General features: G+C 40.2%; 4 protein-coding genes across 10 annotated transcripts; all 4 read left to right on the plus strand.

Annotated features, from left to right (window-relative positions):
- The first annotated feature begins 6969 nt into the window (after positions 1-6969).
- Positions 6970-9622, plus strand: LOC103421096 (transcription factor FER-LIKE IRON DEFICIENCY-INDUCED TRANSCRIPTION FACTOR-like). The gene is made up of 4 exons (XM_029100517.2): positions 6970-7434; positions 7661-7870; positions 7967-8143; positions 8403-9622. The coding sequence occupies exons 1-4, from the start codon at positions 6970-6972 to the stop codon at positions 8490-8492; spliced, it is 942 nt and encodes a 313-aa protein (XP_028956350.2). The 3' UTR covers positions 8493-9622.
- A 20134-nt stretch (positions 9623-29756) lies between these two features.
- LOC103423698 (transcription factor FER-LIKE IRON DEFICIENCY-INDUCED TRANSCRIPTION FACTOR) lies at positions 29757-31555 on the plus strand. The gene is made up of 4 exons (XM_008361787.4): positions 29757-30282; positions 30427-30627; positions 30826-31002; positions 31194-31555. The coding sequence occupies exons 1-4, from the start codon at positions 29803-29805 to the stop codon at positions 31299-31301; spliced, it is 966 nt and encodes a 321-aa protein (XP_008360009.3). The 5' UTR covers positions 29757-29802; the 3' UTR covers positions 31302-31555.
- Positions 31556-34458: 2903 nt separating this feature from the next.
- On the plus strand, positions 34459-36916 carry LOC114821310 (uncharacterized). Of its 3 annotated transcripts, XM_070818993.1 has the most exons (6): positions 34459-34734; positions 34822-34913; positions 35016-35084; positions 35668-35728; positions 36411-36480; positions 36622-36916. In XM_070818993.1, the coding sequence occupies exons 1-6, from the start codon at positions 34537-34539 to the stop codon at positions 36789-36791; spliced, it is 660 nt and encodes a 219-aa protein (XP_070675094.1). In that variant the 5' UTR covers positions 34459-34536; the 3' UTR covers positions 36792-36916. The 3 variants fall into 3 exon arrangements, 2 of the variants coding, with proteins under 2 accessions (XP_070675094.1, XP_070675093.1); XM_070818992.1 differs by lacking the exon at positions 36622-36916 and having other exon boundaries at positions 34476-34734; positions 36411-36607; XR_011579259.1 differs by lacking the exon at positions 36622-36916 and having other exon boundaries at positions 34507-34734; positions 34815-34913; positions 36411-36607.
- Positions 36917-39847: 2931 nt separating this feature from the next.
- On the plus strand, positions 39848-45689 carry LOC108172717 (uncharacterized). 5 transcript variants are annotated; one of them, XM_070818991.1, is made up of 6 exons: positions 39848-40380; positions 40468-40559; positions 40662-40730; positions 41314-41374; positions 42055-42122; positions 45115-45314. In XM_070818991.1, exons 1-6 carry the CDS (start codon positions 39988-39990, stop codon positions 45185-45187), a joined length of 756 nt encoding a protein of 251 aa, XP_070675092.1. In that variant the 5' UTR covers positions 39848-39987; the 3' UTR covers positions 45188-45314. The 5 variants fall into 5 exon arrangements, 3 of the variants coding, with proteins under 3 accessions (XP_070675092.1, XP_070675090.1, XP_070675091.1); XM_070818989.1 differs by lacking the exon at positions 42055-42122 and having other exon boundaries at positions 45115-45689; XM_070818990.1 differs by lacking the exon at positions 42055-42122 and having other exon boundaries at positions 41326-41374; positions 45115-45689.
- The last annotated feature ends 19679 nt before the right edge of the window (positions 45690-65368 follow it).

Here is a 65368-nt window from a genome sequence, read left to right on the forward strand (position 1 = left end):
TTCAACCTGTACAATTTTCTTTTGTATTTATCTGGAGCATTACATCCTAGTGGAAGATCCATATAAATCTCTTCTGTCAAGTCTCCATGCAAGAAGGCGTTCTTCACATCGAACTGTTGTAAGGGCCAATTAAGATTTGCAACCAAGGACAACAAAACACGAACTGTGTTGATCTTGGCTACAGGTGCAAATGTATCTGTGTAATCGATTCCATATTTTTGAGTGTATCCTTTTGCTACCAGTCTTGCCTTGAAACGATCCACCGTCCCATCTGTTTTGTATTTCACAGTATAGACCCATTTGCATCCCACAGGTTTCTTGTCAGCTGGCAAATCTGTGATCTCCCAGGTAGCATTCTTCTTCATAGACTTCAACTCTTCATTCATTGCTACTTGCCAACGTGGATCAGTTAAAGCCTCCTACACACTGTTAGGAATAGATACAGTAGATAATTGATGCACAAACGACTTATTTAATTCTGACAAGTGACTGGTAGACACATAATTACTTAACGGGTATAACACATTAGACTCAGGGTTGGGCTTACTCACCGGATACCTAGTTTTGCATTTAGGGTCGGCTTCATAAGTAAGTTTAGGAATACCTCGGTTGACGCGATCAGGGAGACGACGTGGTGGTGGTGCATCCGGGATCAAAGACAATTGATTATGGTTATTGGGACTCAAGATCGACTGTGAGGTAGCTGGCGACACAGGGTTGTCCGGTGGTGAGGAAACTGGCAGTGAGCTATCAAGCAATGAGTTATCTGGCGATGTCGACCCGTCCCTTTCAAGGTTTTCAACATTGTTTCCATGTGAATGATCACCAAGGTTTTCAACATTGTTTCCATGTGAATGATCACCACATATCTCCAAGACATTACCACTTAATTCCAATTCATTCACATCATTATTTTCGTGTAAATGATCACCACTTATTTCCAAGACATCACCACTTAAATCCAAATCATTCACTCTATCTATATCTGGAATAGTATAATCAAGAGTTTGAACTTTTTCCTGATTCTCCCCCTAAAGTGAAGACTCGGGATTGGCAAAGTACATATCATTCTCATAAAACGCAACTTCCATAGTGACAAACAACTTATTCGTCAGTGGGTGATAACAACGGTATCATTTTTGCCTTGATGCATACCCCACAAATACACATCATAAGGCTCGAGGTTCAAGCTTACTTCGTTGTTGTTTATGAAGATGAATGAAGGCCATACAACCAAACACATGAGGTGGAAGATTAGGGACTGCAGGAGCATCAACATGTGAAGAAAGTGCCTGAAGGGGTGTCTGAAAATCAACCGATCGGGATGGAACACGATTAATGAGATACGCAGCTGAGGTGAGAGCTTCTCCCCAATAGGATAACGGGAGATAAGCCTTGAGTAAAGAAGCACGAACAACCTCCAGAAGCTGAAGGTTCTTGCGTTCGGCAACCCCATTTTGTTGTGGAGTATATGGACATGTAGTTTGATGAACAATCCCATGATGATCAAGAAAGGCACGAAGTTCAGAGTTAACATATTCGCCACCATTATCACTCTTGAGAACCTGTATTTGTGACTTATATTGTACTTGTACCATTTTGTAAAATTGTTGAAACAAAGAAGTAACTTCACCTTTGGATTTCATCAAACAAACCCAAGTCATACGTGTGCAGTCATCAATAAAAGTAACGAACCAAAGAGCACCACCAAATGTAGCAGTTTTAGATGGACCCCAAACATCAGAATGAATTATCATAAATGGAACAGAACTTTTATTCAAACTAGATGGAAAGGAAGCACGATGACTTTTAGCTAGTTCACAAACACCACATTTAAAGCTAGAAACATCATGCTTAACAAATAAGCTAGGAAACAACCTCCGTAGATAGCTGAAAGAAACATGTCCAAGTCGACGATGCCACAACCAAACCTCCGTAGATAGCTGGATTTCTGTCCACTGCAAGAGCGTGAGTCAACATTCGAGAACTGGTTGATGTCAGCTCCAAGTAGTAGAGCTTCCCCTTCCTAATACCATAACCAATCGTCTTGCGAGTCTGAATGTCTTTAAAAACACAAAAAGAAGGCCAAAAAATCACAAGACAATGCAGGGCGACAGTTATTTGAGCAACAGATAATAAATTATAGTCAAGAGAAGGAACAACAAGCACGGTATCAAGACTAAGGGTATCTGACAGGGAGACAGTGCCTTCTCCAATACTGGGAACAACATTACTGTTGGCAACACTCACAACGGTTTTGTTGGATGGTTTTAGGATTTGTACCTGTCTAGATTCACAAGTCATATGTTCAGTAGCACCGGAATCCATTATCCATGTATTATTCGTAACAGATGCAGAAACTTTTAAAGCCTTACCATCGTTGTCTGTATGTTTATAAGCTACCTTAGCTTTGGCAATTAGTGCATGAGTTTGGACTGCCATTGTTCTGGATGAGTTTGCTGCAATGTGTATGGGTGATTGGTAACGTCCAAACTTCCAACCAAAGGTCCTGTAAAACAATGACCAAAAAAAAAAAACAAATTTCTTTTTTCTTTTTTTTCTGTTTCCTCCTTTCTTCTCCTTTTATTTTTTTTTATTTATTTTATTTATTTTTTGTCTTTTTCCTCTTTCTTTACTTCTTCACCTGTCCCTCCTATTTTTTTTTAAAACAAAAAACCCCTTTTCTCTTTCTTCTTTCTGCAATAGCACAACAACTCTTTTTCCTTTTTGTTTTCGCAACAGCACCCATTTTTCTGCTGTTCTTCAAGATAGCAGCAAGTGGGTCACGGAGTCTAGGCATAAAAAAATAGATTTGCGGTTGAAATCTTGTGGTGCAGAAGAAGCCAACAGTAGAAAGCCGTGGTTCAAGGCGATGGCGATTTGGGTCTGCCCGGAATCTGGGACAAACTTCAAGCAGCGTGTTAAATCTCGGTTTGTGGTGGTGGATGCAGGGAGTGGCTCGGTGAACTCGGATCAGCAACGACGACGTCGCTCGCTGGTCGGACGGTGTGCTGCACAACTGGATGTACTGCTGGTAGTTCTGGGTTCTCGGGTCAGCAACGATGGCGTCGCTCGCTAGTCGGATGGCGCAACACAACTGGCTGCGCGGCTGGTGATTTTGTTTCTGCGCACAGCGCACTGCTTTTTTTTTTCTTACCTAACTCTGGTGCCAAGAAGAGAATGCTTTGAATGATGATATATTCTTCTCAATAAGAAGAACTTATAGGTGTACAACCCTAACATAAAAGGAAAGAAAACTAATTACAAGTGATTACATGGGATTACATATCAATGAGGGATCCTACCTAAAATACAAAAGTCAACAAAGATGGCTACAAACTAAGGGCTATTAGATTGACTTATTTACAAGTGAATAACAAGCTGTTTGGACCCGATTGTACATTTTCGGCCTAAGCAATCGAGACCGTTGGATGATTATGAAGAATTTTAGAAGTTGGAATGTGATCAACTTTATACCCAAAGTACAGATTGAAATCAAGGACTTTTCTTCTTCCACGGTTCTGTTCGGGATTTTCGTATTGCAGTTTTTTAAGTGTTTTGGGAGATTATCTTCTAATAATTCAAGCATGGAGGAGTTCAAACAACATGTGCAAATATAGAAGAATCATAGCCACCGAGTATCTTGGTAAGATGCCAAGTATTTTAATTAAATGGGATTAATGAAGTTGCATGCATTATCACATCCAGGAAAAGGTGGGATTCCATGCAAGATGTGGAGATAAAGTGGGACTGCATCAGGTGGCTAAAAGGGACACGTGGATTTTGAACGATGGTGATGACGTGATTAGAATTGAATATTTGAAAAAGATTGTATTGGAAGGTCAGGATGACAAGGTTGGGATCAAGCTTTGATTGATGTGATAAGGCGTGGACTTATGTGCATATAAGATAAAGTTTTCAAAGCTTCATTTGTTATTGTGATTATGCACGGGATAAGTGTGTGGTCAGCAGCAACAAATAAAGACTCAGAATCACAGCGCAATTGGGATTGGTTTTCACGACTTGGGCATGCAGATCTTTATAAATACCAAGCGGCAGACGACTAAAAGACCCCTCCAATTCAACACACAAAACTGCCCTGCGCAAACTCGCGCTCTACATGAAACCTCTCAAACACCTTGAGATTTGTTTTTTCTTTTCCACCAACACATCTTCAGTTTGGATAAACAGCACTGTGAAGGCAACCGGTGAACATCTTCAGTTTGGATAAACAACACTGTTGCCGTAGAATCAGTCTACTGCGAAGCACCTTCAGTTTGGATAAATAGCAATGCGACGAGGCTAACTGGTTATCTATCCAAATCTCGATCAAGAAGAATTTTCAAATCATTAGTGGCAGAAGTCATCTCATCAGCCTTCTCGACGAAGTGAGGTGTTACCAGGTTACTACATTCGACACCTTGAGAGTCGAATTTGATATTGAACTTCGCAGAACTAGCAGCCTTATCTTCAGGCTCTAGAACCCGAAGGCCGAGATGTGTTCCTTCCTCGGCCGCAGTCGCGAGATTTAGAAGTCAGCAACGTGCCTAACGCAACATCAACAAATTTTACTCACCAGCCGAGCTTGGCCGTTGAGTTGGCATGCCCTACATACAACCAAAGGACGTAGTTAACTCATTAATTACTCGGCCTGTGCGCCACGTAGACTTGATAGTTTTTAGGGTCAACACAAACATACAATTTATAATAAACGAAAACCTAATTTGAATGGACGGGGCCCAAACCCTAAACTTATTATTTTCCAACAATAACAACAAATATAAAATAGCAAAAACATAAAGCTTGAAAGTACAACGTAACATTGGAAAGAAAGAACCGAGAAGCTATTAGAAAAGAAAGTGGATTCACTAGAACGTAGAATCCATTCCGACTTTGGAGGGGCAGGGCAATGAGAATAAAAATGTTAAGCTTAATTAATCAGTTTATTTGAACATTATCAGGGTCCGACCGTCATGAGGCATGCCCCCAATGAATCTGGAGCCGAAATGACATAGTGACTGCCGCAAGAGAGCTCTCTCTCAAAGTCAAAGAAGCATCTAATATTTCTATAATATTTTTAAGTACGCAAATAATTTGATTGTCACGACTCACGATTTGTTTAAAAATGATTATTTTGTGTCCAGCACATCGTGTCGAACAGTCAGGCTTTAGCGCTAAACACGGGGACCTGGATCCTCTCCGAGGCAACCCTCGAGATTCTGCTGAGCGATAAACACGGACCGTTAGATTTTGATCCAACGACTACAAACAGGGAGGTCATTCTTAAAGTTATAATAATTGTAGTTATTGGATCGAAATTCAACGGCCCGTGTTTGTCGCTCAACAGGATCCCGAGGGTTTGCCTCAGAGATAATCCAGTTCCCTAAACACGGTACTACACTATGAGAATTTTTCTAACGTTTAACACAATAGTTAAAACCAGAAAGTCCTTGTTTCAAGTCAATACGAGCCCGGCAGCCCACCAAATGCAGCAGCGAGACTACCTAAATCGGGAAAAAGAAATTCTCAATAAAAAGAAATTGGTGCTACCACATAATAATATTTGAGTACTCAAAAGATGAGATAAGTTCTTACACAAAATTGTTTGTTATTGATTTATAAAACTCTGTATTTATGGTTAGTATTGTTTATATTCATAAATCACTCTATAAATATCGCATTTGCGGAAAAAAAAAACAATTAAAACTAAAGGCGTTTGGTCATCGAGTTGTATAAAAATAGATGAATAAAATTGGTAAAAGTATTACAAACTGTCTATGTATTTGCTATAATATATTGACTAAACAACCTTAGTTTTAATTCAATTTTTGTAAAAATGATCTTTACAGAATGATTCATAATATGAATGGTTTTGATCAGAAGCACAAAATTCTGTGATTCGAAAACGATGAGTTTTGATTAGGAGCTCCTACTCATTCTTGAGTAACGAAACATTGGTCCTATCAACACACCCATTTTTACATTCCACACATATTCAAGTCGAATGAATTGAAGAAGATCAAATGACATGAATGAACAAAGAGTGTGCGAAAAATGTGTGTGGATAGCACCACCAAAAGAAAAGCAGAATTGGTAAAAATATAAGATTTAAATTTGTTAGTTATATAGCAGGTGACGTTTTACCGCAGTAACAAGAAGCAATTATGCTAATGCACTATGGTGCATGTTTGATCTCCTTCCTCTAAAAACTAACAATTTAACCCACTAACGCTATCTTTTGTCAAAAAAAAAAAAAAAAAATTATTGTCAGGTATGTATGATTTTAAAAATTTATCGATCTACTAAAAATTAAATAATAATAATAATAATAATAATAATAATAATAATAATAATAATAATAATAATAATAATAATAGCTTTTAGAACTTTAAAATTCGAAAAGAGAATATGATTTTAAAATACACTTGACATAAGCATGATTTTTATGGCCTAATCCAAATTATAATAGAGGTTTATCTTTGTTCATTTTCAATTCAACTGATGTAGTTTAATGAAAAGAAGAATAGTCCAGGGTTTGATGAGAGTTTTAATGAAACACTCCAAATACTATTCACTTTTAATGAAAAACCATTTTTGTTACCTTTCCTGTACTACTCACTTACACCTTTATTTGTCATTTTTCATTAAAACTAAAGTTTTTTTGAACTTTTCATTAGTTTTCCTATTGATTTTATTATAGTAACGTTCAATGTGAACAAAACTTTGATGCCTATTTGGTGGTTTATTTTATGTAAATTACATCATTTAGTCCACATATATATGACCAATAGTATTTTGTACTTATGTATCAAGAGCTACACAGTTTCAAACGTCATAAAAAACCCCCATCTGATTCCTTTCACACTCAACATAAACAGGAACTCACATCTACGAATTCTGTATATATAAGTATATACTTTATGGCACACAATTAGCAGCTGCACCCCACCATCAAACAAAGAATACGATATGGATGCGCTTGGAAACCATCTAGAATGTCATAACATCAACAACTCTGAGTTACATGAATTCATAGACGATGAAAACTTTGATCAATTCATTGATCTTATTCGCGGTGGCGAAGGTGAAGATATAGCTAATTTTGATTGTGAACTTATGATCAATGGATGCTTGGATGATTATAACCTGTTCGGTCCAGCTAGTACTACTCCTCCAGGTCCAATGTTTGGTTTCAATGATGCATTTCTACCTGACCCGAGCACTTTTGTGCTTACTACATTACCAAATTTTGATGAAGAAGACTATAATGATGGGGAAGATTCGTCTGAAACAACAAACACAAACACAACCACGACGACAACAAAGAGGCAAAAGGTTGATCGGTCACGAACTTTGGTGTCAGAGAGGAAGAGGAGGGGGAGAATGAAGGAAATGCTCTATGCATTGCGGTCCTTGGTTCCTAACATAACTAAGGTAACTGTTGGTATAAGTAAGTTATATACTGCATTGCAAGTTTTACACTCCAATATGTAATAACACGTGGACGGTCCAATATACTTCTAATAGTACTGTGTCCTTCATTTTTTTATCAAAACGGGTTCTTCCGGTTTGAAGTATGAGTTGTACAACGATATCTATGAAGAACAAACAAATTATGCAAGCACGATTGTTGTTTAATCTTTTGGAGATATATGCACAGATGGACAAGGTGTCCATTGTTGGAGATGCTGTATTGTATGTACAAGACTTGCAAATGCATGCTAAGAAGTTAAATGCTGAGATTGCAAGCCTTGAAGCATCATTAGCAGGAGCAGATGAGCATATGGGATATCTACAAGGATCAACCAAAACTAAAAACAAGAAAAAAGTTTCAGACAATAACCATTTATTTTCTAAGGGCATCATTCAGGTCAATAACCATTTTGATTGTAATTTATTAGCTATTAATTTCTGCAAATAAAGTAATTTGCCCTTGTACTTAATTACGTATCATGCCTTTCTGCAGATAGACGTGTCTCAAGTGGAGGAAAAAGGTTTTTATGTGAAGGTGGCATGCAACAAGGTACAAGGAGTAGCCACAGCACTTTACAAGGCTCTCGAATCTCTTGCATGCTTCAATGTTCAGAGTTCTAACTTAAACACAGTTTCAGCAGACAGATTTGAATTAGCATTCACTTTGAATGTATGTATATATCAGTACAATATGATATTCTACTCTATCCTTGGTTGGCGATTTTTACAGTCCTAATTACACTTTATGTAATTATCTGTGTACATGATTTAAACTCCTGCTTTGTTATCCAATAGATGTAGGAAATAAAAACATAAATGTATTTTTTTTAAAGGTACAAAATATGAGTGTGAAAACCGTCACCCCTCTATTTGTCAGCAAGTTTTCAATCTTTGACTAATTAATTATTTGTTAATACTTGTTAAAACAGGTAAAGGATTGCGAGCTGGGCATCATCAACTTGCCAAATTTGAAACATTGGGTGGCTGGGGCTTTTCTGAACCAAGGCTTTGTAATCTGAGGATTGCAAAAAGTTCGAGTTATAGAGGTTGTAGTAGTCAAAGAGCCAAGAACGCCTGCATTGCATGCATGCACGGAGAGATTTTTAAATGTGACCGTTACACGAAGTGGTACATTACGTGTTCTTATATAAATGATGAGTTATGTGTGTTAAAAGGTTAATAACTTAAAAATTATGCTGACAATTAGTTAATTTCAACTATCATCGATCCCATCGATGTATGTATTGTGTATCTTGGCTGCTCTATCTCTGATTATTATTTTTCTTCGTTTCTAAAAACATGTTTGTGGTTTTGAGTGTTGAGTGGTGACCGTGTCAAAAGGAGAGGACTACTCGTGGGCCCTTGCTCACCCACACTCTGCTTATACGATTGCAACTTAACCTTATGAATTTTCTTGGGCTACTTCAATCAATCATTTCAAATCATTGGGTGAAAAAGGCTGCGCTCGTATTCTATTTAATCTTTGCTATCGTTGGTGTCAAAACTTGAATAGAGTCAGACTGGGTTCAACACATATTTGTTTTGGGTGTACTTACACTTTCAGTTCGTGAGAAGACTTGAGAGAAAGAGAAAACAAGCATGTCACTGGTGGAGGTTGACAACAGACATCAATGTGTTCGAGTGTGTGTGAGGTTTGCACATAGAACTGATTTCTTAACCAAAAGATTGTACACCGAGGGGGATGCTGGTTCAATTAAGTTTTTTATCGTGCCTCGAGCAATTGAGGACTTAGAATTCAATGTGATTTGTATGTATATGCCTAAAATGAGAGAGAAATTGAAACTAAAATGAGAAACTGAATGTACTCATTTCATAATGAAGTAATGATTGTAATCAATTACAAAAAGATTTAGGGCTGATGAGTCGATCTACATAACTTGAAAATTAAATAGATGGAAAACATATAGAAAATCAATAGTCTCTAGAATGATCTAGGCTATGAAGGGTAAGATAATGCTAGAGGAATCTACCGAGTTCACTAAGGTCGTTGGTATCAGAGTGGACTGAAGAAGAAACATAAGCCTCAGAGAGGAGTTTTGGAATTGTACTCAACTGAATCATATCATGGGATACAAAGTTATACGAGTTTTAGATTTCAAGGATTGTAGCCAATGTTTGCTTCGAATGAAGACTTTGAGATTGTAGCTGAAGAGCTAGGGGTTATGCTGAAGAGCAATTTGGGTTGTGCTGAAAAGCAGTTGGATTGATTGAAGAATCACTTGAAGTATATAATCGTAGAGATTGAATTTGATGAAGGCCCTAAACTTGAAAGACTTTGTCCTTATTTATAGGCAATGAAGAATGAGTACGTAATCTCGATCTCATCGCTAAGCTGGAGCTGGGGTAGATTGGTCACTTGACAGTGACAATGACTGCAATTCCTGGTTTGTGGCCTTCAGTTGTGTCATGTATCATTTCGAACGAGTGTTGTAGTGGCATCAACCTGTTAGATGATGCATTCATGGGCATTTAAGAAGACAAGATATTCTTGATTTTGGTAGTCTGCATGGTATATGCACTTTAGAGAAGGTCGAGTTTAAGCCCTCATATGGTAGTAGAGTGATGAGAGTCAACCATTCGATCCCTAGGATAGGATCCCGGATTAGGCCTTGAAGTTGGTTGGCCGGAGTTATGCAACATTTAGTAAATAAAAATAGATTAACCCCGTAGCAGACCTTATTTTTACTTATGGCCAAAACAAGTTGTATTTAGTCTTGGTTTCAAAATAGTGATGCATTTGTATGGCTGCAACGGTTGCAGATTTTTTTTTTTTTTTTTTTTGGTGAACTTTTCAGATATTCTTTTGTAATTTTCACACCAAGAAGAAAAATCACCATCGTTTTCACACTTCTGTCATTCCCAATTGAAAAAGGTAAGTTCTCAAATTGACTTGGTTTTAAAAGTTTGGAAACTAATGGTCCTGTGAAGCCCCAAACACTCCTATGGACTTCTTGCCGTGAAAGTGAGGATAGCTTAGAAGCAGCATAGCCTCGAACTAAACCTTCTTCGATATCAGATAGATCAAATTTAATGAAAGATAGAAAATCTTATCCGTTGGATTACCATTTGCTTTGAATTTTTAATTTTTAATTTTTAGGGGCCATTTGATAACCATGTTGTCAGTTTTCAGTTTAGATTTTCATTTTTCATTTTTCATTTTTATTTTATAGTTTTGATGTTTAGAAAAAATAAAAAACTGAAAACTAGTTTGTTAACTACTTTAAAAATTGAAAGCTAAATTTTGAAAACTTATGGGTCTTTTGATAACCATTTAGTTTTCAGTTTGGATAAATACATATTGGTTAAGGTAGAGCACACGGATCATTGGGTTTGAGATTCATACAATTCATACACTCGGTTAGGGGTGAGTTCGGTTCCATTCGGTTCGATTTTAGGTAAAAAACGAAAACCGAACCAAACTTACTATTCGGTCTAGTTTGGTTTGGTTTTTCTTGGTTTATTTTCGGTACAGTTTCGGTTTGGTTCTTTTTTTTTTTTTTTTTTTAAACCAAATCAAACATCCATAATTCTAAGTAAAAGACAAAGCATTATCCTTTCAACCAAATGAATCAGCCTAGCAAGGCTACAAAAGTTGTAAGAAAGTGAGAGATTTAGAGACAAGACGAACATGGAGCGTGAGGTTTCTGAGGATTTTAATGTTGGGCCAAAAAAGGAAGTGCAGCGGGATAGATTTTTCAGCTTCTTTTACACGAGGACGAAGCCAGAGATTTGTATGAGCCGGGCATTCTCAAACAACAAAGTCACAATTAAAAATCTCAAGAATTTATTGAACAAAACACTAATATATTTATCCATAAAGTTTTTCATACAACATATTACATTATTCCTCAAATCGTTTTCATATTTTGAAAGCATTGCATAACAATATCATTACCAATACCATTAAATATCTCTTTATATAAAAATAAGGGTAAATTACTGTTTGGGCCCAAAATATTGGTTTGGGCCGAGTTTAGAATTGTTCTTGGCCCAGAAGCCATGCTTAGGAGTCGTTGAGGGGCATCCGGTTTATGGGCCACATAGCCAAGGCCGGCCGTGTCCTATTAGGAATCCATGGGTGGTTGAATCCTGATAAGAGAAGGAGTTTCAACAGGATAAGGATATAGAAGTTTGGGATTGAATACGGCTTGATATAGGGGTTGAGTTCAAAGTCTTAGTAGGAGTAGGACTGGCCGAGATAAGGTTAGATCGGGGGAAGGAGTTCTAATCCGAGTATGGTTGTGATTCGATTGGAAGTAGGTTGACTACTATAAATAAAGGGAGGAGGACATCATTAAAGCCCCTCAAATTCAACACACAAACTGCCCTGCGCAAACCCTCGCTCTACACGAAACCTCTCAACAACCTTGAGATTTTTATTTTCTTTTTTCACCAACACATCTTCAGTTTGGATAAACAGCACTGTGGAGGGAACCGGTGAACACCTTCAGTTTGGATAAACAGCACTGTGGCCGTAGAATTAGCCAATCGTGAAGCACCTTCAGTTTGGATAAATAGCACTACGACAAGGCCGACTGGTTATCCATCCAAGTCTCGGTCGAGAAGGATTTTCGAATCCTTATTGGTAGAGGTCATCTCATCAACCTTCTTGGTGAAGTGAGGCGTTACTAGGGCTCGGCACATTGAACGCTGAGTTGTTTTATGATTGGATACTCATAAGTAGGCTTTAGAGTTCGGCATTTTAACGGCCGAACCACATTTACCATCAAGACATATATCTGTTTTAAGTATCTATGCCCCTATACTTTGGTGTCGATTCGGCGTGCTTATACTCTTACGAATATAACCACTATGACAGAATTCGACGCCAACGATTTGTGAACTTTGCAGAACTAGTAGCCTTATCTTCAGGCTCTAGAACCCAAAGGCTGGGACATGTTCCTTCCTCAGGCACAGTCGCAAGATCGAGAAGTTAGTAGCACGCTCAACGCAACATCAACTCATTTTACTCACCGGCCGAGCTCGATCGTCGAGTTGGCACGCCCCGCTCACAACCGAAGGACGTAGTTAGCTTACTAATTACTCGGCCTACGCACCACATCGGCTTGGTAGTTTTTAGGGTCAACATTTTAGCACGTTCGGTAGGACCCAGTGCTAAAACTACGAAGTTCATGACCATCGAGACACGATCAGTAAAAAAGAAAACAACCATGGGAAAATCAGCGACCGATCCACCAATTCAGAGTCCTGGACAAGAGGTGTCACATGCGCGAAATCCTCTCGTTGATGTAACCCTTGAGGCTGCAAGTGTGACACACCGAGAAAAGGAAGTTTGTCTCGGTACCCAGCCTCAAAACACAGAGGTACCTAACCGAACCGCATGTGTTTTCATTGAAGGAATAGTGGATGACTGCGACGAAGACGGTGGTGAAGGCTCTGACTCTCCAACTAGATCGTTTCTCGGAAGGCGACTTGATGAGCAATCTCGACAAGTTGAATAGACAGTTGTCCAAAAAATGAACAATTTGCTCGAGGTAATATGAAGTAATGGTGAAATCCACACCAAATTACTCGAATTATTAGTCAGCAGAGTCTTTAAAAGAAGACCTGCGGATCAGGCTTGGTAGCTTTCACTTAAAAGTAATCGGCTACAGGCCGAAGTAGTGTCTACTCGACCCAAAACGATTGACTTAGAAAAAAAAAGAGGATCAAGTAGTAGGTCAGATGGATACGACCAGAGAATGGAAGCAACATCCGTCAATATGACTGAGGTCCAACGGATGATCTATTCGGCCATGAAAAAGGGGTCGAAGTTCCCGAAATTCATCCATCCATATCCAGCTTATGTGGAAAAGTTTGAATATCCTAAAGGTTTCAAGATTCCAAACTTCAGCCTTTTTGCTGGAGAGTCGTCCTTATCCTCGTTAAAACATATAGCCTGTTTCACTGTGCAATGTGGAGATGTTAATAGTGATTTCCATAAACTACGGTTGTTCAAATTTTCGTTAACAGGCTCAGTATTCGCATGGTATATCAAGCTTCCCCCTAATTCTAACCAGAGCTAGGAGGAGTTGGTCGAGAAATTTCACGAACAGTTCTATCTGCCGGGGATGGAAATGTCAGTTTCTTCATTGGCTAGAATGGCTCAAGCATCTGATGAGTCACCAATGGACTATCTTACAAGGTTTAAATCGGCCAGGATGTGGTGCCGAGTACCTTTGCCCAAAGTCGAATTTGTTAGGCTTGCTCTGAATAGGCTCGACGTGGAGTACAAAAAGAAATTTCTGGGGGTAAGCTTCCGAGATATGTATGAATTAGCCCAACATGTTGAGCAATATGATTATTTGGTCCGAGAGGAAAAGATCTCAAAGCCTCCATCTCGAGGAACAATTTACAAAAATCCCACGGTCAGCTACGCATCGGCCGAAGGCGAAGAATCCCAATACGTCAGTGTGGACGCGGCCGAGATAATCATAGACAAATCATATGTTTGCAAGGTATTGACTCAAATTAATTCTAAGGATGCCAAAACACACTCGACCACTGAGGAAACAGCGCGAAACCATTGAAAGTTTACACTTTTGATATCACAAATGCCGAGGCAATTTTCGATCAATTGTTGTTAGCAAAGATTATCAAACTTTGGCCAGGACATAACATTCCTAAGGCTGAAGAGCTTAAGGGGAAGACGTATTGCAAGTACCATAACTCAACTAAGCATACCACGAACAACTATGTCGTATTCCGTGATGATATCCAAAGCTGGATCGACAAGGGCAAGCTAAAATTTCCTGAAAAACGAATGACGGTCGACGTTAATCCATTCCCTTCGGCAACAATTGGCATGGTAGACGCCCATTTGCCCAAGATGAAAGGGAAAGGAAATGCCGAGTTTGTCCCAGTACAACATGTCCCAAAGAAAAATTCTCGGCCGCGACTCAAGATTGACCTATTTTCCAATGAGCCACCCACCGAGTTGTCAGGACCGGCCATAGTTGAATCTATGTCAGATTCCAGTGCAGCAAAAATTGACGGGCCGATGGTTTTGTGCAACAATTGTAGGGCACGCGTCGTATTAACCGAACCAAAGGAGTAACCAACACCACGACAACCATCCAAGTATGCGACGACACCTCCAAGGGAACTTGGCGGAGGCCAGCACTAGAAAGTGTTCGATAGGCTCGACCCTCAGGAACAGACAGATGGTCCTACCTCGGCTAGACGACGTCTTGATTTTGACGTGCCGTTTTATAATGAGGACTATTACTCACGTAATTCCAGCAGCTTGAGGTTATCGACGAATCAAAAAACCTTCAAGCCGTTTGAGCCACGCGACCAATGTTGATACAATTACAACTCTCCCACTGATATGTATACTGCACTATCCAAATCTAAAAAACGTCGATGTTAGCGAAAAGATTGTATGGCTTGAAGACAGGCAGCACAAGCTATTCCGACTACTAAATGGCAGTCGAAAGAGGCAACAGGAAACAAAGATGACCGACAAACCCCGACCATCATGGTCGAAATACTACAAGAGAAAAAGGCAGTTGATAGCAATTTTAAAACCACCATTAAAGAGTCCGAGAAACGCATCAAACTCCTTCTTTGGCCCGGAAAGATGAAAGATCGTTTTGAGCATTTCAGAAAAGAAGCCGAAAGCAAGCTTCCCTCATTACCCCAGTGAAAGCCATTAATAAGGATCCGACGAAACTTACACCCTCCATTCCTCAGCGAATCCTTGGAGTACATGTGTAAATTTCATAAGAAACATTCTGCCAATGACTTGTACGGCTTGCCTAAAACATGTCAAGAAGCCCTCGACTTGGCACTAACCTGCCCTGATGTTGAACAGATCATCCAGAAAACTACCGATCCAGCAATGAAAGCCAGGTTCCAGTACATACGAGAAGCCAGGGTCCTTGGCTTCGAGGTCGACCCATACACAAACATTGATATAGCCGAGCTTCATTTTTCTCTTGAAGACCTTCAATATTTATGACATAACTTCGAAGTCTTTTCGACCGTATCTCTCTCCGATCTTATGACCGATGAAAAAAATTGGGTGGCACGTTTGGACGCCTACCTAGACACAAGGGACGCCAGGATTGCCTATGAGGAACGAGCTCGTAAGACACTGTAGGGGCAAAGCCAGACACCAGAAATGAATGGGCTCGACGACAGCAGTCAAAATGATGCAAGGTCGGGTTACATGGCACAAGAGCAAGTACGTGTTGAGACACACGATTATCAAGCCGTGGATGTTCTAACGAACGATGTTGTAGTCCTCGATAACCTGGAAGACGACGACCAAGATCCAATGAGCCCTTCAGTTCTTGAGAACATGGAAATCAGCATGGTCCATGTTCTACCTGCTGAATTCTAGCCAACTACACACCAACCAAATTTCTTGGATGGTGATATGGTGGCCCAGGAAGCAACCCAAGTTGATTTCATCGCCAACGTAGAAGATGAGCAAGCAAATAACGACGACAAACTTAAAACAACCCTGGCCATATTATTTGCTCACTCATCCTCGACTAATCTTCAACATTTAAAGCCATTGTATGTCACGGCCCATATTGAAGGTTACACAATCTCTAAAATTTTCATCGATTGCAGAGCGACGGTCAAAATCATGCCCGTATCTGTCATGAAAGCATTATGACAATCCAACGACGAACTCATCCTACTAGGGATAACCATGAGCAGCTTCGTCGGTGACAAGTCTCAAACCAAAAGAGTGCTCCCTTTAGAGGTAAACATTGTGAGTCGCAATCACATGACCGCATTTTTTATCGTCGACTCCAAGACTGAATATAATACTTTGCTCGGTCGGGATTGGATTCATCAAATGAATTGCATTCCCTTTTCCTTATACTAAGTTCTCATTTTTTAGGACGGCAAATCGGTTGTGGTCCACCCAGCGGATAATCAGCCATTCGAAACCAACATGATTCAGGCCCGCTATTATGACGACCACGTCAGCTACATTACCTTACAGGGTTTTAATAAAGATGGACGACCGACTTGAATCTCAGTCCAGAAAGTCATCAAGGTAGGCGCCGAGACTGTACACCAAGATTCGGCAAGACTCGGCTTAGCCGACTTAATTACCAACACTGATAACTGATGCCACAAGAGAAAGGCGTCGGGCCGCAGTTTCATTCACGATGGAACGACTGCTGGCCCATTGGTATGCTATTTCCAAGCATCCACATTCGAGCTTCAACTTAATCGAATTTTTGGTCGAGGAAGATAACGGCCCAGTACTATCGTTAGATAAAGTTCAGGCTGCACCGGTCGAACTTGAAGACATTACACCCCAAGTTAAAGACCCCTTCGAAGAAATAAATGTTGGAACGACTGATGACCCTCGACCGTTATTTATTAGTGCATTGTTACCCCATTCCATGAAAATCGAACTCTGTAAATTACTCAACGAGTTTAAAGATTGTTTTGCTTGGAGTTATCATAAGATGCCCCGCCTTGATCGGACCCTTGTTGAACATGAATTACGCATCAAAGCTGGTTGTAAGCATTTCCGCCAACCCCCTCAACATCTTCAATATCTTCAGTCACCGCATGTTCACTGCCACTGCAGACCTGACTCCAGTACCTCTCTCTCCTCCATGCCTGGTCAACCCACTCATCACTTCTCTTTCTCTCCTCCATAGCCTTCGAACTTCATAATTGGAAGAGCCCAAAAAGAGAAAACATTTCATAAACAATTGCCAGCGGGGAAATCCGATGGCTAGAGAAGAAGAGGACTTTGCCGGAGTGTCCATCTCCACGGCATCGTTGCGATCTCCAGATCATGGTTGCTCAGGAGGTGGGGGTGGGGTTCTGGGTTTGAAAGGAAGGTTTTTGAGAGGGGAGGAATGGGACAGGAAGATGAAAATAAGGTATGACATTACACAGAGAAATTGACAGACAACTGATGGAAGGTATGACATTGCAACAAATTCGAAGATAAGGTAAGACATTGAAACTTTTTAAAGACGAGGTATAAAATTGTTAATGACCCAATAGTTGAGGTAGTTTTATGTAATTTACCCTAAAAATAATATGTTATCATTCATCCATTGATCTCTAAATTAGAAAGCTAAATTCTAAATTGAAATGCCAAAAATAAATTAATGAAGTAAAGTCATATAAAATACCTTGGGGAGTAAAATTCTTGTGTTGAATTTTGATAATTGATTACTTGAACTCCAACTGTCTATAACACTCCAAATTCAATTGAGTTTTCGTTGAATGAAAGGGGAGGAAAAATCTAGAGAAGTTGAGGACTGGAATTGCTTTGCCGTACGTGGTGGGATGAGTTTTGTGTGGATTAACGACCTAGGGTTAGAAAAACGGAGAGGCACAATTAAATTAATTGTTAATTAAATTGTCATCTAGTAGGGCATTTGGGATCCAAAACGGTAGACTAGTTTAGTTAGGGCTAGTTATTGAGAATTGGAACGCAACCATACAATTTTCTTTTTAAATGAGTGGGGGCATCCGCCCTCTAGGCCTACACTAGCTCTGTCCTTGCTTTCACAGCGTGAGGATTTTATTAGAGAGAAGGCCACTGATGAGGATTTTAATGTTGGAAATATAAGGACTTAATGTTGGACCAAAAAAAATATGAGGACATTTTACTACATAGAAAACAACATAACAAACAAATGAAAGAAAGAAAAAAAAAAGAGCTCTTCAAAGGTAGAGAGAGAAAGTGAGGACATAGAGAATAATTAAATATATAAAAAATAATTAATTTGAATATTATATAAAATAATTAAATGTATTGTTCGTTCGATTGTTAAATCATTGAAATTGAAACCAAACTAACCAATTTCGGTTTGGTTCGGTTTTTGATAATTTGGTACAGTTTCCTTTCGGTGTTCGATCTTTTTTTTTTCTTTCAGTTTTTTATTTTTTTGAACCCACCCCTACACTCAGTAGGGATCTCAATCTCCAAAGGCACATGTTGATGGTGAAGCCCTTCAGCATACGAGTTGCAAAGAGCGCCTTGAAATACGTTTATTTTAAGACGCATGTAGAATTTTTTACAAACAACTTAATATGTGATTTGGTATTATAAATGTCAAAATGGCTTTCATGTAGGGTGCAACTAGGCAAGTGAGAACGTTAACCTATCATTCTCAATTCAGGTTAGGTTATGCAGACTCGGGCTTTAGTTGGGTTTATTTGGTTTGAAGTTGAGTTGGACATAGGCGGATTCGCGTTGACCCAACCGAAATTGCACCCTTACTTCCATGCAATGATCCACTAATATACACTACTAAGAAAAGAAACCCTTACTTTTACGTTAAAAGGCAGTTTCATGAAACAATAAAAGATATATTATATAAAGCAACTAACAAGAGTACAAGAAAGCATTGCAAAAAATGAGAAAACCACTACTGAGAAGTAAAAAAAGAAAGACATGAAACAGAGATGTTAAGTTAATAAGTTTCAAACTAATTACATAACTGTTGATTCTAAAAACTACACAGCCTACGTGACGCGTAGGCGAAGTACAAAGAGTAATTAACTACGTCCTTTTGTGTTCGTGAAAATTGAAGCAGGCATGCCAATTTGCTACAGAACTCGCCCGAGTGGATACTTCTAAGTGTGCTGGTGTGATGTGATGGGTGATTTCTGAATTAGGCGATTTTGGCTGAGGAAAGAATAATCTCGGCCTTAGCTTTTAAAACCTGAAGACTAGGTTATTTAACTCGCTACGAAGTTCTGGGTTTTTTGCATCAGGTTCAACAACTTCAACTATATTAGTGGGAATATAGGTCCGAACTGGAATCAAACTATAGAGGCAAAGATAAGAGGCAAAGATAAGATGAGTGTCTTTATGATAAAAGTTGTTCGGCGGTTGATATGCCTAACATTGGATGTCACTTGGGAATATCCGATCATAGAACACTTTGTTTTGCCAAGAAAGTTAAAGAAGTGATCTCGTTCGACGAAAGAACCAAAGACTCTTTTTTGGAAGAGACTTAGGATAGATAACCAGTCGAAAGAGGAGAACTTGCTATTAAACCAAACTGTCAAGACTCCCAAACCAAGCTAATTTTACGACTCTAATGTTCTTTAACCAAACTGTAACCTTCGTCGGTTGCCTCTAGAAAATTTTGTTTAACCACACTGTAATAGTCCATTGGCAACTAACTCCAAACCTGTTTAACCAAACTGAATTTGTGTTGACTTGTTCGTAAAGCAGTTAGTATTTTTCTCAAGGGTTGATTTGTGTGTTGTGTTGAAGATCTCTTCTATATTGTAAACTCCCTTGTGTTTATAGGAACAAATTCCCTTAATGCCCAAGTTTGTCGAGTTGCAGAGTCCTAATAACATTGCAACTCCTTGGCATATTCTTATTATACTTAGAATTCTCTTTCACTGAAGCTTTATCACCACTAAGTCTCCCTTGTCGACTTGAACTAAGACTCTAACCCTAGACTTGCTCAAGGGAAAATCCATATCAAGATTCTAAAATACACTAGGCGCTAGTCGGGCGGCAGGCTAGGGCCTAACGCCTAGGCGGGGGCCTAGATGGAGTAGGCGGATTTAAGTAAAGTTATTATATATTGTATAAATAAGTGCCTATTTATACTAAAAAACACACATAATTATATTAGGATACATAAATTGCAAAATAAATTGACATATAAATTATAAAGTATTAGACACATAGGGAACAAGCATATAATGATTGTTCGTCCAATTATTCATTAAGTCTCTTACATTTTGTTGAAAAATTAAAATGCAAGTGAAAGTTTTCTATTTTCTGTCTATTTGAGAGTCACAACATAGGCATGTTTAGGTGGGCACCTAGGCGAGTTAGGTGGACGTCTAAGCGGAGTTTAGGCGCACTTTCTTAATTTCAAACATATAGGGACTAATTGGAGCGGTGGCCAAGCGAAATGTGGGGATTTTTAGAACAATGATCCATATCCCATCCAAAACCATCTTGATGAGTTCAAACCCTCGTCCAATCAATCATGATCCCTAGACATCCTAATTTGTGTAGAACTCAGCTACTCCATTAGCACCGCACCATTGGGCCGAGACTCATAACCTCCTTTCTGGGCTGACATTAATCAACTTTGCCCAAAAATTAATTATGCCAAAATCTGAATTTTAGACCCCAAATATTAGGATTTGGCTGAAATGTGAATTCCCGACTCAAACAGTAACGTCAAGTAATAAATTTGAAATAACTGGTTACTTAGTGCTACGATCTAATAATATTCTTCTTAACTTATAAAAGTGGTTAAGTTCAAATCTCATAGATGACGAGTTCAATCTCAAATTCTTATAGCGCAAAATTTTCATCCCTTATTGCCAAAAAATACAAATGAATAAGTGATGATGCGTAAAAGAAACGATTAGAAGAATGTGATTATGAACAAATTTATTGTAAACTTGAAACAAACTGGGAACTAATTAAGAGCGTGGACTGCACATGCATGCACGAGTCCTAATGAGGTGTCTTACAGTCACGTGTGGTGCAACACATGCACAACTCAATCCAATTATTCTTTTGTTTTAATTGCAACTAATTGTTAGGATATAAGCTTAACTAAATGGTTCTTCGAAAATTATTAGTACCCGACCGCCAGAGAATATGAGTAACTTTGTTTAAGAAGATGATGATGCCGTCATGTGCCATGCCTTCAAGCAATTCACTACCAAATGACACATTGGCCGACGCAAGGAAGCTCTCTCCACGTCAAGGAGCAATTAATAATAATTCAGGAATATTTCAATTATGTTATTAATTTGATTAGGTGATTTGTAATTAAGAAAAATTTGTGTATGTGTCCTGCGGATTGTGTTGAATGCTTAGGGTTTGTCTGGTGTCTGATTGAACTTGATTGAACAATTAACTAGATTCAATGCACGTGTAAGAAACAAATGGATACTAATTTTAAAATTTGTGCAATTTAAAAGTAGAATCATAGATGAAATAGTCACGACAAAAACTTATCTTCACTCCTTGACATACATTTCTTTATTCATTTCTAATTCGATTATAAACAATAGAATCGACCTAACGGTTTTATCACCAAACATGTAGAGTTCATCACCAAAAGGTAAACCTTATGAATGACATAGTCAGCAATGAAAGAATTTAAGCTAGGGTTGTAAATACTGATTGCATAAACTCAACTCAATTAATTATGAGTGAGGTATGGACTTCATTATATAGAGATTACAAGATGAGGTTGGTTACAGTATAAACATATCATTTAATTACACTTGAAATTCAAAACTAAGTTACACAAGAGTTTTAGATAAGGAAGGATTGTGATTCCTTTCTATCTATTGAAGAGTTTGAAGAGTATACAACTTGTGTAGCTGACTTGGAGAGTCCTTTACCATGCATTACTAACGTGGAGAAAGATCCTGAATATTTGGTTTATCACGCCCCCGCAAGCTGAGTGGGCATTGACGAACAGGAAGCTTGGAAATGACATAACTGAAACGAGCTGTGGACAAGCTCTTTGTTAAGAGATCTGCAATTTGGTCAGCGGATGAAACATATCCCACAACAAGTTCATTTCGAATTACTTTTTCTCTAACGTAATGATAATCAACTTCCACATGACGCATACGAGCCTGATAAACTGGATTGGAAGCGACTGCCAGTGCCCTGATATTATCACACCACAATCTTGGTGGATTGAGAGGAAGATGAAGATCACGGAATATGTGTCTGAACCAAGATAAAGTGGCGGAGGTATAGGCCATTTGTCGATACTCAGCCTTTGTACTGGAGTGAGACACACCTCTTTGCTTTTTAGATCCAAGAGATTAAGTTATCCCCTAGAAAAATGCAATGACCACCAGTGGAGCGACGATCATCTGGGTCACCAACAGAGTCAGCATCTGCAAACGCTGTTAGGGACAAAGAACTGGGTTTATAAACTATACCGTGATCATGAGTGGCTTTCAAATAACGAAGAATGCGCTTGACTGCAGCCCAATGTGTAGTGGTGGGTGAATGCATGTACTGGCAGACTTTATTTACAGCAAAAGCAATGTCAGGCAGTGTGAATAAGAGGTATTAGAGAGCCCCAACAACGCTTCTAAAATTTTGTCCATCATCCAAGGGTTCACCCTCATATAGACTAAGCTTGCAGCCAGGGAGGGCAGGAGTAGACAATGGTTTGGCGTCAACCATCTGAGTGCATTTGAGTAGGTCTAGGATATACTTGGATTGTGTTAAATACATGGCCGTCGGTGTTCTCGTAATTTCCATTCCCAAAAATTAATGTAAGGCCCCAAGGTCCTTCATTGAAATTTTTTGTCCCAATTGTTGAATCAATGTGGAGATGTGAGATGGATTATTACCTATGACAAGAATGTCATCAACATAGATAAATAAATGACAGTAGTTCCATTGAAGAAAATGAACAACGAAGAATCTGCAGTTGATGCTTGAAAGCCGAGGTCTTCCAAATGTTGAGAGAAGCACTTAAACCAGGCACGTGGGGCCTGTTTTAAGCCGTATAGGGACCGTCGAAGGCGACACACATGTGATGGAAATTGTGGATCGACCAAGCCAGACGGTTGGTGCATGTATACTTCCTCATTTAAAGAACCATGGAGAAACGCATTTTTGACATCAAGTTAGCGAATTTGCCAGTTAAAATGAAGAGCCATAGAGAGAATAAGTCTGATGGTAGCATGAACTGGACTAAATGTTTCATTGTAGTTGATTTGTTGATGAAAACCATTGGCAACAAGACGTGCTTTAAATCTTTCAATGGAACCATCAAATTTACGTTTAATACGGTACACCCATTTATTTGGTAGAACATTCATGGAGGGATGAAAGGGAACCAAGGACCATGTTCCTGTGCTTTGCAGAGCATTGAACTCTTCTGCCATTGCCATATGCCATTCAGGGTACTTATTTGCCTGTGTAAAACAAGTAGGCTCAACTATTTCATTAGTCACATCAGAAACAAGAGCATACTTGGGATTTGGTTTTTGAATGCCATCCTTTGAACGTGAGTGAACAGGTTGAGTGTGTCTCTGAGAAGAAGATGAGACAGGGGAAAGACGGACTGCATTCGTAGAGGATAAGGTTGGTGATGTAGAGGATAGGGTTGGTGAAGGGTCAGGGAGAGAAGGTACAGTGGAGATAGGTGATGGTGATGAAATAGGACTGTTTAATATAGGGGAATAAGGAAGGTTAGGTTGGGTGGATGATATGGCGGGAGGTATGGGGTGGTGCGGGTTTTATGGTAAAGGAGAGAGAATAGGGTTTGGTTGTGTGGATGGTATGATGTGAGGTATAGGGTGGTGCGGATTTTGTGGTAAAGGAAGGGAAATAGGGTTCCTAGAGGGATATATTAAAGGGGAGGGGTCAATATTGAGGACTATAGATGATGGGGAGGATGAAGACTCTGTAGAAATGGATTCTTGGTATGGAAAATTGGTTTCATCAAATAGGACATGACGTGATAAAAATATGCGACCCGTGGACATATCTAAACACCTATAACCTTGTTGATTTAATGAATAACCTAAGAAAATGCAACGTTTGGAACAAAATTGTGACTTATTAGTATTATAGGGACGAAGATATGGAAAACATGCACACCCAAAAAATTTAAGAAAATCATATTGAGGAGATTTTGTAAACAACTTTTGAAATGGAGACTTATCATGGAGAACTTTAGTTGGTAAATGGTTGATCAAATAATTGGTTGTATGAAAGGCGTCATCCCAAAATGAAGTTGGTAAGGAGGAATGAGCAAGGAGTGTGAGACTAGTTTCAACTATATGACAATGTTTACGTTCGGAAATGCCATTTTGTTCAGGATGATGTGGACATGTAAAATGATGTTGAACTCCATGGTGAGTCAAAAACATTTTAAAATTGTTGTTTACGTACTCTCCTCCGCCATCAGTTTGATATGATTTAATTTTAGTAGTGAACATGTTTTCAACCAGTTTTTTGAATGACACAAAAGTAGGAAAAACATCAAATTTTAATTTTAATGGATATAACCAAGAGTAGCGAGAATAATCATCAATAAATACTACATTATATTTAAAACCATTGATAGAAAATGAAGGTGAAGTCCATACATCGGAATGAACCAATTATAATGGAGATGAAGACCTAGAAACTGACAATTGAAAAGGTAACTTGTGACTCTTACCCATGGGACATGAGTGACAGAACTCACTAGTTACAACGCCTTTAATGGGCAATTTATGCTTAGAAACAAAACTTTGCAAAATTTGAGAAGATGGATGACCTAACCTAGAGTGCCAAATTGAATTGGACACCCTAGTACCTAAAAATGCAGACACGCCTTTATTTGAAGATGAAACACTAGAAAAGGGATAGAATCCATTTCTGCTCGGGCCTTGGAAAAGCATCCTCCCTGTGTGAAGTTCCTGAACAAAGTATGAGTTAGGATATAAGGTTAGAGAGTAGTTATTATCATTTGTAAAGCGATGAATGGAAATAACATTGGTTGATGCATTTTGGCACAATAGTGTACTGGGTAATGTAAAAGTGGATTTAGGTGTATGAATGAAAGTGTTGCCTATGTGTGAAATTGTCAAACCTGTTCCACCAACAACTCCATTGACTTGGTCCGGGCCATTATAAGGACGAGGATGTGAAACAGTAGCAAGATTATTGGTGATGTGAGCATTGGTCCCTGAGTCAAACAACCACTCCTATATGGCAGGTGTTGTTGCAGAAGCAGGAGGTACAGTGGCAGCAAAAGCTTGTAGTCGTGGGGCAGGGACGCGTCCCTCATAAGACATGTTTAGGCGGTTGAAACAATCGATCGCAAAATGACCATGACGACTACAGATTTGACATTGAATCCATCCATAAGTGAAATTACCTTAGGAGGGAGTGGGGCCGAGAATCCCATCATTGGGGCGAGAGTGTGACCCTTGGTGAGAGTGAGACCCGTGGTGTTGAGGTTGGTGAGAAAGATGAGAGTTGCAATGTCTATTTGAAGAGCCACGACCATTATTGAAATTACTACGACCGCAAAACCCAGTAGAGGATCCTCGTCCGTGAAAAGTAGTAGGGGTACGACCTCCATTGCGAACCGCTGCAAGAGTAGTGAGGCCGCTGTCAGTACCAAATGCAGAATGCATTTTTTGTCGTCTTTCAGCTCCAAGGAGAAGTGCTTCCAAAGTACTATAGGTAATAGCCTCATCACGAGCTTGGGCCGAGGTAATAATGCTTTCATAGGCAGGGCCAACGTTGTTGAGAATAATGCCGACAATGTCGGAGTCTGAAATAGGAGCACCAGAGAGAGATAGGGTATCTGCGAGACAATTAATTTTATCCAAAAATTCGAAAATGGAAGAATCACCTCTGTGAGTATTCATCAACTCATTACGAAGCTGGAGAAGGCGACCGGTTGACTGAGAAGCATATCGATCACATAATGTTTTCCAGGCAGAATGGGAGCTTGTTTTCCCAATTAAAGCAGCAAGTACGATGGGGTGAACGGAAGAGTTGATCCAAGACATAACAGTGGCATCCTATTATATCCAGGTGTCAAAGTCGAGGTTGACTTTGTCAGTGATGTTGCCATCCACGTCTGTCAAGAATGGTGGAGGACACTTACTGGTTCCATCGACAAAGGAAACAAGATTTCGACTACGGAGGAGATGGAGCATTTGGGCTTGCCAGAAGGGGTAGTTGGTACGATCAAATTTGATTGTGAGAAAATTGGAGACATTTGGTAGGGGAATGGAAGAGGAGGATTGAGACGCCATGGGAGAGGGTAAAAAAAATTCTGTCGTTAGAATTTAGCTCTATGATACCATGAAAGAATTTAAGCTAGGGTTGTAAATACTGATTGCATAAACTCAACTCTATTAATTATGAGTGAGGTATGGACTTCATTACATAGAGATTACAAGATGAGGTTGGTTATAGTATAAACATATCATCTGATTACATTTGAAATTCAAAATTAAGTTACACAGGAGTTTTAGATAAGGAAGGATTGTGATTCCTTTCTATCTGTTGAAGAGTTTGAAGAGTATCCAACTTGTGTAGCTGACTTGGAGAGTCCTTTACCATGCATTGCTGACGTGGAGAAAGATCCTGAATATTTTGTTTATCAAGCAAGACGTATAAATTAATAAGATTTTCTTCAAATGAGTATATATATTATCAATTATGACATAACTGATACGTATCGGCATTAAGTGTGTTTTTAATTTTTTTTTAATAAACAATATTATTTACACTAAGGGGAAAGGGGTAGACTTAGTCTCATAATGAGCTAGCAATAATGTGATTCAAATTCACCTTTGACGAGAATCGAACCTAAGACCTCTCACTTACAAATGAAGATAATATTACTAGATCATAGTACTGAGTAGCGGCATTAAGTGTTTTAAATTGAAAAATTATACAAAGACTGGAAAGTGAAAAGTCCTTGTCGTAGGAGTTTGACGGCACAACAAATCAAGCAAAGAGGGTAGCTGAAACATAAAGTTAACCTTATTTTCCTTTCTCTTCCTTGGTGACAACCTTAACCTTGAAAACCTCCAGCCGTCGGTCCCTTGCTTAGGCTTGGGCTGACGACAGCCCCTTCCACCTCTCTCTAACTCCCCTTTCCTAGTCTCTCCACCCCTTGCTTCCACTCCCCTCCCTTGCTACAACCCACTCATTTCCCTTCCATCCGCACCCCGACCCCCTCCCCTCGCTGGTCTAACCAGAACTTTTTCCTCATACTCTTCCTACGCAACCTGTTTCTCTTGGCGTCGTAGCCAGCCTTCAACCCACTTCCTCAATTTATTGCCGCACAGGCTCCTGTTTGGGCCTTAAATCTAGGATTTTGGGTGGGTTTTGGTTTGTTTCATGGTTTTTCCTTGCTTTTCAGTTGTTTTGCTCTTCTATCATAGGTATGGTGTTCGTGTAGCTCCTGAGTAGGGTTTACACTTAGAGTTTCCTGGTGACGGCTTCCTGGGCACCGCCGTGGTGAGTTCCATATTTTCCAGTTGTTTTCTAATCGGTTGCTTGGACATTTGAGGGCTCTACCCTTGGAAATATCATTGTGTCCTCTTTGGGTTCGTGGTGGTGGTGGGGATGGCGGTTAGTGGCATGGGTGATCTTGGCTTCCCCTCTTCCATCCATGCCACTGTCATTTTTTTGTGCCATTACTGTGACCAACTCTGGTCAGAGGTATCGCTGGCGGCTCTTGGTACTTTCATGTTAGGTTTTGGTTTATGGTGGAGTTTCTGACGACTGCGGTGGCTCTGGCTGGATTCCTTTCCGCCCCACCTCTCTGAGTTCGTCCTGGCTTCTGCTGGCCTCGCACACCTCCTGAAATTTCTGCATGTGCCTTTGCCTATGCTCCCCACGCCTACTGCAAACTTGCAACTGCACCTTTATTGTGGACACGTCACCTTGTTTTTTTTCTTTTTTTTTTAGTCTAGTTTTTAACTAGTATGTGTTGCTTCGACAATTGATTTTGTGTCGCTTCTGAGATTTTGTAACCTCGCTGATTCACGTGGGTTTTGGTGAGGGTCTCGGAACTTGTTATGTCACTCATGGGACATATCTTTCACAGGACTACTTGTTCGTTCTAGTGGTGTGTTCTTTGTAGGATTGCCTTATAGGGGTTTTAAGATTATTTGTAATTTGTGCTTATTACCTTCGGATCAAGAAATTGATCACTGGAGTACATTTATCCATTTGGCAACCTTGTAAGTGTTTGGTTATGGTAATGAAATTATATCGTCTTTGATCAAAAACAAAAAAAAGAAAACAAACAAACAAAAAAAGTTTCCATGCGGAAATAATAAAATGAGAAGTTTGTACGAGGCGAATACAGAATTCATGGAACCTCTTACTTTGTTGACAATCACTTGGGAAGGCGTTGGATAAGCTAATTAACAGCCTATATGTATAGATTAATATCTCATAAGACATAGAAAAAAGATTTGTTGGGAGTTGACTAAACAAGTGGAGTAATCGTTAGAAATAAGATTTCTTTAATTAGTCTTTAATATATGTATATAGAAATGTTCTCTTAGTCATCTAATGACCAAGACAGTTCTGCTTAATCATAAGATTATATTAGTTTAAATCCATAAATATTAAAATATTTGACAACTTAATAAAGCTCCATTGAATTTGATACAAAACAATACTTTACAAGCATATTCAACTCTCTAAGGCCTCATTTAGCCTTAACGAATAGAGTGAGAAAGGATAATATAAAATATTCAAGGTATTTTAATAAGAAATGAAAAAAAAATTATTGCTACCAACTTGAAGTCATAAGATAGGTTACTCTCATTAAGAAAACTTATGCAAAACAATCTCCCACAAAAAAGGAGGATTAGATGATGTTAGTTTTCTTCATGTTTGATTCACTTCTAATCCCTCAAAACGAAAAAATCAAGCACATTTACCTTCACTATGGTAAGTTATTTATTCGAATCCATTTCTAGCAAGGAACAAACAAAACCTAATGGGTGAGAGTTTTGAGGCAAGCCACACAATAGACTAACCATGATAATACAAAAACATTTAGAAATGCTAGAAATGCTTTTATTATAATACCTTTCAAACGCTTAATTAGGAAGCACCTTCAAATACTTTTTTAGAAAACACTAGAAATTTGAGATTCTATGACCATAATTTCTAACTTTTTTTTGTCAAAATTCAAAAAGTGATTTTAGTTATTCGAATGAGATATAACGCTTCTAGAAACAATCCCAAACATGCTCTTAATCTTTTATTAGAGTTACTTTCAGTTCGAAACTTTGATGCTTATACTTCTCTTTGTGAAGGTACATATATAGAGATACAATTCTAAGGAAAACAATACTTCTAATCTATTTACAACAGAAATAAAATCTTACAAGAAAATAAAACAAAAGTAATTACATTCCTTCATAGAAATTACATCATTTAGTCTATAAAAATATGACCAAAAAAATTTGTACTTATTAAGAGGCAATGATTTGTTGTAGTTTTGTCAGCTCCTTCAAACGTTAAATAAATGGCTAATACAAGGGAAATGAAAATTTTAAATCAAATTTGCAAATTAAATGATGTATCACCAATAAGAAATAAGCACATTAATCAACACTTAAGTAATAATCCGCTCATCAACGTTCACTTCATTTGATTTACAAAATTTAGTTTAAAATTTGGTCTCCCTAGTATTAATCTATACAATAAGAATTCGAGCGTCTTAGAAACCGCATCTGATTCCTTTCACACTTGAGAAACACATGAACTTTACTTGTACGAATTCTATATCTATGTAAGTATATTTTAAGACACGGTTAGCTACAACTCACTACCAAACAAACAAAAACAATATGGATTCGCTGGGAAACCATCAAGGAGGTCATAACATCAACGATTTTGAGTTGCAAGACTTCATAGATGATGCAAACTTTGGTCAATTCATTGATATTATTCGCGGTGACGGTGAAGATCCAGCGGCTAATTTTGATCCTGACCTTATGATGAATGGCTGCTTTGATGATTATAACCTGTTTGGTCAAGCTGGTTCTACTACTCCACCAGTTCTTATGTTTGGTTTTAATGATGCAATTGTACCCGATCCAACTACTTCTTTGTTTGCTACATCACCAAATTTTGATGGAGAAATGAAAGGCGGGGAAGAAGAGTACTATAATGACGGGGAAGATTCGTCTGGAACAACCACAACCATGACAACAACGAAGAGGCAAAAGGTTGACCGGTTGCGGACTTTGGTGTCGGAGAGGAAGAGGAGGGGGAGCATGAAGGAAAGGCTATATGCATTGCGGTCTTTAGTTCCTAACATAACCAAGGTAAAGAATACATATCCAATCCAAAACTTGTAATTTCGTACGGAGGCTTAAGAACTTTATATACTTTTGTGGAAACTATCTTTGAAGAACAAAAGTTATGTGTGCATGATTGTTGTTTAATATGTTGGAGATGTATATACACAGATGGATAAGGCCTCCATTGTTGGAGATTCTGTATTGTATGTACAAGACTTGCAACAGCAGGCTAAGAAGTTGAAAGCTGAGATTGCAAGCCTTGAAGCATCCTTAGCCGGAGCAGATGATCGAGACGGACATCTGGAAGGATCAACCAAACCTAATAAAGATTCAAACAATGACCAGTTCGTTTCTAAGGGCATCCTTCAGGTTAGAGTAATGTTATTTGTACCACCTCTATTGATTATCTTGTTAACCACCGGTTTACTAAAGACAGACTCATCTATGTATGTAGGACCCACTTGTATTAGAGAGGTGGTTAACAATATGATCCTATAACAACAATCTCTGATTGTTCCAACAATCAATTTGTGCAAAATTGTTGAAACTAAAATAACTAGTTTGCAGATAGACGTGTCTCAAGTGGAGGAAAAAGGGTTTTATGTGAAGGTGGCATGCAACAAGGGAGGAGGAGTAGCCATATCACTTTACAAGGCACTTGAATCCCTAACAAGCTTCGATGTTCAAAGTTCTAACTTGAACACAGTTTCAGCTGACAGATTTGAAATCACATTTGCTTTGAATGTATGTATAAATGATGTGCTTTACTTTCTCTGATCCGTTGGCAATTGTTACACTTCTAATTTTATATATACACTTCTTAAAAACAAGGTATAAAAGATGAGTGTTAAAATTGCTACCCTCTCGATGTCGTCAAGTGTTCAGTCTTTGTCTTTCTTATTAATTACCTAACTGTTAATATTTGTCAAAAACAGGTAAAGAAATGCGAGCAGGACGTCGTCAACCTGCCAAATTTGAAACTTTGGGTCACGGGTGCTTTTCTTAATCAAGGTTTTAAATTGGCTTCTGGATTCTCAGCCTAATCTCTCTCATATGCATGTATGTTGTAATCTGAGTATTTAAATTAACCCAAGTTTCCATATAAAGCAGAATGTAACAAAAAGGTCTAGTTATATAGGTTTCTACTTGCCAAAGAGCCATGAACACATGCATGCATGCAGCGAGAACAATTTATGCTTTGTAATTTATCATTTTCAACTATCTTCGACGCCCATCGATACATGTATAATATTTCTTTCGTGTTATTCTATCTAATAAATTGTTACTTATCTAGAAATATGCTTTTAGATTTCTGAATATGGTATTAATCTCCTGTAATAATAACAATGATTAAGGTGCAAGTCAAATATACAAATGGATGATGATAGTAGACAAAGAGCTTAACCTGAAGAGCTAAAAGGTTGCTGGACGGTCGTCGAGAATTTTTTTTAGTATAACGTCATATAATACCAGTTTCTGTGTTATAATTAAGTGGACGACACAAATGATATATTAATGATTTAGTCTGGAAAATCTTTCTTCAAAATACTTAAACCGATAGTGGTTCTTGACACCTGAGTGTTTTTGCTATTTGACACCCATTTCTTCATAACGTGCAAATTGACCCTCTTCTAATACTTAAGCTAACAGAAAATAAACAATAACAAATGTTGATGAGTTAGTGATTGTAACTGAACTCTAATATGGAGGTCGTCCGCATCACCACCGACATACAATTTTTTTTTTTTTTTTTATGAATAATCTTGTTGACCCTAAAAACTACTAAGCCTACGTGGCGCGCAGACCAAGTAACTAATGAGCTAACTACGTCCTTTGTGTGTGCGGGGCGTGCCAACTCGACGGCCGAGCTCGGTCGGGGAGTAAAATTTGTTGATATTACGTTGAGCGCGCTGCTGACTTCTTGATCTTGCGACTGCGGCCGAGGAAGGAACACGTCTCGGCCTTCGGGTTCTAAAGCATGAAGACAAGGCTGCTAGTCTGGCGAAGTTCAGGGATCGTCGGCGCCGGGTTCGGTCACGGTGATTATATTCGTAAGAGTATAAGCACACCGAACTGGCTCCAAACTATACGAACACAAGTATTCAAAAGAGATATATGTCTAAAACTTACTTGTGAATATCCAATCATAAAACAACTCAACGTTCAATGTGCCGAGCCCAGTGATCTGTAACACCTTACTTCGTCGAGAAGGCTAATGAGATGACCTTTGCTAATAACTCCTTCTCAACCGAGACTTGGATAGATAATCAGTCGGCCTCGACGTAGTGTTGTTTATCCAAACTGAAGGTGCTTCGCGGTCGGCTGATTCTACGACAACAGTGTTGTTTATCCAAACTAAAGGTGTTTGCCGGTTGCCTTTACAATGCTGTTTATCCAAACTGAAGATGTGTCGGCGAAAAAGAACATAAAAATCTCAAGGTTGTTGAAAGGTTTCGCGTAGAGCGAGAGTTTGCATAGGGCAGTTTGTGTGTTGAGTTGGAGAGGCTTAGAATGATGTAACCCCTTCTTATTTATAGCAGCCACTCTTATCATGGCTGAACCAGAACTATACTCATATCAGGATTCCTTAACCTAATCCAACCAGGTCTCGACCAATCCTGCCTCCATTAGGGCATTGAACCAACCTCTTTATCCGGCCACATTCACCTTTCAAATCTCAGCATCCTCATCCTATTGAGACTTCTTGTTATACTAGGATTTGACTTACCCCATCAATCCACCTCATACTAGGACTCAGCCGAACTTAACCAAGCAGCCTATAATAACTAAAATTCGCGATGATTTTAGAAACATACTGCTGGGCTGAGAATAACTCCGAACTCGGCCCATACCAATATTTTGGGCCTAAACATTGCCCCCTCGCTTCTGAGGTCCTTGGCTTTCATTCCTTAGCCGAGCCTCGACCTTGAAAAAGCAAAATTGACTATTATACTTCTTCACTACTGAAACGCCTTAAATAACTTAAACACGCTCATTTATAAGACACGATCACACGTTTATGATTCTTTAACATCCTGCCACGCAGCAACCTTCTACTCATTTGTCCTCTAATGATGACATTTGAAACGTGCAGATGCCAAACATTTCTTCATCATTAATCCTGCCATTACACATACCCGTGCTACCATGAATCATGAACTACTAGGTCATCAAATCGTCCATTCATAAAAAAACGCCGCCACACTTCACCACGTCTCCTCAATCCACGAGTTCTCCAATTTTTTCATACAGATTTCCCGAATCTCCATGATGATTGTAAAACTGTCCAACTAGTCTTAGCATTTCTTTTCAAAATCAAACGATTGGCCTTCTTCCAAAACCCCTATAAATACCCAAAATCCTTCATTTTTTCCTTTACACTTTTAGAATTCTCAAACCTTTTACTCTCATATCAACCTTCAAAGCTCATTTTCTAACTAGAAAAACTCTTTTGAGTCCAGAAATTTCTTCGAGTTCTCAACAATGGCTCTCAACACCTTCATCTCTAAACTTTCCGACGAATGCACCAAGTGCCGGAACTTCATTGATTGGACGCCATAAAAAACCTACGAATCGAAGGTGACCCAAGTGCTTCTCACCAGACCCTGGGACCAATCTTTAAAGATAATGTCCCAGCGTCCATTACCAACCTCCTCAAAGATCACTGCCTGGAACTTTTGTTTCAAGGATATGACTGGTCGAAGTGGGAATTGACCAAACCCCAAGAAGTCTGGCCTTCAACTACCGCGGTCTAGGTAGCATAGGTCGAAAGGATGGAGAAATACTTCAGTAAGGAATGGAAGATTCTCAGCATTTATAATGCCATCAAGCTCTTGACCATTGAGATCGTCATGGACAAAGAACTTCTCATGGCAGCTCTAGGCTTTTGGTGCTCAGCCACCAATACTATGGTGCTTCTGCTCGGCCCTATTTGCCCCACTATTCTCGACGTCTCAGCCATCATCGGGACCTCCCCTTCAGGTCTCCCAATTGACGTCTTCCTCCTTGGGTGTCCATCCAACCTCGAATTCAAGATGCTATTCGACGAACGCTGTAACACCCGCCCCCTAATTATAAAGATTTATGTTTGTAATTACCCCTAAATGTTTTAAATATATCTATTTCATCCTTTTTGTCTACCAAATCAGGATCCAAAGCATTGGATCCCTTTTCTTTCTAAATCTGCCACGTGGCAGCCCCCCAAACAACTTCTCTTTCTTCTCTCTCTGTTCCCCCGTGAACCCCCCCTTCCTTCTTCTTCTTCTTTTTCTGTCTGTCATGTCTCTCTCCCTTCTCTCGGACCTCTCTCAGCTCCCTTATCTCTCTTCTCAACCGCGAACGCACGCACGCAACCATCTCCCCTGCGCGAGGAAGACCCCTCATCGTCGCCATCTCGTCCTTCTCCCCCTCTGTCCCGTGCTGCAACCCCAGGAAACCCGGAAAGGAACTCCGGCGAGTTCCTATTTTCCCGGTGAGGTAAGCCTCAAATCTCCCTTATTTCGTCCAAGAATCTTGTGGGTTGAGTTTTAATTGAGTTTATTGTGTGATTTTTGGAGGTTATAGGACGAAATCGAAGCCGGGTGTAGGCACACCCATCTCCGACGACTTTCGAGAGAATTTCCGGCCAAACCACGGCGAGTTGGCCGGCGTGCAAGGTATCAATCTCTTCGTCTCGTCGAGTACTATAACTTTCCTTTTTGTTTCACTCAATTTCATTGAGTATTGAAGAAGTTATACTCATTTGAAATCTTACCCAGTTTCCGGCGACCTCCGAGGCTTTCGAGGCAATTTCCGGCCAAAACACGGCGAGTTAGACGTCGTGTGAGGTATCATTCTCTTCGTCTCTTCCAGGGCTACAACTTTAATTTTTGTCTCGCTTGATTTCGTTGAGTAGTGACAAAGTTATGGCCGTTTAAAGTTGGGTAGTTTTCCGGCCGAATTCCGGCCTTCTCCTCCCTTCGAATCCGGCGACCCACCAACCCAAGGCCTTTGGGCCTTTCTGCCGAGCCCAACCCAAAACTAACCTAAACCCCTTTACCTAGAAACCCAACCCAACCTCCTTTTATTTTATTTTGTTTTTAGTATATTGTTATTATTTGTTTAAAAGGCCTTGGGCCTCATTTGTGAAAGCCCTAAATCCAAACTCATTTTCCTTTTAAAACCCAAACCCTTTTAGCCCTTAACCGAACCCAAACCCAAATCCTAAAACCCTAAACCTTAACCGATCCAAACATTTTTGGGGAATATTCCGTCAGGGAATATTCAAGGAATATTCTATGGACTTTTAAGAAATTTATCCGGAAACCTTCTTAGGGTAATTCGACGTCCTAAATCCGTTTCCGACGTCCGTTTTCTCAAATTCAATTGTTATGCTAGAGTTTTATTAATTGGACCCCTTTATGTGCTTAGGGGCAATTATAGTGGCGTTTCTGTCTTCGCTAGCTGCGTGACTTTTCGACGGCGAAGTACTGTGAGTGGACCCCTTCTAAAATGCATGTTTTATAGTAGAAATGCATACATGAAAAGCATGATTTGATGATTACGTTTTATGAAACGTTTTGTGAGATAACATGCTTATTGAGGCTACTTTAAATTATTACTATTTTTCCTATAACCCGTGTTCTTATAGAATATCTGATGGATGACGATATGATATTTAGAACATGTTTCGAACACCTCTTTATAGTATAGATGATTGATGACTTTATACTATGAAGTTGTTTTTCAATATATGTATGTTCAATGGTTTTGTACTTATCTAGTGGTCCTTTCCGCTACGGGACGTAGGGATAGATTCCGGTCCGTCCCGGGCGACGGTTTGGTGTTGGCATAGGGCCTGGAGTGTGTTTCCTCTGGCTATTTAGCACAGGGACGGGGAGCCGGCATGGGGCCTGAAGTGTATTTTCCTCTGACTGTCTGCTCAGAGACGGGGAGTCGGCATGGGGCCTGGGGGTCATCGGACAATTCACTAGTGATTATTATATATACAAGTTATGATTTGAGACACTGCACATCATGCTAGGTTTCGGAAAACCTATGTTTATCATTATATATGTGTTTTCATAAAACCTGGGGGTTAGTACGTTGATAACTGTTTTATTATATATATATATCAACTTGGTCCACTCATGTTTGTTTTGCGCCCCCTTCAGGACTTAGAATCGAGGCATACAATTCCGGCATCAAGGCACTTCCGCATCGGCATCTTCGAGTCCTCTTGGTGTGGGACTCATTCTTTTATTCATTCCATTTTATATTATTTCTTTTAGTGTTCTAGATTAGATGTGTGCTCTGAACACGTTCCTTAAATACATATTCTTTATTCTCTTATATTTATAAGTCTTATCTATCCCTTGTTGTCAGCATTTGCACTCAATAAATGGCTTTCGTCACCCTTCGGGTGTCGGCCAGCATGTGACCATCCCTTTGTCCCTAGGACATCGGGATCGGGGCGTGTCAGATTGGTATCAGAGCCTAGTTTGTTCAGAGCATACTTAGGATCTTCTCTTACTAAAGTTGTGTGTCGGTTTTGACATCATTTGGATGTCAGGACTTCTGGATTTGGTGCCATTTGGCGCAGCTATGCGAATCTTTCTCTGTTTGAATTGTCACATTCTGGTTGAATATACAAGAATTCGTGTCGGGATTGTGCCTCATTGGTGACGTGTTTGAATTGTTGGATGACTTTCAGCTTCAGATCGATACTCTACGACGTGCGTTCCCCAGGAATGGCGGGCAGAGTCATATCTTAGTAGCAACTACTCGAAACATTCGAAGTGCGTGCTAAAGAAGCGAGTAAGTGCTAGTGGTGACGACGGTTAGTAGGTGGTAGTTGGTGGGAGCAAATCAATGTTCTCGGACTCGTTTCCATTAAGGACATTCGTGTGAATCTTTATAATGAAGCTTCGGGGATTGTTTTATCGATAATCTTCTTGCTTATTTAACAACGAAGTCAAGTTCACTGACCTTTGACCGTCAGCTTCACATCAAATCTTTCGAGAGTTGACTTCGTCTAGAGATTACACTTTTCTTGGGAAACTCCTCGGTAGCATATGTTATTCCCATCAATTTCCCTAAATGGAGTTACAATTCTTGTTGTTGTTGTAATGGGACTCAGATGATGAAGATCCAGTCTTGTTTGGATAAACAGATTCCTTGAATTTCACCTGGGTCTGGTACTCGGTGGTAAAATGCCCCTTGTCCTTGTACTTTTCGGTAGAGGTAAACTTAACCTCTTGCTTGTAGCCCAACTGACCAGTGCTCTTGTCCGTTAACTGTTTAGCCTTGTAATTTTCAGTGTAATGGCTTGAGACTCTACCATATTCATCATTGTACGAAGATCGAGCTTTACTCTAAACTTCTCTAGACTCATTGAGCTTTGGTTTGCTTAGAGGCATCACTTTAAGGTAGCCAATCGTGTCACTGCATGCATACGCGGACTGCTTCGTATCTTTCTTCATCGTCATTCTGTTGATTCAGAGGTTCTATGTTTAATTTTAAACTTTGAAACAGCTCTCACAAAGTATTGTGAATTTCGAAATGTCTCTGGCCTCGTCAAATCTTATTAACAGTTCTTAACTATTCTTGAGATTAGACCTGTTCCTTTTGGCTAAGAAACCCGTCAACCTTATTGTGATGATTAGCCAAATAATCATAAATAGTGACTTCTATTTCTGCATCTTCATTTTCCTTCGCTTGTTTATTTCTCAATGTAAACTGAATCATGCCGGAACAAAAAAAATAAAAATAAAAAAATAAAAAATTTGTTCTCAGCATGGTTTTTGGTTTAAATCCCGATATCTTGTACTCCAGTTTTAATGGACTGTTTTGACTCTCAAATTCTTGAGTGTACTTTTAGCCTTACCGACATGTTTTCTCGCTCAATCAGTGAGAATTCACGATCGATCGATTCGGCGGAAGTGTGCACCCAATTCTTATCGTTTTGGACAGGAATGGTGGGAGTATAATATTTTGACAAGCTTACCAGACTTACTAGAAAGAGTTCCTCGTGGGTGTGAAGTTTGAGTCGTCTTTTGGTAAGAGACCAGTGAAAGATTGTGATGCAGATGAGTAGCATATTGCATCACTATCTTCACGCTAATTGAATGGTCACCATTCATTATCTTGCTACAATTCATAACTATCATATCTTACTTTAGTAGACCTTTTCGATGATGTGATGTGTTCGCCTCAACGCAGCTTTCCACTACCTCTCACCAGGATCCTTCGGTTCGAGAGCACATGGGCGTGAGGTTTGAGCGGTCTTTTAGTAAGAGTTGGTTGAAGGTTTTAGTACAGAAGGTCAGCATATTGTATCACCATCTTACTAGAATTCATAGGCATCACATCGGTTATTTTCCAACGATATGTGTTCGTCTCAACGCATATTTCCACTGCTTCACTTCTGAACCTTATTCTTGTGAGTATGTGGATGTTGAATCACTTCTAGCAGATTGTTTGGTGCACTCTGGAATGGCACCACAGCGCTGTTGAGGCGAGAATCGGAAGATCTTTAAACTTCCTTTGAATGGGGTGTGCTCTCATGGGGTTTTTATGTTGATCACTTGAGAGTCCTTCTTCTTTCCTCCAACTTTGACTTTGTTTGACTAGAAGTCTGCAACTAAGCAAAAATGGAGAGGTGGATTGAGCATTACAACAACTCCCAAGAGATACTGCGTGTTGAGGAAGATGACTTCTCGTTTTCTGCTTGCTTGGTTCGAGCTGTTGGGTCTACTACTAACATGGTAGCCACTTCTCTTGAATCCCAAGGTACAATTTTCAAATGGGCTCTTTACTAGTGATACTCTGGAGTAGTTGGTCACATTCGGAAGAACTGAGGAGGATAGGATGCTTGGTGTTGGATAAAGTTTTACGACGACAGTTCTTATTTTGTTCGGTTTGAGTATGGCACTTTTGCAACATGGTACGAGGGTTTCTACATGCAACACTGGTTAGCAGATGAGTATTGTGAACTGGTATTCGAAGGATCGAATTTACGACGTGAAAAAATTGTGCACCCTCAGGAAATTACTGCTTGCTTATTGAGACAACAAATATGTGATCGATATCACGGGCGGCCGACTGTTGTATCGATAACTTATTCGTTGGGTTCGTTAAGCAAGTGGAAAAGAAGATTCGTCTACAGCAGCTGATGCAGATTCGGAATTGATATTCTTGGGACTCGACCCAAAGACTCATCTTTTATCGGAGTACGTGAAGTTACGAATTTTTGGGCGAGACCCACTTCCATTTTCAGTTTTGGTTTTTAGTATAAGTATTTTAACTTCCTTTAATTTAGTTAATTGTTTTTGGTCGTTATAAATGTTTTGAGGAAAGTGTTTTCCGTTTTCAATTTTAAGTTCAGCTCAAAATTTTGACCTATATGTTAGTACATATCTATTTTAATGTTATCGCATTTTATGTACTTACTTTTGACCTTAAGCTATTATATGTTTTTGACCTTATATCTTATTAAAGTATGTTTTCTATTTTTTTACACTGATGGGGAAGAAAGTAAGAGCTTGGAGGCATGATAGAGGATTTTGCAACCCGCTCGCGACGGTGTGGCATATTCTCTTTGATGCACCCACTCTGACTTGATTTCTCTTTATACATATATTCTTCTTACTATTTTCGAATACTTCAGTTTAGTAAATGATTTTAAATTTCGGGGACGAAATTTTTATAAGGGGGAAGATTGTAACACCCGCCCCCTAATTATAAAGATTTATGTTTGTAATTACCCCTAAATGTTTTAAATATATCTATTTCATCCTTTTTGTCTACCAAATCAGGATCCAAAGCATTGGATCCCTTTTCTTTCTAAATCTGCCACGTGGCAGCCCCCCAAACAACTTCTCTTTCTTCTCTCTCTGTTCCCCCGTGAACCCCCCATTCCTTCTTCTTCTTCTTTTTCTGTCTGTCATGTCTCTCTCCCTTCTCTCGGACCTCTCTCAGCTCCCTTATCTCTCTTCTCAACCGCGAACGCACGCACGCAACCATCTCCCCTGCGCGAGGAAGACCCCTCATCGTCGCCATCTCGTCCTTCTCCCCCTCTGTCCCGTGCTGCAACCCCAGGAAACCCGGAAAGGAACTCCGGTGAGTTCCTATTTTCCCGGTGAGGTAAGCCTCAAATCTCCCTTATTTCGTCCAAGAATCTTGTGGGTTGAGTTTTAATTGAGTTTATTGTGTGATTTTTGGAGGTTATAGGACGAAATCGAAGCCGGGTGTAGGCACACCCATCTCCGACGACTTTCGAGAGAATTTCCGGCCAAACCATGGCGAGTTGGCCGGCGTGCAAGGTATCAATCTCTTCGTCTCGTCGAGTACTATAACTTTCCTTTTTGTTTCACTCAATTTCATTGAGTATTGAAGAAGTTATACTCATTTGAAATCTTACCCAGTTTCCGGCGACCTCCGAGGCTTTCGAGGCAATTTCCGGCCAAACCACGGCGAGTTAGACGTCATGTGAGGTATCATTCTCTTTGTCTCTTCCAGGGCTACAACTTTAATTTTTGTCTCGCTTGATTTCGTTGAGTAGTGACAAAGTTATGGCCGTTTAAAGTTGGGTAGTTTTCCGGCCGAATTCCGGCCTTCTCCTCCCTTCGAATCCGGCGACCCACCAACCCAAGGCCTTTGGGCCTTTCTGCCGAGCCCAACCCAAAACTAACCTAAACCCCTTTACCTAGAAACCCAACCCAACCTCCTTTTATTTTATTTTGTTTTTAGTATATTGTTATTATTTGTTTAAAAGGCCTTGGGCCTCATTTGTGAAAGCCCTAAATCCAAACTCATTTTCCTTTTAAAACCCAAACCCTTTTAGCCCTTAACCTAACCCAAACCCAAATCCTAAAACCCTAAACCTTAACCGATCCAAACATTTTTGGGGAATATTCCGTCAGGGAATATTCAAGGAATATTCTATGGACTTTTAAGAAATTTATCCGGAAACCTTCTTAGGGTAATTCGACGTCCTAAATCCGTTTCCGACGTCCGTTTTCTCAAATTCAATTGTTATGCTAGAGTTTTATTAATTGGACCCCTTTATGTGCTTAGGGGCAATTATAGTGGCGTTTCTGTCTTCGCTAGCTGCGTGACTTTTCGACGGCGAAGTACTGTGAGTGGACCCCTTCTAAAATGCATGTTTTATAGTAGAAATGCATACATGAAAAGCATGATTTGATGATTACGTTTTATGAAACGTTTTGTGAGATAACATGCTTATTGAGGCTACTTTAAATTATTACTATTTTTCCTATAACCCGTGTTCTTATAGAATATCTGATGGATGACGATATGATATTTAGAACATGTTTCGAACACCTCTTTATAGTATAGATGATGGATGACTTTATACTATGAAGTTGTTTTTCAATATAAGTATGTTCAATGGTTTTGTACTTATCTAATGGTCCTTTCCGCTACGGGACGTAGGGATAGATTCCGGTCCGTCCCGGGCGACGGTTTGGTGTTGGCATAGGGCCTGGAGTGTGTTTCCTCTGGCTATTTAGCACAGGGACGGGGAGCCGGCATGGGGCCTGAAGTGTATTTTCCTCTGACTGTCTGCTCAGAGACGGGGAGCCGGCATGGGGCCTGGGGGTCATCGGACAATTCACTAGTGATTATTATATATACAAGTTATGATTTGAGACACTGCACATCATGCTAGGTTTCGGAAAACCTATGTTTATCATTATATATGTGTTTTCATAAAACCTGGGGGTTAGTACGTTGATAACTGTTTTATTATATATATATCAACTTGGTTCACTCATGTTTGTTTTGCGCCCCCTTCAGGACTTAGAATCGAGGCATACAATTCCGGCATCAAGGCACTTCCGCATCGGCATCTTCGAGTCCTCTTGGTGTGGGACTCATTCTTTTATTCATTCCATTTTATATTATTTCTTTTAGTGTTCTAGATTAGATGTGTGCTCTGAACACGTTCCTTAAATACATATTCTTTATTCTCTTATATTTATAAGTCTTATCTATCCCTTGTTGTCAGCATTTGCACTCAATAAATGGCTTTCGTCACCCTTCGGGTGTCGGCCAGCACGTGACCATCCCTTTGTCCCTAGGACATCGGGATCGGGGCGTGTCAAACGCGCTGTCGAGTAGCTGAGGAAGAAAAACCAAAAGCCATTGAAAGAAGAAGTTCAGAAGTTGCACAAGAACTTCTTCAACTACAACACCCTCATTCAACACTTTGCTGGCCGAGGGGAAGAAAACATCAGGAAGGGAAAACAAGAAGCCCTGATTTTCTACTTGTACAACAAATTTATTTGTTGTACCAAGTCGTATAAATGTTTGGTCAAGAACATGCGGGTCACTAAAGCATTAGCCATTGGCCATGTCCTGGCTCTTAGTTCGGCTATCATCGCCAACCTTACGCGTTGCCTAGCCGAGACGACGCTTAACAAGACTGGCCCACTTTGGGTTCTTCAACTCTGGCTGCAAGTCTATTTTTCTACCCTCAGGCTAGAAGTCCCCAACTTCAAACCCTCTGAAGCGTTAGGTCTTCAATTTGGCTCTAAACCCGATCCTCCTCACTCAGCCAAAGAAGTTTTTAAATACTTTTTCAACCTAGATGACCTTTCTGATGACGAGTTTTTAATCTACCGTCGTCAAGAATACCCTCATTTCATCAAGCTCCTATCATCGGCATGGAATGAAGCCGAAGACGCTGACCTCCGAAAGAACTAGGGATTGTTTGTGTTAACTCATGACCTTCCTCTCGGTTGCGATGCTAAGCACGCAAGTTAGGAAGTCTACCAACCTTACTTCACCGCACGGCAACTTGGCTACCTCCAAGGCTACCCATTGCCTCTACTTACCTCTCGTTCTCTCCTAAGCCGATGACACCTCTCTGGTTCTTCAGAAACAGAATGTAGTGAGGCCAAGCAGGAATTTCAAGAAAGGTGCAAGAAATTCCGCCTCTGGCCCAACGTCCCTAAGACTCTCAATACTGCCACTTTTGTTGACTGGTAGGTTGTATATACTCAAGACTTTTTTGGCACACCGGTTGAAATTGTTATCAAGAAATTTTTGGGCGACCACACAAAGAAGACTCCCGCCCCAACATCCAAAGAAACTGCTTAAGGTATTTGTCTACATCTATCATTTCACTTTGGTCATTTGTTCAAACTCCTTTCTGATTTGATTTTAGCTTTTTCAGGCAGTTATACGGACGTAGCTACTGCGACCGTGGCCAAGAAAAAACTTGCCCTCTCGCTAAAGAAAACCACGACCACTTTGCCGACCTTACCGAGCAAACGGTCTCACCCAGAGGTTGAGACAGCTAGCAATGTTCCCCATGCTAAAAAACGCATCAAGAAGTTGGCGAAAAAAAAAGAACGGAAGATTCATGTCATCTCCAGCCAAACTACAGGAACAACTATTGAGTCTCCTCGTGCTATTTCCGTTCAAACCTTAGTGGACATGCAACCAGACCCTCCCACAGGTCAAACACCTGAGGTTTGTCCGGTTCAACAAGTTGTGGTCGAGCTAACTGTTGATCCAATAATGGAGAAAACTGCAGCTCCAGGGCCGACCATTGCTCATATCTTGAAGGAAGTGGCCACCTTGGCCAAGAAAAATCTCCCTCCGAATCCAAAAACAAAAGCAGTGGTCGTTCTGGAGGAAGAGGTATGATTATGTTGCCAACAAAGTTTTCCTTCGACTAGATTTCGAATACTAATAACCCTTATTTCAACATGACGACAGCGAAGACGTCCCTCTAACGAGTCACATACGACCAACTAAACCCCTTACCATTAACTCTCCAGTTGTGGTTGAGGCGACTGACTAGGTCAATCCTTTTGTAGCCGATCAAGGGAAAAAGCCACTTGTTAAGCCTGAAGCGACGGCAGAGACACCAATCCATCTGCAGGATCAAGACCTTGGCATTCCTCCTCAAGAAGTTACTTTGGCCTTTGTGAGGCTCAATCCTTTTCTTTCGTTAATTTTACTATAACAAGTCTGAACCGAGAAAAAATATTAAATGTCAAGTGCCTGATTATTCATTTCATTGAAAATTCTATGCGTCGAATGGTGTTATCTATATTTCCTGGCTACCTCAGTGGTCGTCGAACGTAGATAACCTTCATCGGCCGCGTGAATTGAGAAGCAGTCTTAAACACTGGGCTCGACCATTAAGCTCTCTAGGTTCGAGCAATGAACCAGAAGACATGGCCGAAGTCTCCTTTCGGCAGGTCTAAAACAAATTCTCTCTACTATATTCTTTACGATTTTCCTTTTGCCTAAAATCTTTTCATGTGCAGCCTTCATGGGAAGTCGAGCTTGACGCTTTCCTCTTGAATACTTTTGGAGTAGCTGGGTCATCTGCCGCGTCAGACGAGCCTTCGATGAGCGCGGCCGAATCCAATGCCTTTGCCAAGTTGTATGAGCTCCTATCCCTTTCTGCCTCACAAGTCCTTCAATGTGAAGACCTCGACTCTATAGGAGAGTGCCTGAACGATCTTGCAGTCGGTGGTTTGCTGAGCAACGAAAATGTTGTCCACCTATCCAATCTTCTGGAGTGGACTCGACAGTACTTTACTATTTTTGAACGGGGCTCTCTGGGCCAAGGACGACTTAAAGGCTGCAAAGATTGCTCATGAAGCCAGTCGGCCGGAGGTTGAGGCCATCAAAGCAAAGAAAACATAGCTAGCAGGCCTTGATCATCAAATTGCCGAACTTCAACGTCAAATTGCTGAACTTCAACGACAAAGGTCGGCTGTTGCTTTAGAACTTGATAGGAGCATATTTGTGCAACTTAGTTAGCTTGTTTCTTGGCATTTATGTTATTAGTTCATAGTTATTTTAGTATTTTAAGTTATTTTCGTGTGTTTGTAGGTCCAAAGGGTTAATGTGGCAAAGAAGCGCATTTTGGAGCATTTTGGAGCATTTTTGGGCATGGAATGGATAGCATATGCTTGGAGCAAAAGGAATGGACGAAATTTGAAGTTTGTGCATGATCCTCTCCCTATAAATAACCATTTTAGCACACTCATTTCACCCAACACAGCCATTCACCTACCACTACATCCACTCATTTCACCCAACACATTCACCTACCACTACATCCACTCATTCCACCCAACACATTCACCTACCACTACATCCACTCATTACAACCACCCAACACATTCACCTACCACTACATCCACTCATTTCAACCACCCAAGAACACTTACCCACTACACCAATTACATCCACTCATTACAACTCCATACACTCCTCTCCCTAGCCTATAAATACATCCACCCTTCACCATAACGAGGGATCCCATTCAAAAGACCTTACATTCATCCATATATTCCCACATCCCACAAACGCATACAATTTCATTCCCTTGCCGTGGCACTCATCCAACCAAAAAGAGAACACAATCCACCCATCCACCCTTCACCATAACTCACCTATATCCATCCACCACCATAATTTACCACTCATCCATCAAACCACACCTTGTGTCGCAACAAAGAGAATAATGAGAACCCTTGGACGTGCTTGCCATTCAAGTTGGATTGTTGGAGCGTTTTTAGGTGTTTTCATTCTTTTGTTTTCAATGTCTAAATTTGTTTATCTTTACTTTGTGAGTATGAGGAACTAAACCCCCCTTAGCTAGGGGGGAATTCGAAACCATGTTCATGCCTGCAATATGATTTGATTACCTTCAGTTGTGATTTCATAAGTTATGAATTCAATTTGTTTAACTGCTTGATTGATAACTTATTCGTGAATGTTTATTAAGAGTGCACACTTAGTTTGCATGCATGAATATGATGCTAGAGTATAAGGGAGTTTCATCTAATAGTTACAAACTTATATTCACAAGTAGTGGAGGTCGCTTATAAACGATCGCGTTATAACTTAAGGAGAACTTGAAGGTTAATTTATGCGGACTTAATTAACCTGGGGTGTTGAGTTTCATGATTGATCGAAAGAACAACTGAAAATTGGTTTATGTGCAAGTATGTCATGTGTGGAGAAAAACCTCCTAGCTAGCCTTCCATCCATTCAATTTACTCAAATTCGTGCAGATTTCATTAGTTCTTTAATTTACTTATTTTGTTTTCAAATTCGTCAAAACCAAAACCCCCTTTATTTTAAAGTGTTTTATTAGTCAAAATCTGTTTTGATTTGTATTTTTAGGTGTCCCAAAAGTGTGTTAGAGTCCAAATCTGCCCAGTTTGTGTTTTTAGGCAGATTTGAGCGTTTTTAGCTTGTTTTGAGTCCTTTGAGTTTGTTTTAAGTTCTTTGAGTTTGTTTTAAGTTCTTTGAGTCTAGTTTAGTGTTTTTAACTCTGTTTATATGTTTTTAAGTCAGTTTAAAGGTTTAGCAAGCCCTCCTAATCCCCAATTTAGAACGATCCCTACTTGCATTCTTTACTACAATTGACAACAAGAGGGTTTAATTTGTGTGTTAAGTTAATTTTCGCATCAAAACTCGAAAAGGATTTTGAAGTTAATAAAGCTCAACTGACGGACTTTGCAGCTAGCGTAAAGCAGATCCAGCAACTTCAGCTTAATAAAATGACAAGGCAAGCCAAAGTCACAATGGGTGAAGTAAGGTGGTTGGAACTGAAAGCCACTCTTGAAGCCTTCCTTCCTTCGACCCCTTAGGATTTTGGTCTTAGGAATCTTTTGTAACTTCACTTGTACGCCCTTTTGCAAAATTAATGAAATGATCTTTTATTCTCACGTCTTCTAAGTGACTGGATAGTATTTCTTTAAAAATTGCCCATTGATCAGCAATTTATGAATTAAACCAATCCGATCCTTGAGGTGGTATGCCCCTTTGCCAAGAACTTTGTGAACGACGAATGATCCTTCCCAATTCGGCGACCATTTGCCGAACCTGGGGTCTTTAATCCCTACAGGTAACATAGTTTGCCAAACCAATTCTCCCTCTCTGAATGTTTTTTGTATGACTCATTGATTATAGGCTCGCTCAGCAATCTTCTTCTATGCCACCAATAAATTATAAGTGTCCAACCAAATTTCTTCCAAGTCTTCTAACTTTTGTCTAATGGCCTGACTGTACTCAGCATTGAACAAACTACTTTGTTCAATCACTCGCAACGAGTTTAGAGCAAGTCCACCGGAGAAAAAATGTCCCAGCCCTCAGTCCAAAAAACAAACTGGCCCTCAGTCAATTTGCTCCAGCCCACAAAGTTGCCTGGCACCCAGCCCATGCCGGGCAACAGACCAGCCCAATTTTGACAGACCCAAGAGCCGGCCTATTTGGCTGGCGGGTGCACGACACTCGCGCCCAGGGCGAGTAACCGACAAGGTTGCAAAGGGCTGTCAGCCTACTTGTGCTCTGGTGCCCTATGCGTGACGCGGCATGCTCATAGCCGTTGGATTTCCAACGGCTAGTTTTTCTAGATTGTTAGATTTCCAACGGTAAAAAAAATTTAAATTTAACTTTTAAAATGGACCGTTCGATCATAGATCAACGGTCCACGTGTTTTTCAAAAAAAATATAAAAAAAAGGCCCAATGGTCAGAAATATGACCGTTGGCCACGTGGCAACTCCCTAACTCTTGGATTTGAATATTTTTCAAATCCAACGGTCCAGATTAATTAACTATATTAAAAATTATTAAAAATTATAAAAAATACAGAAAAATTATTAAAAATACAGAAAATATTTAAAATATTTTTTTTTTCTATAAATACCTAACCCTCATCTTCCACCTTTACATCACATTTCAATATTTTCTACACTTTATATACTATCTACATTTCAATATTTTCTACACTTTAAGAGAAAAAAATGTCTTTGTGGAAGCTCATTGAAGATGACACGTGGCACATCGGGATTGTTTGAAAATCTTAGCAGAAATCTATTCACAAAATAGTACGTTCAGATAATGACACATGGAGTGACGAGATTGGTTAAAAATCCTATCCGAAATTAAAACTATTTTATTTTTTTATTCTTTTAGAAAAAATTTGAAAAAATTTTAAATGGGCTGGGTGCCAGCGCATTTTGTAGGGTTAGAGATCGTTTGTGCCAGCGTATTTTTTCACTGGGTGCCAGCGCATTTTTTTAGGGGTGGAGATGCATTGGCCTATTACTGTTTATTGGAGTCTGTTAATGTTTACTGAAGTGGATAAATGGGCTGGGTGCTGGTACAAAGTCCTTGGGGGTGGACTTGCTCTTATACTTAGCTCAACTGGTAACATCGTTCCGGTGGCTGATCGGAATGAAGTTCGATAAGCCCATAACACTTCGTTTAACTTTAAATGCCACATATCGGGCCTCTCTTTTACCATTTTTTTAGAATACCTATCAGGACCTTATTACTTGCTTCAGCCTGTCCATTCGCCTACGGGTTAAGGTGTAGACTACTCGAGTCAAATTTTTAAATTTGTCGTATACTCCTTAAACCTGTCGGATACAAATAACAATCCATTATCTGTTATGATTGTTTCTGGTACGCCGAACCTAGTCATGATGTTTTCTTCTACAAAATTACAAACTTCTTTAGATGTTAACTCGGTATATGACTTGACTTCGACCCATTTGGTAAAGTAGTCCATCGCAACGAGTATCCACGCATGCTTCGCTAACCCAGAAGATGGTACAATTTTGACGATTACATCCATGGCCCATCCTCTGAACGACCATGGTTTGGTGACCGAATGGAACGATTCGACCGAGACTCTCTGTATAGGCCCATGAATTTGACATTGTACATATCCTCATGCGAACTCTATACAATCCTTCAATATACTCGGCCAGAAATAACCGTGTCGCCGAAGCAACCAGCACATCCTTCGTCCGGACTGATGAGCCCCATAAATTCCTTCATGGACCTTTATGATTGCTTAAGCAGCCTCCTGAGGGCCAAGGCATAACAATAATAGATCGTCCTCACCCTTTCGGTACAATTCATTTTGGTACGTTACATAGTTCATGGCGTGAACCCTTGTCTTACAGTAGTGTTTGCCATTGGGATTGTCAAGATACCGTATAATTGACTTTCTCTATTCGTCTGGCATTGCCTCGACTGCGGAAACCTCTATAGGGTCCTTCTGCTCCAACAACGAAGGTAAAGACATGACTCATGTATGGATCATACAATCGTGTTGGAAAACTTGCTGATTAACCAAGGTCGAATTTGCTCGTCGTGACACAAGTATTTCTCAGCTTAGTTTGTGTTGAGGATAGTGATCCGATGCTTAATAAGATGCCACTTGTCATTAGATGAGAAAGGTTGTTATATTAGGTAGTTACAAGATAGCTTAAGAGATAAGGTTTAGTGTGTAAAAGAATATAAGTATGTAATAATCTTAACAGTAAATGTAATGAAATTCTTGAATATTGAATGACTCTCTCTTTCTTCTTCTCAAAGCTATCTCTGTTCTTCTCCTCTTCATTTCTTCTTCTTCATCATACAACAGTAAGGTTTACATGGTATCAGAGCCGGAATTGCTAATCGCTCGGTGATCGATCTTGTTTCTATTGCTTCCGCTCTATATCTTTCCTCTCTCTGATCCTAATTCTTCTATTCTTGAGTTATTTGGTTTTTTTTTTTGTGCTTCTTCAGTAGAGATCGAGCAAGAACTAGTTTCTTGCACACCAGGTGTTTGTTAAAACGTTTCTGAGATATTGAAATTCGAATTGTTCAACAATGGTGACATCGTCTCAGCTCCAGATTGTTCAGTCTCCGATTACGGCTCACATCTCCACAGTTTCTACTTCTGTGACAACCAAGCTTGATGAATCAAACTACCTGACTTGGAACTTTCAGTTCAATTGATGCTCAAAGGTCATGGAATTATGGGGTTTGTTGATGGGTCAATGCGGTGTTCTTCAAGGTTTCTTGCTGCAGCATCTAGTGGTTCAGAGGTCAATTCTTGCACTTCATCCATCCAAGTCGAATATGAGGATTTCAAGATTTGGAAGATGCACAATCGAGCACTTATGCAGTTGATCACTGCTACCCTCTCACCACCTGTTGTCTCATGTGTTATTGGTAGTACAAGTGCTCAAGATATCTGGAATCGCCTAAAAGAGCAATTTTCCATAGTGACTCGTGCCAGTATCTTTCAATTGAAATCCGAACTTCAGAATATCAAGAAGGGTAATGATTCCATTTCTTTATATTTGCAATGGATAAAAGAAGCTAGAGATTACTTATCTACTGCGGCTGTGAAGTTTGATGATGATGATATAGTAATCCTCACTCTCAATGGTTTACCTGCTGAGTTCAATACTATTCGGTATATTATTCGAGGAAGAGATAATGTAATTTCTCTTAAGGACCTCAGATCTCAACTACTTGCTAAGGAAGCAATGCTTGCACATGTATCTGCTACTCATTTCATGTCTGCTATGGTAGCTAGAGATACTGGTATGCAGTTCAATGATAAAGGGTCGAAATTTGGGACTAATTCTAATTCTGGAGACCAATCAAGCGGTTTTTCTGATGGTAATTCATCTGGTTATAACGCCTCTGGTTATAGACCTTTTTATAATAACAACAAAGGAAAGGGGAAATTCCAGTATAGTTCAAATTCTAAATTTGCCAATGGCAAACAGTTTTACAACAATTCCACTCGAGGGATTCTTGGTTCTTCTCCATAAGGTCAATATTCTTCATCCAATTCTCAAGTGTCACCATGTCAAATATGTGGTAAATATGGTCACTTTGCTGATACACGTAGATTTCGGAATACTGAATCTCCAATTCCTGAAGGTTGCCAAATCTGTGGAAAAAAAGGAACCATAGTGCTCAGTTTTGCCATTTCAGGAATTCAAATGGTCTATCTTCTCAGCCATCTATGAATGCATATCATGTTAATGCTTCAGCACCAACTTTGGGACAACAAGTGAGTTCACAGCAAGTGTGGCTTACTGATTCAGGTGCAACCAACCATATGACTGCTGATCTGAGCAATTTGTCTTTGGCTACACCATATCCATCCACAGAAATGATTCAGACTGCTAATGGTGAAGGTCTGAGTATGTCTCATGTGGGCTCTACTGTTTTACAACCTTCTGCTCACAAATTAAAGCTAAATTATGTGCTTTGTGTACCTAAACTCACTCAAAACTTACTCTCAATACATAGAATATGTCTTGCTAACAACTGTTGGCTAATTTTTTATGCCTTTTGTTTTTGGATTCAGGACAAAGTCACAGGGAGAGTACTGTTCAAAGGCCTCTGCAATAATGGATTGTACCCCATTCCTATTCCTACAAGCCTTGCATCCATTAAACCAATTTTTCCAGCTGCTGCTTATCTTGGTCATCAAATTAGCTCCAGCCTATGGCATAGCAGATTAGGTCATCCCTCTAACTCTATAGTCTCTCTTATTTTTAAGAAATCCAACATACATATAGAACCCGATTCTTCTCCAATGTTATGTTCTACATGCTTAGAGGGAAAATTTAATAAATTGCCTTTTGCTTCTGCCTTGTCAAAGTCTAATACACCTTTTGAGATTGTTCATAGTGATGTGTGAGGCCCTGCTCCTTGTCTTTCTATAAAAGGGTTTAAATACTATGTTACCTTCATAGATGAGTGTACACGATACTGTTAGATTTTTCCTATCAATAATAAAGCAGTTGTTTGTTCCATCTTTGTTGCCTTTTATCAGTTTGTGTTAAATCAATTTTCTGTATCCATTAAAACATTATAAAGTGATGGTGGGGGTGAATACATAGGAAAACACTTTCAATCTTTTCTGGTTCAAAAGGGAATAACTCATCAAATGTCTTGTCCTCACACACTAGAACAAAATGGTCTGGCTGAAATGAAGTATAGACACATTATTGAAACTTCAATCACCCTGTTACAACAAGCTCATTTACCTCCTAGTTTTTGGTCTTTTGCTTGTCAAACCTCTGTCTACCTAATTAATAGAATACCAACTCAAACACTTCATCATAAATCACCATTTGAAGTCTTATATGGATCTGTTCCTGAAGTTAACCATTTAAGAACTTTTGGTTGTTCATGTTACCCATTGTTAAGACCATTTAACTCCACTAAGTTGCAGCCCAGAACCAGTAAGTGTGTCTTTCTAGGTTATGCTTCCAAATACAAAGGATTTCTCTGTTATGAAGTGTCTAGGAAGAAAGTCTTTATCTCTCGCCATGTTCTATTTGATGAAAGGGAGTTTCCTTACTCATCTTTGGCTAATACACAACAATTGCTAATGTCTAAACCACCACCTATAACAGTGTCCATTCCTACTCCAGTTCCTAATTTTCAAAATGTGCTTATATCTCCAGTTTTACATGCTCCCATATCACCCCCATCACACTCTAGTCCTTATGAGTCTCCGTTAGTACAACTTTCAACACCACCAGATTCTACACTACCTGTTTCCATATCACCAATCCTAGATCCTTCAGTACAACAGCATTCACCACAATCCATTACTGCAATTGAACAATCATCCTCATCTACTATCCCTGTGACTCCTGATTTCCAACCGGAAAGACTGCAAGTGGTTCTTCCTATTCCTCCGTTAAACTTGCATCCAATGCAAACTCGCTCAAAAAATGGAATTTCCAAGAAAATGGCTCTCTTAGCAAAAATACATGAGAATGATGGCGTCGATTTATCAATGGTTGAACCTGCCACATACAAGTCAACCTTAAAGAGTGAAGTTTGGTTCCATGCAATGAAGGAAGAGTTGTCTGCATTACAATATCAGGGCACATGGACCTTGGTACCTCTACCTCTGAATAAAAACTTGGTTGGATGTAAATGGGTATTCAAGATTAAGAAGAATGTTGATGGAACTATTGGGAGATATAAGGCTGGGCTAATTGCTAAAGGTTTTAATCAGGAAGAAGGCATTGATTATAGGGAAACTTTTAGTCCCGTAGTTAAACCAACTACTGTGAGACTTGTGTTGCCCTTGGCAGCTAATTTTGGTTGGAAACTACGGTAATTAGATGTGAAGAATGCATTTGTTCATGGGATTTTACAGGATGAGGTTTATATGTCTCAACCACCTGGATTTCTTTATTCTCGTCATTCAGATTATGTTTGTAAACTCCATAAGTCTTTGTATGGTCTTAAGCAAGCTTCTCGAGCTTGGAATGAAAAATTCACTAGCTTCATCCTATCTCTTGGTTTTGATACAACTTATGCAGATTCATCTCTCTTTGTGAAGCAAGTTGGTTCTGCAGTTGTGATTCTCCTATTATATGTGGATGATATAATAATTACTGGGAATGCTATTTCTGTTGTTTATGATGTTATTACTGCATTAACCAAAGAGTTTGAAATCAAGGATTTAGGCTTTCTCCATTACTTTCTGGGGATTCAGATTATTGAACAGGCAGATGGTTTGCTTCTCTCACAAGCAAATTATGTTACTGATCTCCTTACAAAAACTGAGATGTTAGAATCTAAATTATGTGCCACACCTTGTTTACCATATAATAGGTTGCTATTGGATGATGGACAACCATTCAACAATCCTGCACTTTACAGAAGCATTGTTGGTGCTTTACAGTATCTAACTTTTACAAGACTAGATATAGCATTTGCAGTCCATCAGGTGTGTCAATTCATGCACAAACCTATGGAATCACACTATATTGCTGTAAAAATGATCCTCAGATATCTTAAGTGTATTGTCAAGCTTGGGATTAAATATGTGAAAGGTTCTATGGATTTACATCCCTTTTCAGATGCTGATTGGGCTGGTGACCCCAATGATAGGCAATCAACAACAGGTTTTGTGGTCTTTCTTGGTCATAACCCTATCTCTTGGTCTTCTAAGAAGCAGCAAACGGTTTCTCGGTCATCCACAGAGGCTGAATACCGAGCCTTATCAACTACTGCAGCTGAACTTGACTGGATTAAACAACTACTTGTGTTTCTCAAAGTTTCAATTCCTACTCTCACTGTTCTCTTCTGTGATCATATGTCTGCGATAGCATTATCTTGTAATCCAGTTTTGCATCACGCACTAAACATATTGAAGTGGACATCCATTTTGTGAGAGAACAACAACAACAACAATAAAGCCTTTTCCCACTAAGTGGGGTCGGCTATATGAATCCTAGAACGCCATTGCGCTCGGTTTTGTGTCATGTCCTCCGTTAGATCCAAGTACTCTAAGTCTTTTCTTAGGGTCTCTTCCAAAGTTTTCCTAGGTCTTCCTCTACCCCTTCGGCCTTGAACCTCTGTCCCGTGGTCACATCTTCGAACCGGAGCGTCAGTAAGCCTTCTTTGCACATGTCCAAACCATCGTAACCGATTTTCTCTCTTCTTTCCTTCAATTTCGGCTACTCCTACTTTACCTCGGATATCCTCATTCCTAATCTTATCCTTTCTCGTGTGCCCACACATCCAACGAAGCATCCTCATCTCCACTACACCTACGTGTTGATGCTTCATCGCCCAACATTCTATGCCATACAGCATTGCCGGCCTTATTGCCGTCTTATAAATTTTCCCTTGAGCTTCAGTGGCCTACGACGGTCACACAACACGCCGGATGCACTCTTCCACTTCATCCATCCAGCTTGTATTCTATGGGTGAGATCTCCATCAAATTCTCCGTTCTTTTGCAAGATAGATCCTAGGTAGCGAAAACGATCGCTCTTTGGTATTTCCTGATCTCCGATCCTCACCCCTAACTCATTTTGGCCTCCGTTTGCACTGAACTTGCACTCCATATATTCTGTCTTTGATCGGCTTAGGCGAAGACCTTTAGATTCCAACACTTCTCTCCAAAGGTTAAGCTTCGCGTTTACCCCTTCCTGCGTTTCATCTATCAACACTATATCGTTTGCGAAAAGCATACACCAAAGAATACCATCTTAAATATTAAGTTTGTGATCTTCGCTAGATTGCTCCGGTCATTAGTGTGGATAAGTATGTAAATGGATAAGCAAACACAAGATGTACGTGGTTCACCCAGATTGGCTACGTCCACGGAGTAAAGGAGTTCTCATTAATTGTGAAGGGTTTACACAGTATATAGGTTCAAGCTCTCCTTTAGTGAGTACAAGTGAATGATTTAGTACAAATGACATTAGGAAATATTGTGGAAGAATGATCTCGTAATCACGAAACTTTTAAGTACCGAAGTGTGGTATCGTCTTCACTTGCCTTATCTGTCTCATAGGTAGATGTGGCATCTTCTTTAGAAGTACTCTTCCTCCCTCCAGGGGTGGTATCTTTAACTGGTGGAGATGCACAAGGTAATGTATCAATTTCACTTGACGCTTACTTGTAGTTTCAGGCTTGGTCAAGCGCGATACAAACCATGTAGTAGGAGTCCCCCAAGTCGCCGAGCTAGGGGATCTGCTGAAAGAGGTGATAAACAAGGTAAGCAATCAGAGCTCCAAGCAATCAGTCCCAGATCAGAAGTTTGATTTCGAGTTCCGGCTGATTGTTATCATTCTCCTTATCTTGCAGGTAGCATGAAGGATAAAGAGAAGAAAAGGAGAAAAGGTGATATGAGATACTTTTGCTTTTGAAGAAGTAACTTTCCACAGGCTTATTCTTGAACTGGGCTGGAGGGTTTTCTTGTTTCCGCCAGAGTATAAGGCCGACTGAAGAATTTGAGGGTCAAAACAAGTTCATCAAATCTAGAGTACGTTCGACCCTGCTGATATGGGATACTTTTGTTGTTGACAAAGTAGTGGATGTATCGGCACGTGTTCTGTTGCGCTTGTCTCCACATGTTTCCTTGTATCGTTCTCACTTGCCCTATTTGTTCCTCAGGCAGATGTGGTATCTTCTCAGGAAGCATAAGATGTTGAAGATGAGTACTCGAGAGCAATGGGGTTCCAGGCAGTCAGTTCCGGACTGGAAGCTTGATTCCAAGTGTTGACTGATTGCTCTCTTTATCCTTGTCTTGCAGGTAAGAACAAGGCCAAAGGAAAAGACAGGGAAAAAGCATGATATGGGATACTCTTGCTTTTAACCCTGATGATATGAGATATTCTTGCTCTGGTGTAGCATGTTTGCACAAGTATTCTCAGGGGGAAAGAAAGCTGAGTATTTCGAGAGGCTTCGTTGGGAGTGCCCTCTCAGATATGGGGAAGGGTTGAGCATTTTTGCAGGTCTGCCTGTCTGTTGAGGATGAAGGTCGACATATATAGGAGTCTCCCTAACAAGGAGTAATACTATTTTTTTACCCTGCTTGGTCATAGCACGGTAGTGGGAGCTGCCAGCTTCACGTGTTTTAACTCTGTCATAGCACTTTGAAAAAGTGGTCTGTGGTATCTGGAAAGCTGATGTTACGTGTAAAGATTACAGACAAACTTTATCCAAGGAGATCTGGCTCTCGAAGTTGAGAAAGCGGTGTGAGGATTACAGACAAGCTTTATCTAATGGGCTCTCGAAGTTGAGAAAGCGGTGCCTCTTCGGTTTTCAAACAAGCAATCCTGTCGGGGATCTGTCTCTCGAGATTAATAGAACGGTGCCTCTTCGATTTTTGAGAAAGCAATCCTGCTAGGAGTCTGGCTCTCGAGATTCAGAGAGCGGTGTCTCGTCGCTTTTTGAGAAAGTAATCATGTTGGGAGTCTGGCTCTCGAGATTCGGAGGACGGTGCCTCTTCGATCTTGAAGCAAGCAATCTTGTTGGGAGTGTTTTCTCGAATGTGAGTAAAGGTTAGGCCTGTTTGCTAGTCTACCTTGCCACGGAGCACAGAGGTTGACACACAAGGACTTTCCAATTATCCAGCAGTGGTCCTGTTCCTTTACCCTTGTGGGTAATAATATGGTAGCTAGACCTTCAAAATTTATGTGTCTAAACTTTGTTAGTGCTGTTTCTTTGCTATTCTTTTACCCTTCTTGGTCATAGCGATGTAATGGGAGCTGCAAGCTTCACGTGTCTAAACTTTGTCAGAGATTTTTGGCAAAGTTGTTTGTGGTACCCGTGAGCTGATGTTGCGTGTGGAAAGTGGATGATTGAACAGTAACATTCACGTCCCTTCTACTTCATCAGAAATCTTCGACAGAATGCCCGTAATTTCCGCAAAGTTGAGTGTGCATGTGACAGGTGCTGACAAGGCTGAAAAAGCAGGTGCCTTTTCGATTTCTGAGATCGGCTCTCGTGGTCTCTGAGCAGCCAAGCTTTTAAGAAAGCAAGCGCCTCTTCGATTTCTGCGATCGACCTTCGTGGTCTTTGAGCAGCCCAGCTTTTGAGAAAGCAAACGCCTCTTCGATTCCTGAGATCGGCCCTCGTGGTCTCTGAGCAGCCCAGCTTTTGAGAAAGAAAACGTCTTTTCGATTTCTAAGTAGGCGCCTCTTCGATTTCTGAAGCTCCATCGAGTGCAGATTTTTATAGAGGCTGGTATTAAGTTCCAAAGCACACTTGAATCTCCACCAGTAGAAGCTCCATTCTTGCATTTCTAAGATCTTGATTTGTCCGACCTCTTTTCTCTTCAACACCTTTGAAAATGTCTGGCCCCTCCGACCGTTGTTTTGACTTGAACCTTGTTGAAGAGGCAGCCACGCCTTCTCCAGACAACATATGGCGCCCATCCTTCTTATCCCCTACTGGTCCTCTTACCGTTGGGGATTCCGTGATGAAGAATGATATGATCGCTGCGGTGGTGGCCAGGAACCTTCTCACTCCCAAAGATAACAGACTACTTTCCAAACGGTCTGATTAGTTGGCTGTTAAGGATTCTCTGGCTTTCAGTGTTCAGTGTGCAGGTTCTGTGTCTAATATGGCCCAACGCCTATTTGCTCGAACCCGCCAAGTTAAATCATTGGCGGCTGAAGTGATGAGTCTCAAACAGGAGATTAGAGGGCTCAAGCATGAGAATAAACAGTTGCACCGGCTCGCACATAACTATGCTACAAACATGAAGAGAAAGCTTGACCAGATGAAGGAATCTGATGGTCAGATTTTACACGATCATCAGAGGTTTGTGGGTTTGTTCCAAAGGCATTTATTGCCTTCGTCTTCTGGGGCTGTACCGCGTAATAAAGCTCCAAATGATCAACCTCCAATGCCTCATCCTTCTAGGGTGCTGTCATGTACTGAGGCTCCGAATGATCCCCCTCCGGTGCCTTCTCTTTCTGGGGCTCTGCCAACTGCTGAGACTTATCCTAAGCAACCTTTGTGAAGGCTCCTTCTTGTTTGTTTATTTTGACTCGTGTATATGTATATATTTGTAACTTCTTAGAGATATCAATAAATAAGCTTTGTTTCATTTCAACGTATTGTGTTAAATACACCAAAGCCTTCTTCACTAAGTTCTTTGAATTTTTCTTTTGTTGAAGCTTTGTGAGTGGAGCATGTAGGTTGAGGTAGTGTTCTCTTAATTTCCCGAGTGGGGAAAACTTCTCGATTGGAGACTTGAAAAATCCAAGTCACTGAGTCGGGTCGGCTATATGAATCATAGAACGCCATTGTGCTCGATCCTGTGTCATGTCCTCCGTTAGATCCAAGTACTTTAAGTCTTTTCTTAGAGTCTCTTCCAAAGTTTTCCTAGGTCTTCCTCTACCCCTTCGGCCTTGAACCTCCGTCCCGTAGTCGCATCTTCTAACCGGAGCGTCAGTAGGCCTTCTTTGCACATGTCCAAACCATCGTAACCGATTTTCTCTCAGTTTTCCTTCAATTTCGGCTACTCCTACTTTACCTCGGATATCCTCATTCCTAATCTTATCATTTCTCGTGTGCCCACACATCCAACGAAGCATCCTCATCTCCGCTACACCCATTTTGTGCACGTGTTGATGCTTCACCGCCCAACATTCTGTGCCATACAGCATCGCCGACCTTATTGCCGCCCTATAAAATTTTCCCTTAAGCTTCAGTGGCATACGACGATCACACAACTCGCCGGATGCACTCTTCCACTTCATCCATCCAGCTTGTATTCTATGGTTGAGATCTCCATCTAATTCTCCATTCTTTTGCAAGGTAGATCCTAGGTAGCGAAAACGGTGGCTCTTTGGTATTTCCTGATCTCCGATCCTCACCCCTAACTCATTTTGGCCTCTATTTGCACTGAACTTGCACTCCATATATTCTATCTTTGATCGGCTTAGGCGAAGACCTTTAGATTCCAACACTTCTCTCCAAAGGTTAAGCTTCGCATTTACCCTTTCCTGAGTTTCATCTATCAACACTATATTGTCTGCGAAAAGCATACACCAAGGAATATCATCTTGAATATGTCCTGTTAACTCATCCATTACCAACGCAAAAAGGTAAGGACTTAAGGATGAGCCTTGATGTAATCCTACAGTTATGGGGAAGCTTTCGGTTTGTCCTTCATGAGTTCTTACGGCAGTCTTTGCTTATTCATACATATCCTTTATAGCTTGGATATATGCTACTCGTACTCCTTTCTTCTCTAAAATCCTCCAAAGAATGTCTCTTGGGACCCTATCATACGCTTTTTCCAAATCTATAAAGACCATGTGTAAATCCTTTTTCCCATCTCTATATCTTTCCATCAATTTTCGTAAGAGATAGATTGCCTCCATGGTTGAGCGCCCTGGCATGAACCCGAATTGGTTGTCCGAAACCCGTGTCTCTTGCCTCAATCTATGCTCAATGACTCTCTCCCAAAGCTTCATTGTATGACTCATTAACTTAATACCCCTATAGTTCATGCAATTTTGTACGTCGCCCTTATTCTTGTAAATAGGCACCAAGGTGCTCTTTCGCCACTTGTTTGGCATCTTCTTCGTTTTCAAAATCCTATTGAAAAGGTCAGTGAGCCATGCTATACCTGTCTCTCCCAAAGCTTTCCACACTTCAATCGGTATATCGTCTGGGCCCACTGCTTTTCTATGCTTCATCTTCTTCAAAGCTACAACCACTTCTTCCTTCCTGATTCGATGATAAAAGGAGTAGTTTCTACACTCTTCTGAGTTACTCAACTCCCTTAAAGGAGTACTCCTTTCATGTCCTTCATTGAAAAGATTATGAAAATAACCTCTCCATCTGTCTTTGACCGCGTTCTCTGTAGCAAGAACCTTTCCATCCTCATCCTTGATGCACCTCACTTGGTTTAGGTCCCTTGTCTTCTTTTCCCTTGCTCTAGCTAGTTTATAGATATCCAACTCTCCTTCTTTGGTATCTAGTCGCTTATACATATCGTCATAAGCCGCTAACTTAGCTTCTCTCACAGCTTTCTTCGCCTGTTGCTTCGCTCTTCTATACCTTTCACCATTTTCATCGGTCCTATCCTTGTATAAGGCTTTACAACATTCCTTCTTAGCCTTCACCTTTGTTTGTACCTCCTCATTCCACCACCAAGATTCCTTTTGGTGTGGAGCAAAGCCCTTGGACTCTCCTAATACCTCTTTTGCTACTTTTCGGATACAGCTAGCCATGGAATCCCACCTTTGGCTAGCTTCCCCCTCTCTATCCCACACACACTGGGTGATTACTTGCTCTTTGAAAATGACTTGTTTTTCTCCTTTTAGATTCCACCATCTAGTCCTTGGGCACTTCCAAGTCTTGTTCTTTTTTCTCACTCTTTTGATATGTACATCTATCACCAACAAGCGATGTTGATTAGCCAAGCTTTCCCCTGGTATAACTTTGCAATCCTTACAAGTTATACGATCCCCTTTCCTCATTAGAAGAAAATCTATTTGTGTTTTTGACGACCCACTCTTGTAGGTGATCACATGTTCTTCTCTCTTCTTAAAGAAGGTGTTGGCTAAGAAGAGATCATATGCCATTACCAAATCCAAGATAGCTTCCCCATCCTCATTTATCTCCCCAAAACCATGGCCACCATGAAAACCTCCATAGTTGCCTGTCTCCCTGCCCACGTGTCCATTTAAATCTCCTCCTATAAATAATTTCTCCGTCTGAGCAATTCCTTGCACCAAGTCTCCAAGGTCTTCCCAAAATTTCTCCTTCGAACTCGTATCCAACCCTACTTGAGGTGCGTACGCACTAATCACATTGATGAGTTCTTGTCCTATTACAATCTTGATTGCCATGATTCTATCTCCTACCCTCTTGACATCTACAACATCTTGTGTCAAGGTCTTATCCACAATGATGCCAACACCGTTTCTCGTTCTATTTGTGCCCGAATACCAAAGCTTAAACCCTGAGTTTTCTAGATCCTTTGCCTTAAGACCAACCCACTTAGTTTCTTGTAGGCACATAATATTTATCCTTCTCCTCACCATAACTTCCACTACTTCCATAGATTTTCCCGTTAAGGTTCCTATATTCCACGTTCCTAAACGCATTCTACTCTCTTGAACTCTACCCTTCTGTCCTAGCTTCTTCACCATCCCCCGTCTAATAGGATTAAAGTACTTCTTTTGTGTGTCCTGTGTAAATTTGATAGGAGCATATGCTCCCAAACAATTTTAAGTGGAGTCGTTCGAAAAGAAGTTTCTATGGCCCCCTTGCTCATTTAACACTGCATCCGGGTGCCGATGGAGATACAACGACCCTTGCTCACTTATCACTGTGCTCGGGCCACACAGCGCGCCACTTACGGGTGACGTCCTAGCTTTAGCGCGATTTCGTTCTGGATTCATTGTCATAAGGATTCGACGTAACTGTGGAGTGCCGGCTGTCGACTATCTAACGCCCTCCCCCTCCTCCTTTATCCGGGCTTGGGACCAGCAATGTAACATAAACTTACACAGGCGGAGTTCATTTTGTGAGAGAAAGAGTTGCTAAAAAGTTACTTCAAGTTCGCTTTGTTATGTCCAATGACCAGTTTGCTGACATTCTAACTAAGGGACTATCTACTCCACTATTTCAGACGGACTGCAACAACCTCAGGCTCGATTGCTCATCTCCTGAGTTTGAGGGGGGATGTTAAGGATAGTGATCCAATGCTTAATAAGATGCCACTTGTCATTAGATGAGAAAGGTTGTTATATTAGGTAGTTACAAGATAGCTTAAGAGATAAGGTTTAGTGTGTAAAAGAATATAAGTATGTAATGATCTCAACAGTAAATGTAATGAAATTCTTGAATATTGAATGACTCTCTCTTTCTTCTTCTCAAAGCTATCTCTGTTCTTCTCCTTTTCATTTCTTCTTCTTCATCATACTACAGTAAGGTTTACAGTTTGCCCCCTAGGAGTTATGCTCTGGAGGCTATTTGAGCTAATTTGTCGGCGTCAGTGTTTCAAACTTATGAAATGTGTTTGAAAGTAACGTCGTCAAAAGACTCAGCCACATAGCTGGCAACCATGTGATTGGGGACCAGAGTACAACTCATGCAACGAAAAGTCCCATTAAGTTGGTTAATCACAAGTTTGGAATCACCGAGAATAAGGATGCGAGTTGCTTCCAAATCGTGTAGGACACCAAGGCTGATGATAAGGGCTTTGTATTCGACCTGATTATTAGTACAATCGAAATCAAGCTTAAGAGAAAAATATTAGCGGCTGTGATTTGGGGATTGAATAACGATCCCAACGCCAACCGAGACTAACATACTAGAACCATCAAAGTACATTGTCCATTAATTATCATGTGTTTCCACCATGTCGATTTCAACGTTATTGCCCCCAAAACCGTATGGTGAGGGATGTTGGGCCAAGAAATCGGCCAACGCTTGGCCTTTGACAGCTTTCTGGGGTACATATTGGAAACTGAACTCCGACAATGCCATTGTCCACTTTCTAATTCGGCCTTTTACTATCAGCCAAGTGAGCATGTAACAAATGACATCGGTCTGACCGACAGGAACATGTAATGCCTGAGTTTTGATGCAGCGAAAAATAAGGCTAGACAGAGCTTCTCGACGGCGGAATAATTATTCTCCGGTGGGTTAAGATTTCGGCTAAGATAAAAAATGGCCTATTCTTGCCCAACATCATTGTCTTGTGCAAGAAGGCATTCAATGGATTCTTTGGCCGCTGAGATGTACAACTTGAGAGGTCTGCCACGTCGTGGCAGGACAAGGACTGGCGGAGTTGTGAGGGAGACCTTGATTTGTGTAAACGCCTCTTGGTGTTCAACACGCCTTTCAAATGTGTCATAATCCTTAAGTTTCAAGACCGTGGAGAAGGCTTTCATTTTCCCCGCCGAATTGGCAATGAATCGGCGGAGAAAGTTAATCTTGCCGAGCAACGACTGTAGTTGTTTCTTGATAGTTAGGGGTGGAGCATTGATGATTACTCGTGAATGGTTTTCGTCTACCTCAATACCATGATGATGTACAAGGAATCCTAAAAAAATACCAGCTGATACGCCGAAAGCACATTTGGCGGGATTCATCTTAAGGTTGTGATGGCACATACGCAGGAAAGCCTGACGAAGATCATCCAAATATGTCTACCGACATTCTGATTTGATTACAACATCGTCGATGTAGACTTCGACTATGGTACCAATCAAATCATGGAAAATAGTATTCATGGCTCGTTGGGATGTGGCACCAGTGTTCTTGAGGCTGAATGGCATGACGACCCATTCATATATGCCGAGTGCCCTCGGGCAACGAAAAACGGTCTTATGGACACCAGCATGTCTATCCATAAAAGATAAAATCTCGTGGTTTACTGCTGCATCGATTAACAAATCTGAAATTGGCATTGGATATTCATCTTTAGGAGTTGCCAAGTTCAAATTTCGAAAATCAATATAGATACGCAAGGCACCACTTTTCTTTAAAACTAGGACAATGTTTGCCAGCCTTTCAATGTATCGAGCTGTCCGAATAAACCTAGCTTTTAAAAGTTAAATGAGTTCATCTTTTATGTCAAGTTGTACTTTGGTTAAGAATCGTCGAGGTGGTTGGCGGAATGGTTTACTCCCAGGTTTGATGCGTAATTCATGTTCAACTAGTGTTCGATCTAAACTAGGCAACTCATGGTAACTTTAAGCAAAACAATCCTTAAATTCTTTGAGCAAATCACAAAGCTTGGTTTTTACACGTTGGGGTAACAACACACTAATGAACAAAGGTTGTGGGTCTTCGGCCGTTCCAACATTTATTTCCTCTAAAGGATCTTTGACTTGAGGTTGACTATCCTCGAGCTCGACTGGTGCAGCTTGAACTTTGTACAGTGAAAGTACTGGGCCGTTGTCTCATTTGGCCAAAAATTTGACTAAATTTATGCCTGAATTTGGTTGCTTGGAAATAGCATACCAATGGGCCAGCAGTCGTTCCATGGTAGATGAAATCGCAGCCCGGCGTCTGTCCTAGCTATTTGTAGGCATCAACATCTGCGACTAAATCGGCCAACCCAACTCTTGCCGAATCCTGATGGACAGTCTCGGCGCCTATCTTAATTGCTTTTTGTACTAAAATTTGAGTTCGTCGTCCTTCCTCGTTCAAACCCTATAAGGTAATATAGCTAACATGATCATCGTAATATCTTGCCTGAATCATATTGGCTTCAAACCGCTAACTGTCAGCCGGATAAACAACAACTGATTTGTAGTCCCAAAAGATGAGAACCTGATATAATGAAGAGGGAATGCAATTTGTTTGATGGATCCAATCCCAACCAAGCAAGGCATTATACTCGGTCTTGGAGTTGATGGTAAAGAATGTAGTCATGTGATTGCAACCTCTAATGCTTACCTCCAAATGGAGCACTTTTTTGGTCTGGGACTTGTCGCCGACGAAACTGCTCATGGTTATTCCTGATGGAATGAGTTCATCGTTAGATCGTCATAGTGCCTTCATAACGGATACAAGCATAATATTGATCGTCGCCCTACAATCGACAAAAATTTTGGAGATTAGATAACCTTCAATGTGAGTAGTGACATACAACGATTTCAAATGTTGAAGATTAACCAAAGACGAGCGGGGAAACAATAAGGCCAGAGCTACTTTAAGTTTGTCGTCTTTACTTGCTTGCCTATCTTCTTTGGTGACGATGAAATCGACTTGTATTGCTTCATCAGTAACCACATCCCCATCCAAGAAATTTGGTTGGTGTGTGGTTGGTTGAAATTCAGCAGGTAGCACATGGACCATGCTAATTTCCATATTTTCGAGGACTGAAAGGCCTATCGGGTCTTGGTCGTCATCCTTCGGGTTATCGAGTGCAGTATCATGCTTTGGAGCATTCTCGACCTGATCATCTTTTGCCTCATTGGATACTTGCTCTTGTGGTATATAAACTGAACCTGTTTCATTCTGGTTGTCGTCCTCGAGCTTATTCGTTGCTGGGGTTTGATTTTGTCCCTACAGTGCTTT

The sequence above is a fragment of the Malus domestica genome, chromosome 03 (assembly GCF_042453785.1).
Source record: "Malus domestica chromosome 03, GDT2T_hap1".
Taxonomy (NCBI): Eukaryota; Viridiplantae; Streptophyta; class Magnoliopsida; order Rosales; family Rosaceae; genus Malus; species Malus domestica.

Coding starts and splice junctions, on each gene's coding strand:
- LOC103423698 (XM_008361787.4), top strand. CDS start 29,803: ATGGATTCGCTGGGAAACCATCAAGGAGGTCATAACATCAACGATTTT. Junction 30,283..30,426: donor TAGTTCCTAACATAACCAAG/GTAAAGAATACA, acceptor GTATATACACAG/ATGGATAAGGCCTCCATTGT. Junction 31,003..31,193: donor AAATCACATTTGCTTTGAAT/GTATGTATAAAT, acceptor TGTCAAAAACAG/GTAAAGAAATGCGAGCAGGA.
- LOC108172717 (XM_070818989.1), top strand. CDS start 39,988: ATGTTTGTAATTACCCCTAAATGTTTTAAATATATCTATTTCATCCTT. Junction 40,731..41,313: donor CGAGTTAGACGTCATGTGAG/GTATCATTCTCT, acceptor TTATGTGCTTAG/GGGCAATTATAGTGGCGTTT. Junction 41,375..45,114: donor CTTTTCGACGGCGAAGTACT/GTGAGTGGACCC, acceptor GTGTGTTTGTAG/GTCCAAAGGGTTAATGTGGC.
- LOC103421096 (XM_029100517.2), top strand. CDS start 6,970: ATGGATGCGCTTGGAAACCATCTAGAATGTCATAACATCAACAACTCT. Junction 7,435..7,660: donor TGGTTCCTAACATAACTAAG/GTAACTGTTGGT, acceptor ATATATGCACAG/ATGGACAAGGTGTCCATTGT. Junction 7,871..7,966: donor TTTCTAAGGGCATCATTCAG/GTCAATAACCAT, acceptor GCCTTTCTGCAG/ATAGACGTGTCTCAAGTGGA.
- LOC114821310 (XM_070818993.1), top strand. CDS start 34,537: ATGTCTCTCTCCCTTCTCTCGGACCTCTCTCAGCTCCCTTATCTCTCT. Junction 34,914..35,015: donor CGAGTTGGCCGGCGTGCAAG/GTATCAATCTCT, acceptor AATCTTACCCAG/TTTCCGGCGACCTCCGAGGC. Junction 36,481..36,621: donor CATCTTCGAGTCCTCTTGGT/GTGGGACTCATT, acceptor CCTTGTTGTCAG/CATTTGCACTCAATAAATGG.